At 33.8% G+C, this 72,089-nt stretch overlaps 3 protein-coding genes across 3 annotated transcripts; all 3 read right to left on the bottom strand.

Annotated features, from left to right (window-relative positions):
- Positions 1–25,931: 25,931 nt before the first annotated feature.
- LOC132544650 (uncharacterized) lies at positions 25,932–36,105 on the bottom strand. Its single transcript, XM_060208274.1, has 3 exons — positions 36,075–36,105; positions 29,470–31,718; positions 25,932–28,952 (listed from the first exon to the last, which is right to left on the bottom strand). Exons 1-3 carry the CDS (start codon positions 36,079–36,081, stop codon positions 27,351–27,353), a joined length of 3,858 nt encoding a protein of 1,285 aa, XP_060064257.1. The 5' UTR covers positions 36,082–36,105; the 3' UTR covers positions 25,932–27,350.
- A 10,350-nt stretch (positions 36,106–46,455) lies between these two features.
- LOC132544679 (uncharacterized) lies at positions 46,456–65,993 on the bottom strand. The gene is made up of 6 exons (XM_060208303.1): positions 65,961–65,993; positions 56,996–57,112; positions 52,320–52,436; positions 51,552–51,668; positions 49,102–49,133; positions 46,456–46,669 (listed from the first exon to the last, which is right to left on the bottom strand). Exons 2-6 carry the CDS (start codon positions 57,077–57,079, stop codon positions 46,456–46,458), a joined length of 564 nt encoding a protein of 187 aa, XP_060064286.1. The 5' UTR covers positions 57,080–57,112; positions 65,961–65,993.
- A 4,269-nt stretch (positions 65,994–70,262) lies between these two features.
- LOC132544678 (basic proline-rich protein-like) lies at positions 70,263–70,895 on the bottom strand. Its single transcript, XM_060208302.1, has one exon. The coding sequence runs from the start codon at positions 70,893–70,895 to the stop codon at positions 70,263–70,265; it is 633 nt and encodes a 210-aa protein (XP_060064285.1).
- Between the last annotated feature and the right edge of the window lie 1,194 nt (positions 70,896–72,089).

Raw genomic sequence — 72,089 nt, 5'->3', positions numbered from 1 at the left:
TAACTTTACATTTATTCTTATGTTTTTGTATCTGACATTTCTGTATTTACGTATAGTTGAAGAAATATGAAATTCTGATATAAATATAGCTTACCAACCAGACAACCCAACAAAACACCAGTAAGGACGGGAGACATGTTAATGGGAACTAGACAGCTGCCTCGTTTAAGCTTATCAAGAAAAGATAATTGGTCATGATCACGCATTGCTAACAGTCTCCTGATAAGCTATGGAACCAGTGTTGTAAATGTATTTAAAAACTTCCCAATGCAAAATTTTGCTGGACATGTATTGTCAACAAACTATTGCTATCGCCGACCCCAGTTTAATCGGTGAAGTTGTTTCGCACCTGCACAGCAATGATGTTTTATGGAACTAAAAATCTAAAAGACGAATACCCGCCAACAGTTCGTAGTAGGAATAATACATTACACGATATTAAATGGTTGGACTGGTGTCTAATTTAAGATTCAAATACATGTAATGGTGATAAAGCCAATACAGGCACTGATCAATAATTTCATTCTCTCTCTCTCTCTCTCTCTCTCTCTCTCTCTCTCTCTCTCTCTCAAAAACAAAAACAAAAAAAACAAAAACAAAAACAAACAAAAAAAAAAAACAACCAAAAAACCAACAGCAACAACAAAAAAACGGTACATCCAAATGACAATTCGTGGATGTATGACACAAGCAGATTGAAAATGAGACAACATAACAAACTACACAGAAAAACTAAATTGGTAAACTGGAAAGATTTCGAAATCTACGGAATGAAAATATCTACTTCATTTGTGAGGTCGTGCAGGAGCAGTCATAACGGCATTGGTGAAAAGCTGTCCCGATTGTAAAGCGTTATCAGTACTGTGACATTTTGTAACATATATAGTTACATGTATATTTGCACTATGTGTTGGGGGTTTATGAGATCTGAGCGCTATTTCTTATTTAAGACTTACCTCCCTTTACTCAGTGTTTTATGTTTTTGTAAATGATTTTGTGTTCGTATGGTAACATTGTCAAAGACTGAAGTTTGTTTTTGTTGTAACTGTTGTATTTACAAGAACAACGAAAGAATTATTGCTGTTCAAAGATGATTTATTGACATGTAAAAACCAACTGTGAGTAAAAAAGGACCACAATTTTCCATTGTCAAATATCGCAATATTTTAGGACGATTGCACATAAAATCAGTACACTTTTCTTCCCATATTATGTATTAAGACATATAGCAGGCGATGTTTTCTCATCGTACCAGAGCAAACCTTCTTTTAGCACATTTAACACAAATGTATTTATTTTCTTTGAAACAACTAATTGAAAACTTTTATTAAACTTATATACACCGGCCAGCATTTGGAGAAATTGTATATTGCGTGGCCTGTTACATGATCCACAATGCCTTTAAGATAATGTCAATAAAATATTTGATTAATGCCTTTTTCTTCGAAATGACTTGTCTAGGCGACATGTTATAAGTTAATGGGCAAATACGATGGAAGATTAACATGTAGATAAAATATAACCTCTCTGTTGTCCCATAGACAAATGTTTCACAGCAGCTGGCTCGTTTTGGTTATGAAGAAATAGCAAAGCTTGTTTCTTTTAATTGCCAATTATTTACATGATGAACGTTTGTGATGAGTTTGATATCAACATGGTTTATTCAAATATATACACTATACCTAACACATCATAAGATATAGCCAAACGATGGTGTCCAGAAAATGTATAATATATAATTACACGAGAACATTAAAAGATATAAGGCAGCATTGACATACAAATGAAATTACACATATTTGAAACCCAAAGCAGAGAGATTAGCAACACCTTGTGGTCGTGGACTCGTCATGGACCCCGACTTGCCATCCAACATTGGTATGCATGAAGTTCATTATCATAAATACATACTGCTTACTGTATTACGGAATGTGTGTTTTTCTATTGAGTAGTATGGATTCGGGTTAACACATAGTGTTTCTATGTGAATATACCACCCTTCTATTTCTCAAACTACTGATGACAATACATCATATCCAATTTAACTGGATCGTCGTGATATTTCTGTAAGATATGCGTTGTCAAGCCGTTTTGTAAAATATGAAATATTTTATTTTTTTTGTGAAGCTGCACGTGTTTGATGCTCGTTAGCTTTCTGGTTGATTCCGTTGTTGCATACCTTGTTCTCATCTGAAAATGTGACACTTCTTACTTCATTAACCAATATTTACATGGCGGGTGTCCTCGATGAAGTATAAGATGCTTACTCCTCCGGAACACCTGGGACCGTATTCATGAAAACATTCACATGCTCAAGCATAGATTTTGTGCCCAAGCAAACTTTTTTTATGATTCCGTCTAAATCATTTAAAATAACACAAATGTCAGATACAAACATGGAATGTAACTTTGACTTGAAATTCCTTCAATTCTTTTTTTAAAATCAGTCGTATTTATTAATTTTTAACTGATGCAAGACATAAGGCTTGAGCACAAAATTCATTCTTGAGCATGAGAACGGTTTCATGAATACGGGCCCAGATCTTATTCCCCTTGTACTTTTATTCAGGAGTCTCTGTGTAAATCTTTCTTTTGTTCATATATTTTGCCAAAGTTGTATGGAAGTTGAATTTTGATTAAAATTATGTTGCTATGTTGGTATTTCTTGATTGTTTTACACAAAATACCCACCCTTCACCAATTAACGATATCTGTGATATACACCTATATCCGTAAATCATGCTAGAAGCTATGGTTCTCGACAGACAGATATATAATGTCAGATGACCTGTCACTTTCCTACTTTCGTATTCCAGTTCGTGGTTGGGTTCTGCTAAACGTGTTATATTAGGCTTTGATATTACACTGATACACATCAGGCGGAAACTTCAGAAATAGGTAAGTACTCCTCATTCGTTAATATGAGATGTTGGTGAATATCTAACAAAATGTAATTATATAAGAACATTAAAAGATATAAGACAGCATTGCCATACAAATGAAATCTAAGTTCACATATTTGAAACCCAAAGCAGAGAGATCAGCAACATCTTGGAGCCGTGGACTCGTCATGGACCCCGTGGAACTACCCATGACAATACATTAGGTCCAATGTCATTGGATACATATAGAATATCAGATGACCTGTCACTTTTCTAATTATATATTCTAGTTCGTGTTTGAATTATATTTAAAGTTGTATTTCGGGCTTTGATATTACACTGCTACACATAGGACGGATACTTCGGAAACAGGCGAGTACTCTTCATTTGTAGATATAAAACTTAGAATGAATGCTGATTTATCGAATGCTCATATCATACTCTGTCCCTTTTGACAACCTTAACATTGGACAATAATTCTATGAATATACATGTTTATTTACTATCATATATTTTATTCCTTTTAGCATTCTTGCACTACAATATTAATGCCTCCGTCTGGTGCACTCGAAATTTTGTCTATAAGTGATCAAATTGATTGATATGTTTACATGACAGACTGTAATATCCACTTAATCATTTATTCAAGTGATAGTATGGATAACCAGTACAAATGTTTTGATATTATATCCTCTGTTCGACATGTTTGATCATAAATGTATGTCTAAGAGTGTTGTGATTTCAATTATAAGCGATGTACATATAATTATTAAATATAAAGGATTTTTTACCTGCACCTGAGAGGGTTTCTCAAGTTGGTAAATACTAGGTTTCTCGATTGTTCTAGAACTTAGTAATCTTAATCCATTGTGACCTTGCCATAGTGAATGATATTGCTGACATTTTTGCCTTTATTGAATTGTTACACTGATACCATACCACTATTTTCGAATGACTTTTTCTTGTCGCAACGTTAGGGTGTAACGAATAGGAACTATCACTATCACTATATATCTCCCACTCTAAATGCATAACATAATTAAACTATTTCTACCACCTTATAACAATTGAAGTAGCTTTTAAATTTGTTTGTCTTTCTCTTCAACTTCAGAGAGTCTTGGGAAAATGCACCCGCCAACGAAGAGCCTTGCCCTTCTCATTATTATTTACATAACACCAGTGACGTGTGGTAAGTATAACGCTTATATTTTGCTTATATATGACGTTTTAATATTTCTGATGTAAATCTTCCTGTTCTGACCAATGATGATAAAGATTTCCTTATTTTTACCTACGAAATGTTTTTCCCACATACAGTTTCGAAGTGATTAGGAGGCAAGAAACAAAGGGGGTGGGGTGGGGGGAGGTGTATCGTTGCTTTACAACAAAATATGATTAATATTATTCCCCTTCATCATGCAGAAGAGATGAGATGATCTCGACACGACGATTGTTTGTCATCTTAATACTTTTTCCTGAGGAATGAGGTCATCAATCTCTATGGGTCTCTTCCGTGGACAGGGGTATCACAACATGGCTGACAAAGTACGGCTGGTCAGCACGATGATGGGTGCAATGCAATTACATGAAGGTTCAGAACCATTTTCGTTACTTTTCTCACATACCTAACAAATAATTAGTTGTTGTGAAGCCTATTCATCACACAATTATCAATGCCACATAAACATGTGCCATAATGGTTACGTCATATACTTAAAACTTGGATACTGTACATAGAATTGCCGCCGGCAGCCATTTCGGAGTTTGAAAGTTGAAGTTTGTTATCGGCATTTCTTCAGAACTAATTGATGGTCAATCTCAAATTATAGAAAATTATACAGTCATAAATAAATGAGAATTATAAGAATCAGTCTTTCAGGTAGTTCTCAGCATTGCATAACCGTTCTGTCCGTTAACTTCTACACAACTGGTCTGCTCCCGAGATGTTGTCGTTTAAGAATGTAATACAGGTACAAACGAACTAAGTAAGGATCATTTACATCAATCAATATACACTTCAACCTGTTAACAGAAAAACGAAAAAAAAAAAAAAAAAACAAATCTATAATGGAGTTGTAGATCGGCCATTTTAGATGTAGGTATTATAGATCCATGCAAAGGTATCACAATTAACTTGTTCAATGGCGTCCAACAAAGTATAATTCTCGATACAATAATATTTTCAATTTTTATGTTGTTAATTAGCAGTTACGTGCGGCCCGTGGTTACCCTGTCAAAATGGTGGCACTTGTAGGTTAAATCCTTCGACATCCAATTTTGTATGCATATGTCCACTGACCTTTACTGGACCTTCCTGTGCAGGTAAGTGCCGCTTTGTTTTACAGGCGATCATCTGAATTGTTGAGGTTAATTTTACCAAGTATTCTGAACCGTCAGTAATAAAGAGACACAAGAATCTGTATCAATAGATATTCTACTAGTTTAGAAATGGAGATTTTTTCTCAAGCTCGCAATACAGCTTTAACATTTTCCCAAAATATATCTATACTAAACTAATATGTCTCATCTCGATAGTTAATTCTAATATTACAAAAACAGTGAAATACATTTGATTATGCTTCTAATAGATAACCAAGGAAATTAACGAATGTATGGTGACACCTACACATATTTTTAAAGAAAAATATTTCTTCCCTTGTAATATCGTAATAATGAACAAACTTATTCATAATATTATGTCTTTCATATATATCATATATATATATACATATATATATTGTTCTGAGGGGTCAGGGGGAGGATTGTTGTTTGGAAGAGTGGTAGATTTCTCTATTCATTTTTGAATTCATTTCGCTCAAACGCAAATGTGTTGAAGCGGATTAGAAAAATATGATCTAATGAAATAACCAAATACAGAACATCACAAAATTTGATATCGGTATAACAATACAACATTTATTTCTCCAGGTACTTCTCCGTATTTTAAACGCGCTGCCTAGTATATTCTAAACAACTGGCCCGCTCCTGGTGTATTGTCGTTAAAGATTGTAATAAAGGTACAAGCTCACTAATTAAGGCAGTTACAGCGATGAAAATAAACTTCGATGCAAAAAGTAAAAATTGTATAATCAAAAGATGCATCTATTGAAAATTGAGATAAAAATAATAACTTCAATTATTTTTACAACGACGGAAAGGTTAAATGACCATTTCGGATAAAAACTACTATAGGTCGCCAAGAAGGGATATAAACCTTGTAAACGTGATTATATTTTATTCTGACAACCGTTAGATTAGAAAGTACACCATCTTATCAATTAATACAGATCCTAAAACGTATTTGAGTTTATAATAACGAAACACGTGTAGATTTAGATTCGATGCGGAATTATTAAACAATAAAAAGGACATAAGAACCCCCCCCCCCCCCCCCCCCCCAAAAAAAAAAAAAAAAAAAAACTTATCAATTAGAATCGAGCTTTTGTTCCATCCTCCTTGTACCAGTATGTTGTCAATTATCAGATCCGGTACCGTGTTCGGCGACAACCTGCAAAAATGGTGGCACCTGTAATAATGATGCTGTCACAAATTCTTTTGTATGCACCTGTACACAGGACTTTACTGGAATTACCTGTAAAGGTAAGTACCACTTTTTTGTTGAGGTTACGTATACCGATAATCAATTCACTTTGTTAGGGTATAGAATACACATTTATCATATAGCTTCCCTGTAACCACCATTTCTAACTTTTGTTATAACCATACATCCAATATATAGACAACTATTTCCATTTGCAAGTGTTATATTGTATGCACTGTGACATCACGATATCAATAGAGATGATGAATGATAGTATCACCAATTTGGATAACATTTCAGAACAATGAGGATTATATAGTTATATGAACGTTATAATTGTTTCTATTCCATATAATATTCGTGAAATTCACATTAATGTTTTCATTTTACCTCGCCAGAAGCTTATTACAATTAAACATTCTCAGACTCGTTGCGTAATTCTCATATGAATGGAAGGTCAAGCAAAATGCAATATCTGCTGTTAATATCAATATTGTTAGCTGTACATACGACGTAACAGTAAACCTTTGATACTTGCATGCTCAATCAGAGTTTGTGTAACATTCATTTATCTGTCCTTAAAGCTTTATTTCGGTATTGTAAAAAACAAGATCCTTTCATATTTTGTAAAATTTGAAATAAGTATCATCGACTGCATGCGTATTAAAAATGAACTCATATATGGAACAGATCCGGTTCCATGTACATCATCGACTTGTCAAAATGGCGGCACATGTGCCATTTCCCCGACAACTGACAGTTTTGTGTGCACTTGTACACCAGTCTTTACTGGAATTACCTGTTCAGGTAAGTATCGTTTTGTTTTAAAGGCGAGCATTTGAATTGTCAAGGTTACTTTTACCAGGTATCTTGAACCATCAGTAATAAAGAGACACAAGAATCTGTATCAATAGATATTCTACTAGTTTAGAAATGGAGACTTTTTCTCAAGCTCGCAATACAGCTTTAACATTTTTCCCAAAATATATCTATACTAAACTAATATGTCTAACATGTGCCATTTCCCCGACAACTGACAGTTTTGTGTGCACTTGTACACCAGTCTTTACTGGAATTACCTGTTCAGGTAAGTATCGTTTTGTTTTAAAGGCGAGCATTTGAATTGTCAAGGTTACTTTTACCAGGTATCTTGAACCATCAGTAATAAAGAGACACAAGAATCTGTATCAATAGATATTCTACTAGTTTAGAAATGGAGACTTTTTCTCAAGCTCGCAATACAGCTTTAACATTTTTCCCAAAATATATCTATACTAAACTAATATGTCTAACATGTGCCATTTCCCCGACAACTGACAGTTTTGTGTGCACTTGTACACCAGTCTTTACTGGAATTACCTGTTCAGGTAAGTATCGTTTTGTTTTAAAGGCGAGCATTTGAATTGTCAAGGTTACTTTTACCAGGTATCTTGAACCATCAGTAATAAAGAGACACAAGAATCTGTATCAATAGATATTCTACTAGTTTAGAAATGGAGATTTTTTCTCAAGCTCGCAATACAGCTTTAACATTTTCCCAAAATATATCTATACTAAACTAATATGTCTCATCTCGATAGTGAATTCTAATATTACAAAAACAGTGAAATACATTTGATTATGCTTCTAATAGATAACCAAGGAAATTAACGAATGTATGGTGACACCTACACATATTTTTAAAGAAAAATATTTCTTCCCTTGTAATATCTTAATAATGAACAAACTTATTCATAATACTATGTCTTTCATATATATCATATATATATATACATATATATATTGTTCTGAGGGGTCGGGGGAGGATTATTGTTTGGAAGAGTGGTAGATTTCTCTATTCATTTTTGAATTCATTTCGCTCAAACGCAAATGTGTTGAAGCGGATTAGAAAAATATGATCTAATGAAATAACCAAATACAGAACATCACAAAATTTGATATCGGTATAACAATACAACATTTATTTCTCCAGGTACTTCTCCGTATTTTAAACGCGCTGCCTAGTATATTCTAAACAACTGGCCCGCTCCTGGTGTATTGTCGTTAAAGATTGTAATAAAGGTACAAGCTCACTAATTAAGGCAGTTACAGCGATGAAAATAAACTTCGATGCAAAAACTAAAAATTGTATAATCAAAAGATGCATCTATTGAAAATTGAGATTAAAATAATAACTTCAATTATTTTTACAACGACGGAAAGGTTAAATGACCATTTCGGATAAAAACTACTATAGGTCGCCAAGAAGGGATATAAACCTTGTAAACGTGATTATATTTTATTCTGACAACCGTTAGATTAGAAAGTACACCATCTTATCAATTAATACAGATCCTAAAACGTATTTGAGTTTATAATAACGAAACACGTGTAGATTTAGATTCGATGCGGAATTATTAAACAATAAAAAGGACATAAGAAAAAAAAACCCCAAAAAACACTTATCAATTAGAATCGAGCTATTGTTCCATCCTCCTTGTACCAGTATGTTGTCAATTATCAGATCCGGTACCGTGTTCGGCGACAACCTGCAGAAATGGTGGCACCTGTAATAATGATGCTGTCACAAATTCTTTTGTATGCACCTGTACACAGGACTTTACTGGAATTACCTGTAAAGGTAAGTACCACTTTTTTGTTGAGGTTACGTATACCGATAATCAATTCACTTTGTTAGGGTATAGAATACACATTTATCATATAGCTTCCCTGTAACCACCATTTCTAACTTTTGTTATAACCATACATCCAATATATAGACAACTATTTCCATTTGCAAGTGTTATATTGTATGCACTGTGACATCACGATATCAATAGAGATGATGAATGATAGTATCACCAATTTGGATAACATTTCAGAACAATGAGGATTATATAGTTATATGAACGTTATAATTGTTTCTATTCCATATAATATTCGTGAAATTCACATTAATGTTTTCATTTTACCTCGCCAGAAGCTTATTACAATTAAACATTCTCAGACTCGTTGCTTAATTCTCATATGAATGGAAGGTCAAGCAAAATGCAATATCTGCTGTTAATATCAATATTGTTAGCTGTACATACGACGTAACAGTAAACCTTTGATACTTGCATGCTCAATCAGAGTTTGTATAACATTCATTTATCTGTCCTTAAAGCTTTATTTCGGTCTTGTAAGAAACGAGATCCTTTCATATTTTTTAAAATTTGAAATAAGTATCATCGACTGCATGCGTATTAAAAATGAACTCATATATGGAACAGATCCGGTTCCATGTACATCATCGACTTGTCAAAATGGCGGCACATGTGCCATTTCCCCGACAACTGACAGTTTTGTGTGCACTTGTACACCAGTCTTTACTGGAATTACCTGTTCAGGTAAGTATCGTTTTGTTTTAAAGGCGAGCATTTGAATTGTCGAGGTTACATTTACCAGGTATCTTGAACCATCAGTAATGTGCCATTTCCCCGACAGCAGGCAGTTTTTTGTGCACTTGTACACAAATCTTGACAGGAATCACTTGCAAAGGTAAGTATCAGATATTATGTCCATTAAGATGTGTTTTAGACATCTGTAATAAGAATCAATTCAATAACTGACATCATTCATTCAAGAACTTCTGGTAAAGAAAATAATATTTCATGGTTTTATCAAGGAGAGGAAATGTATATGGATTTTGCTAAGATTTTACACCATAGAGGACTATGGAACTTCAATAAATATACAACTCAAACAGGAAAAGTCAGCGAAGAAATGTTCTCACTGATTTACATCAATGTAATTGTTACATTCATTTGGCCTTAATTATAGCTTATTGTTTTTATTCCCACCCACTAGTTAATCTATTATGCGAACTAGCCAGTAAAGGTGAAATTGTATGTGTTATATATATATATATACTCAACAAAAAAAGGAAGGTTAACATGTTTCCTTGGCGAATACCTGTAAATAAGTGAAAAAATGACGTTTGTGCAATATTAGAAAATGGTAATGTGTTACATTACAAAATCCAAGGGGGTTACCAAAATCATTCAAGCGTGAAAGTCTGTATTAGCGAAAGACCTACACGAGGTTTTCTGCAACTAACTTGTATCTTCGCTTGAATTTCTTAAACATTCAAACTGACAACTGTTCCTTAGATCCTTAGGACTTAGAAATCACCGAATCTTGCTATCTATCAACTTTATCATTATGCCCCGGCTGTCACAAGTAGAGAGAGAAAGGGCTGTAGGCATGATCCAGGCTGGGGAGTCTTGCCGTCGAGTGCACGGCATTTTGGTTGCAGTGTTAAGACAATTTGCCAGTTGGTAAGTCGTTTAAACCAAACTGGGTCAACATCCGATCGTCCCCGAAGCGGCCGACCCCGTAAAACGACCGCCAGGGATGACCGTCGTATACGATTGATACACTTGCGCAATCGATTCGTAACCGCAGTAGAGACTACAAGGACATTGTATTGGTATTTGTGGTGGACTCGTACCAGGCTTGTTGTGTTAAATGGCAATTTAACCGGCATTCGATATCGGGACGAAATTTTAAGTCCAGTGGTTCTGCCATTCTTACGACGCCATGGCGTTGGCGCCATTTTTCAACAGCTGTTATGAAATATCGTAATTCTAAAAGATGTTTTTCCCCGATACATTTTACATTACTTACATTCTAACAGCAGACTTGCCAACAGTTTCCTCCGAAACCGTAATATGGTACCCTGTTACCTACCACCCTCTAGGAAGATGTAACGGAAAGCACTCGCTCTTATCGGTGAAGAATTATGCAGGATTAGTTCCCGATCAATTCCAAGTTGAGAATTCAACATACATTTTTTTTCAAATATCAATTGTATTAGTATAACATTGTTATTTTATAGTAATATAATCGAAGCGTTCTGCAAGGAAATCGTAAATAATTAAGTCACATATCATGTGATGCCAGAAGCCTCTTTGCGGTTATGATTCTTGCAGATCCAGTCCCTTGTACAGCCTCAACCTGCCAAAATGGTGGGACGTGTGTAAATTCTCCAACAACTGGGGCCTTCTCTTGCACGTGTACATCAGTCTTTACTGGAGTTACTTGTCAAGGTAAGATTTAAGCCTTACCTTGAGCGTTTGAATAATGCAATCGATATTGTTGAAGATGAAACATCCAGGTTCGTTGATGATTTTAGTGTCTGCATTAAATATTCATGTGACTTAATCTCTCCCTAAAATTAATTAAACACAAATATTAATAAGAACACGAATGAAATCGAAAATATTATCAAATACATGTATGTGTAAAAAAATAATCTGATTGGTTGCTCTATCAAGGTGTTTTTGTTATCTATTTTTGTGACATAATAGTTAATATTCATGTAAATTGTAAACAATGTTAAACTGATGTTCTTTGTGTTTTAAACCTATGTGTCAAAAGACGCATTGTTAATAAAGACCATTAACTTAAAAAATACTCGGGAATCCTATTTCATAACGATAGAACGTCTTATATTTTCTTCGTTTATTAAAATTACAATACATTGACTTATTTTTTTAAAAAGGAGGAAAATAAAGAAATAAGTACGTTCACGTTAGGTATACAATTATTGAAATATAAAGCATTGCCAGATTCAGCCGCTATTCGATAAATCACAAGGATAATAAATGCATATCTATCACAGACGTTGGAGGAAAGTTTCAAATTGTAAACTCCTATGAATTCTGTTGCATTTTTGTACTTTCTTTGGAAGCGCTTCATATAAGAAATTTACCTTATGTATATGAAACCACACCAAAGCGTACTTGTCATAAAATGTGATCCATTTCGCATTATTTAAGGTCCAAATTGTTTGTTTACAAAATTTGATTTAAATCAAATATATATACTAGGACCAAATGTATTGAAAAAGGGACAGATTTTGGTATATGTTATTTCCATTTGGCGAATGTTGAATTATAAACTAAAATAGGTCCACTTTTTAATAGATGCTAATCCATGTGGAAGCTCGCCCTGCCAAAATCTTGGAACATGTACCAATTCAGGTAGCAGTTTTGTATGTACATGTAGATCGAATTACTCAGGCCCTACCTGTGAGGGTAAGTGCAAGATTTCAAAGTTCGTTAGAATTTTGTGCAATGCTTTTATCGATCAATAAATCTTTATGGGATAAAGGTATATATAGTTATGTCCCTAATAGATGCATTGTCGTCTTACAGACATTTGCTAGTGTGCTTATATCTTATTGCACATATGACCTCATATTCATGATTTGATGTAAATCAATTCATTACTTTTTCCACTGCTATCTCATAACCTGTTTGTTTGGACCTCAAATATAATGTTATTATAATATCAGAAGTCATGAAATTTCAATAAAATATTTTTTGTTATATTTGTTTGATATTACGTAACATTTTCCATATGACGATGGCATTTTTCATTTCACTAAGACTTTATAGTCTGTATGTGTGTTTTGTAGATGAGGACAATGAACTCGTCGAAAACGCGGTGATATTGTCAGCAGCCGTTATTATCGGGAATGTGTTTGTAAATTCGATTTTCTCTATTTTCTTTTGAAACAAAGTCTACCTCCCGAAAGTAAACGAGGGAGAACACAAAAATAAAATTCCGCTTTCCTCAAAACTCCTTTTCCAGTGTCATCTTGTTCATTGTCGTAGTAGTCATGACGATTAATACTTTATTAGAATATGACATGTCAGCATTACATAAACAAAGCTATACCGAATACAAAACATTTTACACAGCTCACATTCATATTCCCAATGGTTTTTAACAGCCTGCTTATGTACACGAGTTATATAGATTCTGTGTAATCTACGAGTCTCCAGGATAACAACAATTTTCTTCAGATTTCAAACCTCATTCACAGTCAAAATAGCGGCAAAATAGACGCCAGGAAAGGTAAAGAAAGGGAGAGAATCCCTGAAGCAAAAGTTCAAGTACAGTTAATAATTCGTCATAATGTATAATATCAAGCAAAAAGCCATATAGTCTTAAGATCCTACTTATTCTGCACAAACTATAAACGTGAAATGTAAATGAATCACAACTCACTATCACATATTTACATAGTTCAGTCCCCAGGCTATACTTTTTTAATCAGAAGTAATTTGAATTCTGAATTATGTACGTCTAAACAATTTTGTATTCGATTTACATATAATGATACTTCAATACGTATTAATGGAAAAGAAAATTAATCAAGCGAATCCTTGTTTGGTTTTTGCCAAAATTGTTATCGCGAAACAATAAACAATATCATAATGTGTCCTAAATATTGAATCTTATATGTCTTTTTGATACGCAAATATATGAAATGTGTATAAACCACATTAAACATAAGCATTGCGCAAAAATATAAATGAGTATTCAGGCAATCATTTAAAATGGCCTATCATGTAGATATTTTGCCTTACATAGTGGTATCATTACCCCTGTAATGTTATGAAAAAAATAAAACAAAGGTGGCTGTTTCCTATATTCAGAAGATATTGTAGAGCAATGGTTGGAGTTAGAAGTTAGATGGGGCCGCTACAGTTCAGATACTACGCCTCCATGGATGACATTTTGAGGCCAAAGGATCGATACTCATTTCCAGTGGCGTTTTGTGCGTGTCTCAGAAAGTTGGAAAACGAACCGGTCTGTGCTGACGCGGGATTTTCTTTGGGCTAGACACTTTACTCTTTCTGTTCTGAATGAGACAAGATTCGACGGACTTACCTGTGTTACTCAGTGAGAAAGTTTTGTCCGAAAACAAAAATAAATAAATAAACTTATTCTGATGGAAAACCATCTTTATAAGTTTGGTATGTTTCTATGTACAAATGCACAATGAAATGACAAAGATGCCTTGAAGAAAATGAACCCATCAGTTTAAATATGTTAGATACTTCTAAACTATTTTGGAAATATTAATTATGTAAAATAACTTCGGTATGTAAGTCAATAGGACATCAACAGAACGTTTTAGTTGCTATACCTTGTAGGCTTCATATTGGGATTTTTCTCTTTCACTAAACTTTTTATAATCACAGCTGCACTGTCGTGATCGTGCGAAGGATAGGACTTTTCAAGATGGCGGACCAACGTAACACCGGAAGTTAAGCTCTGCTTTCAAACGGTAATATACATAATTTATATACTCACTATGATCATGACACATATTGTATCTGATTCGCAAATAGTGCTTATATTGTTTTACTTATTTATCTGGATGATGATGAGGCTTAAAATGTAGTACAATCTGCGTGTAAACCTCGTCACCATGTCGATCTGTTGGATTCAAGCAGATGTGAGCTCAACTATCAGCCCTAGCTAAAACAACTGAATACATTCAGTCAGAGTTTTAATTTCAATAAATAAGAAAAAACAAATGTTTCTCGATAGATAGATTGAAATGCAGGTTTGTAGTAGTCTGTATGATACGGAATTATTAGAAGCTCTCTACTTCTAAGGCTACATACAGGTTAGAAGAAAAAGTGAGGACATATGTCTGGTGATGGCATTTTCTCTCTCTGTTGAATTTAATGATCTAAGTGTTTGATTAATTTGCATTAATCTTTTTTTATTGGATTACTAAGATCCGACGTAAATTATTATGTTCATATCTGTGTGGTTATCTTTAAGTTGACAAATGCTATTCACAATTCTTATATGTAAGTAATCTTAACTCGTAAACTTTATCTTGAGTCCTATCGGTTGTGACGAATTAGGACACTATTAAACAAAACAACCAGTAGACAAACGGGAATATAAACTTCCCTATCTGATAAACATGACAAATATATGTCAGTTTCATTTTAGACTATTGTATTGGCAATATCTTATGGGTAACCAAATTAAGCAACAAGCAAAGTATACAAAAGCGCTCTCTTTGCAAAAAAAAAAAAGACAAAAAGCAAAACAAAACAACATATAAACACATAGCATATAAGCACAGATACATAAATGATATTTATACGATTATGGGCACAATGTACCTAAAACTTTGTTCACATAACGGTCATACATCATCCGTTCCCCGTGCGAAAACACGCATTATACAGTATTTAGCTCAACATTACGATGGGACAGCACATCTTGCACGGTTTGTAAAAATTGGTTGATTGATGTAACGGAATGGAAATCAAACCGAAAACTCGTACAATCATTACTTAATAGCCCCATTAGGTATATTACATATTCATTGGTGATGATAATTGTCATTTAACAAGTGAAAATAATTAATATTTTTATCTGTGATAAATCCTCATTTGAGCTGAGTGTATGAATATTATCAGAAACGTAATACTTTTTGTACAAAACATCCACAATTGTGCTATCCGATACAGTATATAATTTTGCCTGTAGTATTCTAGACAAAGTGTGGAATCTCGTCACAAGTAACCCCGTCAAAGATGTAACATATGCTGGCTTCATCAAGAAAGGCCATTCATGCCTTTTTTAATTGTAATATCAAGTTGAAATCTAAATGTAAAGTTAACATTTGCGATTTCAAACAAACTGAAAATCATAATCAATTAAGATGTAGCAATGTTTAATTTTGTGCATTAGGCAATAGGGAACTTGCCTGTGCGAAATGGCAATGTGACGAGTCGTACTAACAAAAACCACTTGTCGGTCATGTCGTTTCTTCTCAGGAATATTCACAAAAGAGATGTAATGCTTTGTAATTGTTATGGATATTAATGTCTATGTGTATTATAAGGATAAATTCATCGATAACCACTCAAAATTGAATTAATTAAGGATACAGGAATTGTTGAAATGTTACATTAGGTTCTATAGGTGAATTCAACGAATTATTATTTCGTAAATATGCATGTAGATATAAAATATTAAATTTCACATTTGTTCGTCTCCTCGGTTTCAAATTTTGTAATTTCAAAATCAATCAAGTTGTTTGTATATCTTTTGTGCAATCTTCAAGGGTACAGGGGGTAGACACTGCTCATGGACTTTTAGCCTCTGAGGTTTCCTATAACATCCTAGCCATGTTTTTAAGGATATACTCTTCTGCAAAGTAAAAAAAACAAATCCTGTATGATCTTTTTTATGATAATTTTTGATTTTAAAAAAATTAGATTAAAAGCAAAAAAATCAATATATCTCAGCACTTCTTTTTCCGGTAGAATGTGTGTAACAGGAAATAATTCCTTTTCCATGTATTATTCTTATTCTTTCCATAATAAGAGACATCAATTATTTATACGACAATCTTTTATTTTGTCTTTTATAAATGGTAAGGGTTTGATTAAGAACCACGTAATGTGAAAATGCTACGTTTTCATTGCATGTAACGAGCTTCAACCTGCAAGGGAACCAAAAATTAAAAATGTTCCAAAATTACTCAAATCCTTTCTTTGACCATCTTCTGGTATTAAACGTTTTGAAAATTTGACGTTTGTTTAGAGAAATTTCGAGGATGGTTTTCACGATTAGAAAGAGGGGGTCTCCGTGATTTACTCTAGCAATTTTAACTCAAAGAGCCAGTTATTCTGAGATAAAAAAACAAAAACAAGCTAAAATATTTGCTTTCAGTCAATTTCAGTTGGAATTCATAAGAATGAAATCTGTGATTTGAGGTGATAATTCCAACAAAATTTGAATTTTAGCGTAGACGTCCAGAGTTTTACTCAAGAGAAATACTTTATCAACCAGAAAACGTTGAAATTGTTGCGAATAACCAAATTACGCCGTCAACTATGCCGTCAAAAAAGAATTCCACTAGTGAAATGTCTTCAAAACGGCATAAAATCGTCCTTTTTAAGTTTATCAGTACAAGTATAGGTAACACAGTGTATTAGAACACAAAAGTCCAAGATATCGTATTACTTTCCAAAATAATAAAGGTTTGATATCTTTGGACTGGTTAATTACAAAGACTTATATGGACCTCCGACTCATTCAATATAAACTGCAAATTTTATCGAGTGTTTCACTGGTTTAGACAAATCATGAATGAAGTTTTCTTACCAAAATGCATATTTTAGTTAGCAGCTTTATGCGTTTGAAATGCTTAGTAATATCCCTGCATCCCCAACCTATGGTGTTTACATGTCGCAGTTGATTCAAAATTCATGGATGTGTTCCCATTATCACGATTTTCGTACAAGAAGGCGTCAACTAACGGACAACCACATAACAAAGGGTTTCAAAAGAAGCAGGTTGATGAAAATTTTGGGAAGTTTAATGATTGCACCATAGGATTCTGCATATATGTACAGTCGTGCATTAACCACTTAGCTTAAAGACAAAAAAGGCGGCAGGCATGTGTTCTTCTCTTAAGATATTGTAATGTTGAAACGATACCAGGAGAATGATCATAGCTTCCATAATGATAAGCATTTTCGCATTCATCAATGACACTTACCGTGTAAATATTTGCGATTCAAAGTGAATAATATCCTGTTCTCATTCAAGAACAAAGTTAAAAGCAATAACTTACTTCTTATGGAACAAGTAAATGAAATATTTCCCAGTGTGATCATAACGGCCACTATCTACATGGAATTGAATAAATTGTGAACTATCGACAACATAGGTTTGGTAAGAAGGGTATTACAAATAGAAATTCCACTATAGGGAACTAGCATTAGAAATTATATCGCTTATTATACAGATTGGTGTAAAGCTGCCCGTTGATTTCCAGCTCTGGTGGATATGTTATATGAACATATTCAACGATTTTTTTTAAATTTAAAGGTAGGACATCAAATATATCAAGAAGTGAAATTGAAGGAAGTTGCAGAGTCTTCATGCATTGTTTTGAAGAAAATCTCCTTAATACATTTAGCCTTTGACGAAAACAAATCAGGTTGTTCGAATGTAGCACTTTGCATGACCATTTCGTTTTCTGACGACGTATTGCTTACTCGGCCGTCCTGGTATTCATTTTCAAAAATGCATTTTCTATACCTCTCTTGACTAAATAAAGTAAGCAAGGAACAGGTCTTCAACACTAGACTTCAAGTTCTTCTATAAGTGACCGCTCAATCGAGTGAAGTGACCAGGCAATGACAAAACATAACTCCTCATGAAATAGTGTATGCTAAAGATTAAGATAGATATATTTGTAGTTGTATTTTTATCTACGTCCTCAATATAGCAAGACCTGGACCAGACACCGTGACTATACAGCATTCATACAGAAAAATAAATCGAAAATAATCCAAGTATTGATTCCCTTTTAAACAAAAGTAACGAGGAAATTTACTTTTGTATCAAGACTTCTCGTGTGGTCAACCACTATGCTTTGTAAAATTTATAGATAGGCTAATTCATAAAATAATCAATAGATTTAAATTCGATGACAATTTGAGTAAAATGGTACTGGAAAGACTAATGCGTGAAGGTATATCCTTAACTAGCACCAGTTGACTGCAGTAAGAAGCACAACAAACAATTCCCTTCAAAACCATTGATTTCTGTCACTATTTCGGCATGAAATGTTCATTATGAGGTTTTCATGAAAGAATTTAAAGTGTTTTGTTTTTATTTCAAATTTTACTTAACAAACGCATTGCTCAACCAGCATGTACTTAGGCTTTAATAGAACAGAATATTCCCTGTTGTGTAATGCTTTATCGAATTCACAACAACCTTGAAGAATACATTAGCCATCTATGGAAATACACCATGAATATTTTTCAATAAACCTATGGTATATATCCTTTACGTTCAAAAACATCGTATCGTTCTTGCTTGTGTGAGATTTAATTTTTACAAGCTAAATTGCGATATTCGTGTATTACAGACACATGTTTAATGTTTACATTTAGTGTTATTGGTGGAGTACAAGAATCGGATATCCCTTTTGTTACCGAGTTTAAAAACTTATTAGATATGAAATATCATTACATCAAATAATGTCACTACGCATCCTACTGTTTACAATTTGGTGAATGGTAATCAATCAAATGCCTTCCATTGTATAGAAAAACGAATATTATGAATGGACGGGCGGAGGGACGTAAATAAACCTCCCCTCGATTTAACGATAAGGAACATGAAATATGTATGATTAGTGCAATGTAGTGCAAGGGGAATAACCCGTCTAAAAGACAAACTAAAACTTTCATCAATTTTTCATTTCTAGCGATACGTGTGTACTTATTACTGTTTTTCATAACGAACTGGTGATTGTTGTAGGTAATTGTTTGTCTGTCTTAGAAGAACAGGCTGGAACGTGTATCAGCTTCTCGCCAAACTTCCTTTACTATGGTGTACACTGTATCCCGTTTTTACTTGATGACGACGAGTCAAGACTCAATGAAGTATTTCACTACGCAAATATTCTGGTACCAGAAGAACAATATTGTATATAACGTTATATAAGAACTTCATGGGCACTCTTGGGCACGACAACATAGTAATGTAGTCGGTATGAAAAACCAGTATATACTTCTATCAATCCTAGAATTCTGATAGATCCAGCTTACTTTGTCGGCTTTGGCTTTTTCGTATTGATGTTAAACCCACTTTAAAAAATTTAGAAGAAAACAATCTTTAACAGGTGGTAGCATTGGTCACCAGAAAACTAAACATAGATACGGGAAACAACGTATCTATCACCAGTAAGATCCATGTTATTCCCGTTATAGAAAATAACTTTATGCATATCACACCTTGAAAAAGCAGTAAGTTATAGTGATAACTTTTCCCAAACATGTTTTCATAATTAAACAGAATACCTTTAATACAATAAATGACATCTTGTTAGCCAGCCCGAGATTTTTTGTTTATAAACTCAAGACAATGTGAGTATCATCTTAAAGACTATGGACCAAGACAGCCGGACAGTACATCCCTCCCTGTCAAAATATATCTTTATCATGAGTTACATAAAGGCAATCTGAGTGAAAACATCCATGTGCATTTGGGGCCCTATTTCATAACGACTCATCATTTTGTTCTTAATACATAAGTTCTAAATTCGATCTGTGACAATCGCTTAGTCAGCATGACCACATCCACCTTGACATTGTCTATATCCTTCAAGGTTATCCAGTTTGTACTACTAAAATAAAACAAACAATTTTTGTTGATGTACTAAGAAATTAGCTAACGTTTAACTTAACTGATTGTTACAAGTTCAGGTATACGTAACCGAGATATTACATCATTATGGAAAAATGCAAACCTAGCTCCCCTAATACTTTTAATTTCACTACCATGTTAAGAAGTTCAGTGCTAGTAATGGGTTATCTATGACATTTTCCGCTCCATATTGCAGACCTGAATCTCATCTGAACTACGATATAATCTGTGTCCTTAATTAAATGCCAATTGTTGTTTACATATACTTTCACTTCCATTGCACTGGATGAGGGATAACCCTTGTAAATGGGGGAGCATGCAAACCAAACTTGCATTAGTAACCTATTGAATTCATATGCTTTTTTTCAAGTTGTATTATTTTATGAACTATAGTCTTGAACCTGTGTAAATATCACATGTCAGAATAAAATGATATTCATCTTTATCAAACGTCCTTTAGATTAGATAACAGGACTGATTTCACATTAAACATTGGTTGATTTAACCAAAATTCACTTAATCCTAACAAACGATTCATTTTTATCATAAAGTTCCCAGTTAAAACATGGTTATTCATTCCTATTTATTATAGATATATTTTAACACCATTTTTTAGAATTAAATAACTTGAACTAATCCTCGATAAATTTGTATTTTCTAACTAAATAGATATAAATGCAGATAACCCAGTTCCAAATGTGTTATAGCATTACAGTTGGATTTCTTAACATTAACTTTTAGAAATAAGTAACATATTCGGTGTAACAAATCGAAATGACATGAAGGATTAGAGCGTAATGCGGCAAGCGACCTATTATACGCATCCAATTTGTATTCATTATTAATTACTGACCTTTACAAATGGCTCTGTCGTTGATTGTATTTGTTTGATGCAATGGTGATCGATTTCGCGAACAAGGGATAGAAATGTATTCTTATAGATAGTACACTGACTAAATATTAAAGTCAACATGTCTGAAATACTAAATGCTTAACTTGAGGAAAAAATTCCGGAAATAACTTGGACAGTCATTGTTCTCAACTTATGTTTTGTATTACTGAATAAAATGTCAAATGAAAAAAATGAGAATAATCCACTGTCAGTCACAATTAGATAAATATGCGACCAGAGTAAATACGACTAATGAACAAAAGTAGATAGAAATTCGAATTTTGTTTCCCTTGGTAAGCAAATTATTATCAAACATATTGGTCCTAACATCGTAAGTAAATTTGCCTTACCTTAGAAACCACAGGATTAATCTTTAACTTAAACTAGAACAAATGTATCCAAGTTGGTGAAACACTAATCAGTAAACTGTTCGTGTTCTCACCACACCAAAGAGTACTTAGCATTATCGACTTTCTGCGCTTTCTACTCGTTCTGTCAGAGCACCATTCGCCTGTGCATTATTGATGAGGTCATCGAAAGTTAAGTTTATTCGTTACAAAATATCATCATTCATAATTATATGACAAAATATTGAAGCTCTTCAAAGCATTAGAAGTAAATTAATATATTAGGTGGGTATAATATAGTTAGAAGTCCAAAATTCTGCGTACGTGTAGTATTGTTTTTAATTAACATGTGAACGATCTTATCTTTGTTAATGTGTGTGTTTGATGAAAAATAGATCGAACAGTTTTTTTTTTTGTTTATTTTTTCTTAATAACGAACTAAGAGGCTTCGTTGTTGTCAAAGCTACCGTCAGTATGGAGCAAGAAGAACCATCTTTAAAGGGAAGAACTCTTGATTGATAGATTTCGTTATATCTGTGTTATACGTTTGGGGTTTGTTATTGAATGATCAGCCACCAGGAGGCTTCCAGTTAACAGTAGGTTTAATATTTGTTACATAAATGTAACAAGTCTGACGGGTTCGACTGGACAAACTTAACATCTAAAGATTTTTGTAAAGATATACAAAAACGATTTAATTGTCCTTGATATGGTATCCAATACAATTTTGATTCCTCTGGTCATTTATATGATTTAATAGCATAAGAATATAAAACATGGGTTGGAGTGTTGAATGCCTTAAAACTGATGGTATGCATGTATAATGGCGTAAATTCAATTTACAAACACTTTATCGATATTTATCACAGTAACTAAAATTGTATAACCCGAATAAAAACAATCTTTATTAAACTCTTTATTTCTGAGACATTACATAATGTTTTTACGTTCCCGATCTACACAATTGTTTAAATTCAATACATTTATATTCTCAGCGTTAAAGATATAGGAACCTGAAATTAATCATTCATTTCATAGGGTCACATGATTTATTATATTGATTGCGAGAATTAAATGCCATTCAGCTATTGTATGATTTTGATATGTACATGAAAGATGAAGTAAGACCCTGCAATTTTAGCTAATAATGATTATCCTGTGTGAATACATATCGAACTATTCATAATCAGTTCAGCAAATTAATCAGGCATATGATTATAAAATGATGTTGATGAAATACGATAGCTGAGTTCACAGACCATTCTATTTTGTCATGTATATGTCTTAGTTTTACTCTTGAATTTCTTGGATGGCATGACTTAGGCTTCCTTCACGATGTTCTGCGAGATGGCCTCCATCTACTACAAGGCCACCTCGCTTAACACATTCCTGACAGTGTTTTATGTTAAGCAACTGTCGAATAGAATAATAGTATACACTGTAGCTAGGCTGTGTATCAATTGTTCATTCCATTTACTATTCCTGACAGTTTTACAATGATTAAAGATTATTATTTTTCTTCCTTTAACTAAGTAATAACAATACAACTGAATGTGGGTCATTAACGATGTCAAACGCATTCTTTTAACTATGCCAAGTTGCTATATTATGATCTAAATTAACACGAGGTTGTTTCGTTGCATTCAAATTTTGCATTTATTAAAATCTGCTTTTCATAACATGAAAAATAATATCAATCGGCAGCATATCTAGCAAATTAATGATAAGCAAATCTGAAATAAAATAAAAATATTAAAATTAGATTGAGCATTTGACGTTGGGACAGTTGTAATTAAAACCGCAAAAATAGCTATCTGCTACTAGTGAACGTTTTCCATAAAGCAAGTTAGTTTTGTATGATGTCAGGACAGTGTTGCCTTAGCAGAACTGGCAGTTACAGATATCTCGCTGTTAACACTAGTTAATCGACATAGAATCACAACGCCGATTGTCGTCACCCAACGGGAATCACATGGTATTTTGATATTGGATTAGCTTAACTTGTTAATTTCCATGGACGGAGACAAATCCAACGTCGAATTAAAGGAGAGGCATATAGCTGACCTTTCCTGTCTATTCAATATTCCATGATGATTTACGAAAATTACCAACATATTAGAGAGGAATGAACACATTCTATTGAAGGATCAGCTGTTCTAACAAATTTCATAAATCAACGAAACGGCCCATGTGTATTGCCAAGTATCGGAAAAGGTTGGAATTGGAGAATGCTTGTTTTATCGGATCATGCGTAAAGGCTGATCCAATATGTGAAAAATCTCTGACCTTTTCCTGACAGTATTGTACTTTGTTATTATTGTGGAATATGACAGCCACTATAGACGATGAAGGATATTAGAATAACATTCGCATCTGTTAATTGTTCTCGTAAATTATTCAATATCAATAAAAAAACAAATACAACCATCAAACAAATATACAATTATCTAATAATGCAGACAATTATTTATTTATTTTTGGATTTTGTCATTTTATCAACGATAATTTGATAATGCTAAAGATGATGTAGTGAAGAAATATGCAACAGTATGATACTGGGAGCGTCAAGTTAAAAGTATAGCATATCGGGTCCTGCGGTTCGTTTGACAAAAGGCAATATTGTGTAAGGATCAATAAAACGGACATTAGAACACTCAGGCTAGTTCATACATTCGAGATTACGTTACAGGGACGACTGACAGAAATTGTGAAATTGTATACTTCACGGTAAACTAACATGTGACTTCTAAAAATGAAATTTCTTATATGATTTTCTATCCAATGCAGTATGTGTCCAAGGCTAAATAGGCTCAAAGTATTATCGATGGTAATGTTTTCCTCCTAAACACTAAACACTGTCGTTTTGCCATGGTGGTAAACGAAGAAACATTAAATTTTGGAATGAAAATTTGAATAAATAGCGTTAATGTTTCTAGCCTCTTGTATAGAGATTCTTTGTCAAACAAAGATGCCAATTATTTAATGGTAGATCCACCACAAACGTTGACGCTTTAGCGGCAAATTGTGATTCAGTTTTGAACTATTGTGCACGACTACGTACCTCATTGATGGAGAAAACGAAGGTTCTGCACAAGGTTTTCACACATAGTGTATAAAGAATAAGAACAACAACAACACGACACTTTGCAATGAATATGAAATTAGGAAACATTGGGATATATAGACAACGTCATGTAATTTCTAATAGTCTTCTGTTTAAACTGCAAATTCGGGCGTCCCGGAACACTCGATACACATATATGATATGTAACAACCTTGCTGACATATCAAGCTTGTCTGCTGACAACTTTTCCTACTAATACTCAAGAACAGGCGATATGCTACTAAAACAAAGGAAAATTCAAATTCAAATTTAATTTGAAAGGTGGCGTTCGAGATACCGTCAACTTTATTTCCCTTCGAGAAACAGTTGGCTTGATTGACTCCAAAAACTCCCGTTGGTAGAATTGAGATCACCATAGCAGACTTCCTGGCGTATGAACCTTTCTGTGTTTTATATATTACGTCAGCGTTGAATTCCATCTTCAGTTGAGCTGCAATACATTCTTTGCAAACTTCAGAATAAGATATGCCGTAAGGGGCTCTTCAAAGTCTTTTCTATTAATTTAGAGTCGTAATGTCAGCAAATTGGTGCGTAATTTTACTTGCCAATATTTTATGTGTTAAAGACGAAGATTCCATATCGATTTAAAAATTTATGAAATACCAATTATCTTTTCATAAGATTAAAATATTTGCATACATGTAAGAGCCATTCGCAAACCGCGTTTTCATTGGTGAAATGTTTACATAAATCGATGGTAAGTGTTTAACATCCATGTAATGTTTAAAACTTAAAAATGCAATAATTATCGAACTATAAATATGAGATTATCTGGTAAATTTTGTTGTGTAACCTCCCAAGATAATAACATGGACATTTTCGTGGAGGAGGAAAAGGGTTATAACATTAGCACTTTCAGTATTTATACATATATCCAATATCAGAAACAGAAGCCTCATTGAATTTCCGATAATGTCATGATGTCTATGATAATAAAAACATCTATATACACGGCCGCTGAAGGCTTTATAAGGCCAGGATATTTGGTAGTATCCCTAAACGTTTTGCTGTGTTTAACTAAACCTGCCTACACGCCATTCTTTACATTAAAACAAATACATTATTAATATTGCTTTATATCTTTATTTGATATATCGCTAAGCACTGAAACAAAATAGCTCAGTACGGATGGGCTTAAAATTTCATTATCATAATTATGGAATATTGAGTCATGCTAATTTCATCGATGGCTATCAAAGGAAAAAAAGTGACTCAAAGCTGGTAACGAATTCAAAACTGTTTAAAGTTTAGACAAGATATTAATAAGATTTTTCTTGTGAATATCCACATCTATGTGTATAACTAAGAAATTAAATGCACTTGTGAAAGAACGCAAGTTGAATTGATATGATATACAAATGGACATATACAATTATGCTAATATACAATACAAAATAATCACAATATGCTTTACTTAATGGTCGCGTGTGCTATTCTACTGTTAATGCTTAATCCAACATACACACGCGTCGTACATTTTTTAAGATATTATATTTATTCGTAATATTGAAGTAAAAACGAACCTGGTGTAAATATTATGACACTTATGGATGTCACATGCTATCTGCAAAGTTCACTTACCATCGTGTGTTGTCATAATAACGGCTAATTCCAATATTTACATACCGAAGTCAGTAATAACTAAACAGATACCGGTCGATCTTCCCTAGTAGATTGGTAACATTTGGCATTAGCTGATCCACGAAAAACACATGTTGTGCTAACTTTGTTTTACGAGCATGAGTATTGGTCGCTTTAACCAGCCGATGAGTTGCATTCTATAAGTTGATTTCTACCTCGAAATGAGGACTTTATTCAACTCTCCAGATTTTAAGGAATTATTCCAACTGTATAAAAGAACATTATTTTACTACACGTGTTTTAATACTTTATCATGTTTTGTTTGGCTGACACGGTGAACATTGATCGAATGGGCGCCCTAAGCACTCACGAGGATTAGAACGCGCAACAAGTTCGATTTTTATTCAGATTTCTATCCTGATTTTGCTTTGAATTCACAGTTTGTAATGAGTTATAATATTTGCAATATCTGAAATTGTCAGTTTTGCATAATCATTTGTGGAGTTTAAAAATTTCAACAATAACTATCTCGAGATAATAAATACCACATACTGCGACCACTCGTTGGATGGCATTTATAAATACAATATGAAAGTTCAATAAATAGTGGATCACGTCGATAATATTATATATAATGTTCTAAACATAATACACATATCGAGATAAATGCACTTCTTAATGTATGTAGCCGATAATTGACAATTTAGAAAGTCATAGTATAAATACATCCTTTTATAATACATAACAATGTTTGGCAGAGTACCTGTACAAGATATCCAAAACCATTTTATTTATATCAGAATTAAATGTTCCGTTCTTGGATCAACGGACAGTTCTTACTGATCACAAAACGCGTAACGGACGAAGAATAATTAATGTAAAGATAAGATATTACGATGTTAAACTCAGGAACTGACAGTGTCACGTCTGCAACGCTGATGTCCAGTGTAGTTGTTGTAGATTACACGGCACTAGAGGTAGTCATTGTTGTCTGTGCGGTATTTGATGAAGCGTTGCCACGTGATCCGTCTTTAGTCTTACCACAACAAAAGTTAGCATAACGCTTTAAAACGCGTTTGTTTGCGACAAAGCTTATAAACACAAACAGACCCTGACAAACTGTGAAAAACACAACAAGGAAACTAAACACTGAAACAGTAAACAGCGTGTCCACTACCAACAAAATCCACGTTATTCCTGTCAGCGAAAATAGTTTAACGTAAATGATAAAATCATTTCTTTTCTCCAACGTACTGTCCACTTTTGGCGTTTCTTTGATCTTTAAAGCAGTTCGCGTAAAGAAATAAATGTTGCTTATGCATATTAAAAGCACTGGTGCCAAGAAAGTTATATAGAAAGACACGTTGTTGCTTATAAAACAGCTAGTGTATCCATAACCGATTCCTCCATCTTCAGATGTACTTGATAGAACAATTATATTTAAAATAATTACTGCACAGGGAAGACCATGAGAGTACAACATATACATAAAAATCCTCCTCTTCCATCTTTCTGTTATCCGTCCAGAAACCAGGTCACCTGCGAATACAGTGTACATATGGAATGAACACACATTCATGCAAGTAAATGTTGACAGCCAAAAGAAGTGGATGAATATACCAATTGCAGCGCAAAGTGTTGACCTTGCAATGCGATCAAAGCCGACCTGAAACAACAGCTGTGCACAGAACATAATGAACACTAGATTCATATTGTTTATCCCTGGTATTGAACGCATCACAGGAAACAGACAGTAAGTAATGAATGTTAAAACAAGGCAAACAAGGGAGATAACTGTACATATGAGTGAGAATATTCCAAGTGCTGTATTTATTTCTGATTTCATGTCGCCAGTTTTTGAAAAGTTTTCACTGACTTGGCGGAAATCATCTAAACAAATTCGTGCTTCTTTGTCAACGAAAATGTACTCTAAAGGGGTAAAAAACCTGTTCGACTTTCCAAAAGTAAGACTCAGATCTGTTCCATCCATTTCATATTCTTGTGAATTTAACACGACATGCGTGCAAAGTAACAAATCCGACACTACGGCTGGACGAAATGTCGGTTGAAGACTGTAGTATTGGGAACTACTTTCAGTAATATGGCATTGGAGAGAAAAACTTAATGTTTTCAGAACTACTGGTATCATGAATGCCTCAACAGAGGGTGAAGCCTTCAGATAAGTAGTGTTATCGAAGTTAAACTCCTCTTTTGTCATCTCCACTAATCTTTTCTCAGTCTCGAGTCGGTCCACCTTCGCCTCAATCAAAAACGAAGCATGTATAAGCATTCTTATGCCTGCGCTTCCAGTGAAGTTTTCGTCACAGGAATTATTTAGTACTATATGGAAAGAATCAAAGAAAAGTATTCCACTTATAGAGTATATGGCCGATTTGGTCTTTTCTTTGACGGTCAGCAATAAAATTTCCGGTGACAATGTTGAATTTCCCTCCAATGAAAATGACTGCACGTATCGTAGATTGTCCGTAATTTTCAGCAAAGGTTTGCATTTCTTGTCCATAAGTATTTTTCCAGGGAAACAGGTCAAGTTGTATTTCCTATTCTGTAAAAAAAAAAGTAAATGATTTTGTGATGTAGATATCTTGGTATTGCAGATTGTTTTTCAGAACCGAAATATTGTTGATATATGGGCTATATAAAATTTGATTTAAATATTTACTAATATGCTTGAATAATGTTTCACATAACTCGATTTGCTATTCCCATAAACTCCAGGAGGAGAAAATATGTCATTTAGAACAACTTACTGGGACATAGTGACATATCATATCGTGCTTTACGTTCATTTATCGATTATGGTTTAGGTTAAGGAATTTTCGGAAAGAACTAGTGTATTAATATGACTCAGCCTCTACGATCGGGACAACAGATTATTTCCGGTGAAGAAATCACTACGATAATAAGGATGTAATTCAGTAACTTTTAATACACGCTGTACATGACGTGCAATTCAAGTAGTAAACAAACTGGACCGAAATGACTTGTTGCACAATTTGTTGGTCATTTCAAGCAAACAATAAGTTAAAAAAATAACTGAAATATTAGTTACAATTGCTTACCTGTCTTTTATCGAAGAGTATATTGTTTTCACTATCAATCTCTAACGCTTGAATTTCTATTGAAACCATAGGAGAGAGGGCGATGAAAAGATCTCGTGCACTGATGACAGATCCTCGAATATTTGTCTGACTTAATCCAGAAAACGGTATGGAGGGTTTCCATGAAACTGCTAAAATTGTTGAATTTTCCAAAGAGCACTTCTCACAGAAGATATTTCGATACTGCCCAAAGCCAGGTACTTCCGGTAATGTTGTGCATGCAGTCATGATACTTTCTCCATATAATTGATTTTCTGCTGGTATTAAACACCTGTCTATCGTTGTTTCATTGAAAGATGAAGGTGTCGGATTGTTGCATATGTAACAATACACATTTTTAAAACCATTGTAGGGCGGTAAAAATATGTGTAATCTCTCACAAGCTACCGCAATGTCTTTATCGTATGTTGACCATAGTCCGGTGACATTACACCTGTCAATACTATTTGGATTACAATATATTTTGCTCATTTGAAACGAATTATCATTCATGCTTTCTGGAATTATTCGAACAACACAGCTACGGCGTTTTGCCTGTTGAATTATTTCCATCACCGAAATAAAGTAATTGAAATGTGGATAGGAATCACAGAAAATGGAAAATTTCCAATACGAAGGATGAATCCGCGTTAAATTGTGAGTGGGATGATTGCATCGAAAACAATCTAGATTTTTATAGATTGTATTTCCATCTGTTACTGGGAGTGTACCAAATATATCTTTTGCTTCTGATCTTTCGCATCTATTCCTGATGACATTTTCTTCGGTAAGATTACTGCATCCGCTTATAGCCCCTATCGAAGAAGAAAAATGAGTCGAACCTGACAATAAGGTGTTGAAACAAGAAGTCTTGCTGTTGAGGAGAAAGTCATGACAACAAAATGGCTCTGAGAAACGAAACAGACAACTTTCATTACATAAACATGTCGAGTTCTCAAAGAATCCCCCAGCAAATTCTGTTGAACAATATGAATTGGTGCCATATATGGCATAGTGCAGTGAAAGAAGTTTAGTTTTGTCCACAGATATACCATTGTTCGATTGTGTTCGTACAATGTTATTTACATCAATCCTTGATGATTGTAAAACAGAATAATAATAATCCAATGCATACTCTGTCATCCGGACTACAAACACATAATTTCTGTTAACACTTATTTCTTCAATGATAGCATTGGCATCTTGAAACCGGAAGCGACCATTGTTGTTCCGGTTGCATAGAAAACAGAACACATTCTTATATGGCATTGTAAAAGTGGTTGAAAGATGTCTTGTACATGCTTCCAATAATGTTGAATTATACGGTGACCAGATGCCAGAAACATTGCACGAGACTATGGGGTTGGTATAATAAAGAGGCGGGTTACACATTAAACAGAAGATGTTTTTGTATCCTTTATATTCCAGGTGGTAACTTGAAAGACAAGCATTGGCTATATCTTTGTCGTATGTGAGCCACGTTCCGGTAACATTACATTCAGAAATGGATTCAACCGGATCAGTGTTTTGAGTAACACACTTGTGCGTACTCGAATCCTGATCTTCTCCGTACTCTATAATACAATTTTCTGAGGTGGCTTGGTCTACAATTTCTTCATAGGTGGAAAGAAAATTAAAATCAGTAACGCGTGTACATGAAATATTTATTTTCCAACTTGAGTAATTGAAGACACCGTTACATTCCGCGCAATGTTTATTACGAAAGGTGAAGGCATAATCAGCTGATGTTACTGGTGGATGTTGCATCAGCTGAGCACGTGTATAGTTCATTTTACACTTTTCTTTGTCCTCCTCTAAGGAGTCGTCATGACAGGCCTCTATGATATGACTTTGAAGTTTTACATCGTTAACATTATCGACAATAGATGTGTGCTTGCACAACGGAACGGGAAACGCGAACATAATATCTGGGCAACAATTCCCTGCCTGAACGCACTCTCTTTTGCAACTGCACAGCGGGCATAATTCTAGTCCCTGCATCGACAGATCGTTTATTATGAAATTATAATTATGCTTTTCACAAATATATTCAGCACCACAAACCAAATAATATTGATACACTAAATTCGTCAGGTTATGGACGGTCCTCGTGATTGATTCCTTTGTATGCCATCCTGGAGATAATCCTTCCATGTTAACCGATATATCCAGGGCGCCCAACATGATTATGGACATAATCACAATCTTGAGGACTTTTATTTCCGTTGGAGCTGTAAATCGTACACAAACATGATTGTTATTTCAAATACTTAATATCTTAGTTCACTAAAAGATACATTGGTTAGTCTTTGTGATAAAGCTAAAACAATTACTTCTAACCATTATCAAATCTAAATATACCCCTGTATATAGTACAAAGTTGACCTAAAACATTATAGCATCTATGTTAATATTACGGCAAACTTATTCCAAACTCACACCATTATTCCCTAGGTGGTCTATTGCTTATTGATACCCACGTAATGTGACATTTCATCTTTTTTCATTTCAAAATGTATTTTTTTTTTAATTATTAGTATCAAAATAGTTTTGATCCTTAACTAAGAATGGAATATTGATATCAAAATATAGTGATTTTGTTTAAAGTATGATATCCAAACGCTTTAACCCAATGCTATTTTTTTTAAACAGTAGTTGACGTTATGAGTAGAAACTACTAAGAAACAAAACCTTTTCGTTAGTATTAAGAAGTAGTATCATTAATGGTTAAGCCCCTCCTCTGTGATATCACGAAAAAGTCAGTCTTATCAGGTAGAGTTGAATGATGGAGCTAGTGTATGTCCCAGTTTACAATTTGATATTCCCTTGCGATCAATTGTGGTTTTCGTTAGTCGACCCCTTTGGCTTCCCTCCTTAGGCCCTTCGTATCACTGACAAGAGACACAACAGCTGTATGATGTAGTTTAGGTCGTTATTTGATGGCTTTACTGTGCTTAATCTTAAATTTGTATTGCAAGGGGCTATTCACTTGCATGTTTTATGTACAATGTTAGAGCTTGATACAAATGCATAGTCTGTTTTTTTAATTCAGGAAACAGTGGTCAACCATGTTAAACTGATATTGAATTAAAGAGAGAAAGATGTTCAATTTTTGGCGGTTAATGTTCGTTTTTATACGAGGCATTTGACGATTTCACTGCCGATGGCTGATTTGTTTGGCTACTGCCAACTTGTAGGGATTAAATGATGACCAATTGTAACGTAAATTGATAAATTATACATAGAACGTCCATTATCATTATGATAATTACGATGATCTCTGCCCAATTCTACAACACCATGACAATGGCAAAACTGCATTAAGCATTAGCAAGATGGATAATGTACTACCCAAGTAATCATCATGATATATATATGTACAAGGTTTCAATGTGTAATTTGGAAATGAGGATTGCATTACACTGATGTTGTTGGATGTTGTTATTATGATAGAAGAAGTGATCACTAACAGTGCCGGCACATTTACAATATACATACTAAGTATATACACCATGTGATTATAAAAAATAGTGTTTAAAAGGACTATGGTAATGTTGAATTATTGAAGTCAATACACACATGTGTCTCGTCTATCAGTGGGTAAATCAGTTGAGAATACAATAAAGATGGAAAGATATCGTCATTACATATGATGAAATAGAGCATAGCTACTTTGATTACATAAAATATACATGATTTCCGAGATAGGTGTATTTGCTCGGCTTTCCTTCTCAGTGTGAAACATACCAGTTGAATGCGCGGAATGCTTCTGTCTGACGCTGACATTGTATATAACATCTGATCTAAGCCGATTGTTGTAGATTTACCATGTGTTCTGTGCAGGTTTCATTACAAAGTTAAAAGTTAAAAAAAAAAACGTAACTGAGTGAATGTGCTTCATTTTAGACGTGATGATATGTAAATGAAATCTTTATATTACCTGTTACTGTTTGTTTTAGAAATGTATTTTCCTCCTAGTATCAATAGAGACGAGACATTCTATACTTAGTCACTGGTGTGTAATTAATAAATGTCGACACGTAGGGAGGGGTTATGATAAAAACTTGTTCTTTTCTTATATTCAAACCATATACAAAATAGTCTCTTTTTATGCAACATTCAAAATATATCTCCATTGTTACTTCATTCTCATTAGAAACCATTACATGTACAGTTTATCTTGCAGTTATAATCGTCACTGACATGTTGTATCTAATGGACCGGAAAATCCACATCCACAGCCAGAAAGAGGATGTGATGATTCAGGAAATGGTGTTAAGTACCTACCGGAAGTTCAGTCATACCAAAAAGATGCAATGTACCTACTGGAAACTGTCCAATACAAACTATACATTATTAATATCAAGGTATTGTACAACAGACACAAATGAATAACAGAAGTAGATAATGTTAAATAAAATTCGCCATCGAGCTGTTTTGTATTTTAAGGACTTGTCATATGCCGATGTTAAGGGTAAAGCTATTATGAAACCAGAGAGTAAGCGATGAATAAATATCAATTTTAAAATACCCTATGATTTCGAAAGGACGGCAAGTATTTGTGTATTTTCTGAAATGTATACATGGCACGCAAGTTAATGTCATGCTACAGCTTTATCATGCGTTGTTTGATACTGTCACCGTGGAAATTTTCGCAAGCGGTAAATTGTGCAATTTCTGGGGGTTTTTTTAATCAGTAAAAGTCATCTCCCTAATCCTTGCTGATATGTAACAGAGATCTCGTGGTCTTCATGCGGGCACTTGTGTACACATACAGTGTTTACAGTAAACAATAAGGTGTGAATACCTATCATTGGCACTTGCTGGTTTTGCGCATATACACGTGGATAATATGTTTCTCGGGTTTTATTAGAAATACAGTCCAGATACTGGACCAAACAATTAACACGAGGAACTTCAGATACAATTTCATGGTATTCAGAACAAATCGCTGGAAAAATAAGAAACAAAAATACCGTAAATACAAGGGGGAAGTAGCAGCAATGTCTTTGAAAACATATATACCGAAAATCTTGCATGCAAAATGAGTCATTCGTTCACATGAAAAAGTGCCGAAAGATAATTTTTTCATTGCAAACCCATTCTCCGCGGTAGATAAAGGTCCTTTGGGCGCTTGGTAATTTATGTCTGATTTTAATTTTATTTCGTCTACAAAATTTAAGGACATCACCAAAATTAAGCGCCAGGGAAATTTTTTGTTAACTAACGACTTTCGCGTAATTCGCGTAGATTTCTCCCTCGCGTAAGTTTCCACGTTTACAATAGACTGGTGCGAGTTAAGTTATCACACCAGTATATCTAGAAGTATAATATAAGCCGTCTTCTGACGCAAACTTACTACAGTTAAAGCAAGGCGGTAGTTTGTAATAAGTGTTTGAAGCTATCGCGTGTTTTAATTCAATAGTGAACAAACGCCAAGATCTGAAAGTTGCCAGCATTCTACTTTATCTTGTAAACGATTTGGTAGTGATGTTCCAGAAATAACATATGTTTCCGTATAACGTATGAACTCTTTACTTACACGTAGATAACACTTGACATGATCACGGGGCACAAAAACGTGGTTTGTGATGAGATATACGATAAGAGGGAGTATTTGATATACACTGCAGTACGTATCTGTTTACAACATACGGTAGAATAAAAATAGATCAACTGAAATTTCTAGCGAACCGATTCGGATTAATCTTTTATGACTTACAACAGAGTTCAATTTATTTATATAATTAAACAGAAGGTAATACGCATCATGTGTGAACATAAATACTAGGGAGGTGCTGTATATAACAAAACGAAATCATGTCGATTTTTCACAACGATTCCTGTAAGATTGTAAGGCGCCGTTGTATTGACAATATATGACGTCACATGGTAGTTGTTACAGTGCACTATCAGGTCATGCAGACATTTTTCTTTACTTCATCATCAATATTAGGTCACATAGTACAACACAGTAATCTAGTTTACACACAGCAAGACGTTATACAGGGACACAACATAGCCTTGAACATTTATCACAGTAATTACGTAATTTTTTGGCCAAAGAATATATATATATATTTTAAATCATCCGAACAATGACGTCATACAGGCTAAAAGGAAAGTCGTTTAAGTCGATAAAATACGTCGAACTGGTTATAGGATAGTACTTTAAAACAAACTTAGAATAAGATACAGTAGATCAAATAATGAATACAACTGCATCGTAAGGAATCATTGCAAATTATCATGATCCACTACTCTGACATTAATTTTAACGAGATTCCGGCTCGTATGTTAAGAAACGTCACCACAATTTGCCTTTTATTTGTAGAATTAATTATATTTTAAATACACTTCAAAGAAACCTAGGTCCAGAACTGAGCAACAGTTAAACATCCGGTGGACATATTGTTTTTGTCTTATTCAAATGGCCTAGTGCTAGTATCTAGTATTTAGTAGCCATATGTACATCATGTTTAACAAATGTCACATATCAAAAACGTAAATTATGTCTAATATAAGTTGTCTTTTGAAAGCAAAAACGATTTTTAGTCTGACAAATTATTGTGCATGTGTCTACTTACCAGACATCTCGCTATCCGCCTGTATACGTCCTATTGGTAGTGACTGAGTTGTGTGTTTAAGTCTTCCGATACTCACATCCCCTCGATTATATACATGTTCGCACGAGAGTACTGTAATGTATGGACTACACGAAATGTAGTTCTGCTGTATTTTATATTCAGTGTTCATTTTGTATAATCGCTCTATTTAAATAACACTTACAGAATGGTGACATTTAGCCTTACATATATACACATGCATACGTACACCAGCAACATAATTTATAAAAATAATCTGACGATGAATACAATGTTGATTTAATCATGGAATAAATCTTATGAACCACAATGTCCCGTCTTATAACTCGGGCACTTGTATTAATATAAATGTATGGAAATGAGGAATAGAAAAGTCTAAATTTAAATTGTTTACATGAAAAATATATTGTTTTTATCAAATAATTAAGTTGGATTATTTTGATAAATAAACAGAAAAAAATATATATTGGGTTAAATTTCTGCAACCCGATATCCTTTCCTTCAAGTGTTTTGGACGTCCTGAGCTAAATTATAGCTTTCCATAAATCAATATTTTTTGTATTGGTGGATAGGCCGAGAATCGAGACAGAAAACACAAATAAATAAATAAATAAATAAATAAATAAATAAATACCCCATCTTTTTGTTGTACATATAGACTGAAGTTAATGACATTCAGATCTATATATTATATAACAACAGTGATTGATATTATGGTTGTATTTGAAATGTTCCTGTCATTTAATAAATGACCATTTGACAACATTTCTTTTCCCTGTTGTTTTTTGTTTATAAGACATGTACAACAAATAACAAGCTGCAGTCTCTGAGCTGGGTTACCATGCTAACACAAATAAATTTCTGTATTTTTCGTTTGTGTAGTTTCGCTCAAGTTGGTACATATTTATAACACACACACATCTTAAAAGTTACCGAAATCAGATCACATAATAATATTTTGTTGAATAAATCCGATGGCATTCTTAAGATAAGTCATAGCACAGAAACAACATTATTGAATTATTGTGTAAGAGTTTCCACATTAAAATGGATTGAAAAAAGACTCCTATAGGCCTGCTTTTCCAGATTGCCATTTAGCAGTATTCACATAGGACACAAGTACCATATCTACATTCGTAGCAACATGTTATTTGGTGTAATGACATTTTATATCTAATAAGTTTCTAAGCTATGACCTCATACTCTGTAACAAAAAGATTATCCGATACTTAAACTCCACTAATAAGACTAGATTTAAACATTAAACATGTGTCTGTAATGCACGGATGTCGCCACTTAGCTTGTAGAAATGAACACACTCACATGGGGGAAGAAAATGATAGTTTTGATATGTACCATAGGTTTATTGAACAATATTCATTGTGTATTGCCATAGATGTCTAATGTATTCTTAAAGGCTGTTGGGAATTCGATTAAGCATTACACATCAATGCAACATGGAATCTTCTGTTCTATTAAAGTCTAAAACTATGCCGGTTGAGTTTAGTCAAGTTTGAAATTAAAAAAAAACGAAATCCTTCATAAAAAAAACTCAATATCAACATTTCATGCCGAAACAGTAACAGAAGTCAATGCTTTTGAAGGGAATTCGAAACTGTTTAACGAGACGGTAAAACCCTGTTGTGGTTCTAACTGTACTCCACTGATGCCAAATCGGGATATACCGTCCTGGACATTTCAGTCCCATCTTACCCATAGTGTCGTTAAAGTAAATCCGTGAATTATTTTCATGTACAAACCTGTCTATAAATTATACAAGGCATAGTGGTTAACTAATCGAGGAGACAGTGTGTTCATGCAAAAGGAAATTTATTTTCTCTTTACATTTGTTTAAAAGCGAAATAATTTCTCGCTGAATACTTGCACTATTTGCGATTACGGTTGTTGTATGGTCACTGTGCCCGTTCCAGTTGTTGCTATATTGAGGACGTAGATGAAAACATCTACAATTAAAAATATATTTATCTTAATATCGAGCATACACTATTTCATGAAGAGTAATGTTTTGTCATTGACGGGTCGATTTCACTCGACTGACTGGTCTCTTACAGATGGACCTGAGGTCATCCGCGATGGACATCTACTGTTGAAGACTTGTTTATTGTTTACTATATTTAGTCAAGGGAGGTATAGAAAATGCATTTTTAGTATGAATAGAAAGACCGCCGAGAAGGCAATAGGTGGTCAGAAAACGAAATCATCATGCGAAGTGCTACACGCAAACAAACCAGCAGGTATCAAAACATCGCAATATGCCCCTCTTTTGACTGAGAGGCTAAATTTATCAAAGAGATTATCTTCAAATGAAGGCATAAAGACCCTGTAAAGTCCTTCAATTTCACTTCCTGATATATTTGATGTTCTACCTTTTAATCTAAAAAATATGCGTTGACTATGTCCACGTGAAATATTATCCAGAGTTGGAAATCAACGACACATAATTTTTAACATTAGTCGCCTACCTCGATCTTTTCCGACGGTAGTACGGGCAGCTTTCCACCAAGCTGTATGATAGCGAGACTAAATCTAACGCTAGTTCCCTAATGTGAAATTTCTATTTCTGATTTGTAACAACCCTGCTTACCAAACCTATGTTGTCGATATTTTACAATTGATTAAATTTCATGGAGATCATGACCATCATGATCGCATTTGGAAATATTTTATCTACTTGTTCCATAGTAAGCTATTGCTTTTAACATTGTTCTTGAATAAGAACGTGATATTATTCACTTAGAATCGCAAATATTTACACGGTCATTGATGAAGGAGAAAATGCTTATCATTCTGAAAGCTATGAAAAAATTCTCCTAGCACCGTTCCAAAATTAAAATATCTTAAGAGTGGAACATATGCCCGCCTTAGAAATAAGGAAAACATAATATAAAGACTACAAGCAAATATCGACAGCGAATTCTCCTCTATTTTTACAAACTGCTGACTACTGAAAAGACAACGCTATTCTTTTTCAGCATTGAAATACCTTCAGCAAAGTATGCTGTTTCGAGCGGATAATTCTTGAGATATTCACGATATGTTTCCTGTCTGTTGATGCCGTGCTTGTTTGAATCCGTTGATATATATGTTTAAAAGAATATTAAAAGACATGTAAACCTTTTACATAACAGTCTTACTTACGTATAACGAATAATCATTTCTAATAATTTTATTCCTGCAATTGTCCAGCATGCGTTTGTCCAATCCATTGTCCAGACATTCTGTTGTTCCATTAAATCAGATTCTGATGATATTTGTTAAGGAACAGTTATAGCTGTAGTTTATTTAAAGCGTATCTGTGCTGTATCTACATTTCTATTGCCGTCCGCTATATGAATATGACCAAGAAAAAGACTTTCACTGGATTATAAAAAATAATCTTCGAGTACCCACTGGTGAACATTTCAATGCTCCCCGAAAGGAGAGCATAAAGTTGCCACTCTGTCCGTACGTCCGTGCATCCGTTTGTCATTTCGTCGTAATTTTGCCAGAATCGTATCACAAAAAAGTGCAGTGTACAAGAACCATAACTCTGTTCTACATGATTTAAGATTTATTGCCCTTTGTTATCTGCAAAGGGAAACAATTGAATTTTTATGACATTTTCATAGAAAAAAAATGGATCTGGTCATAATCGCTTATACAACTATCTTCCTTTACAAATTTAATGAAAACCAGAACAGCACTTGAAATATTTAAGTAAAAAAATGTATATTCAGCCATTGCTTTATTAGAGTCTCAACAGGACGAGTATCAATACAGTAGATAGAAAGCATTATCTGATTGGTGTTAATAGTACTTGTAAAAACAGCTGTGACGATATTTTATCAAATCGGTAGATACCAAAATATCACTAGTAATTTTTTATAAAGGATTTTTCTGCCAAATTTGTTCATGTTATGGCAATAACAATATTATCAAGTGTGCATTGCTCTACCAAGGGTTGACAACTCAGGCAAAAATTGTGAAAATAAAATCTTATGAAATGGGAGGGAACTTTTATTTTGTCGTAATGTAATAATCCATTCTAGTATATCTAATAGAGAGTTAAACGTAAGACTTGTGTCTCAGATGTGAAAAAAAAATTATCCGCGGTTATTGAATTTATCTTGCAACAATGGCGAAATTAGGTACTATATTTCAACTTATTGGCCTATCAATTAACCATAAGTGACCTGCCATAGGGGAAAGCTTGCAATTGCGATAGCAGGCACATCGGCCTTACATCATGACAGACGTTGCGGGCAGATGAGCTCATGAACACTAAAACAACCAATAGGAATAGTTGTTATCAATAATAATAATGTTTTTTTGAAAATGGTTCTTGCATTAGTAGTGTTCATTTTCCAAATTAAAAACAAAACATGTTTATCCAGGATGATATTTTCGGTTTTGAAAACTAAGCTATTTCCACATTTGTATAACGCGGCGGTCTTTACATTTTTCATTAGCATTGCTAATTTTCTTTTAAAGTCACTAATAAACACTAAAAGTCTACATATAAAATGCTAATGTTTTATACTTCTCTCTCGCTCTGCAAAATGTATGTGTTCCAAACGAACTTTTCTGTACATGTTCGTATGGTAATTTGCTTCACTTTTCCTTTAGTCGGAATGGATCTAAAACAATAATATTTATTGAAATTTAGAATTGAATTATGTGCTACATTACACTGTAGAACTTTAATCCAAATTACCTTTGAAGCACCCGATGGTGTACAGTGGCTTTAAATCCAGTATCAAATAAATCTCTTATATTACCAAACTTACCTGAAGGGGAAATCGACCCCTGTGTATATTAGCTTCGGAAAAAGATAGAGTTCTATTTGTTTAAGGAACAAATCAGTATAATAGATAATTTATATTACATGTTGTTAATAAATGACTTCAGCAGGATGACATATGTACAAAACCCGTATGGTGTTCCTGTAACAATCCCATGAAAGTATATCATTCACAGTCAAAGACAAAATATGTCATACAATGATAATACTAATTATTGCATAGAACGTATCATATCTATGTTTTTCTGGTTTGTGAAAAAAAAACTCCATTGAAGTCCAAATATGGTAGAAGCTCTTTCAAAGAAGGAATGTTGATTATATAGGTGTTTATATGTTTCATTGCGTATTTCTATTTATCATTAGATTTATTTTAGGTGTAAATATTTATAACGTATGTGCTTAAGGTGATTACTTTACAGCTTGTGATTTTCACGGGTCAAAGGTTTTGCTATTTTCTTCTGCAACGACTGAATAATATTTTAACGAATTGAAATCGCGCTCAAGATTTACAAGGACATCTTATACACACGTGCGTCATTATTTCACGGTCAAAATGTTCGCGATCATTTAAATGTACCGCGAAAACAGCGAAAATATACTCGCGTGCATAATCGGCTATATGGTATGTAGGTGTTTATATTAATTACTTACATTATTATATTTATATAGGTGTGTGTATATATAGCGCTGATGTCTAGATTAGATACATTTGTCACTTAAGTAGATATATGTATATATATTACATAGTTATTCCAATTCGTCATCTATATGCGCATATTTGCTGTAAATGTGTATATATTTGTCACTTATATGTTTATATTTGTCTCTTATATGTTTATGTTTACTTTAGAAGTGTATATCACATATGTATTTATAGCTGTGGGATCGATATAGGCACGATATTTGCACGATAATCTGGAAATCTTGACGAAATTTGCTATTATACGTCTGTGCGCACAGTGTGAGGTTCTATCGCACAGATGTGCGATTCTATTGTGCGTTTCTTTTATGAATTTAAGAATTACTTATGAATAAGTGCATTATAGAGTTTATTTGTTATTTTTTATTATTTTTCTTGATATGTAAGGGCAAATCTTAATACATTTAGCAATTAAGTCATACATTTATAGATCAGACGCATTTAGAACGTTCAGGTACAGACTGAAGAGTGTTTTAATGACGTAGCGTTACGCCTGATCTTTCTAAGTGTACAGAAACATTGCATATTAAAACATTAGATTGGCATCTCTTTTAGTCCCGACAATTAATCATTTAATTTTTTACCGCCAAGAGGTAAATCCAGTAACATCCTTTCTCTACTGTTCATCATTTGGAGAATTTTCAACGAAAAAGTATGTACTCAGGTAAGTTTTAAGTGTTGTGCTTGCTACACGGGGGACCTATCTGGTAGGGTGTTGTCACGTGTATACCCGTATACAGGTATGGTTTGTTGCCCGGGTCACAATACTTTTGATAACTGCCAAATTTTAAATGACCTTTATCATCACCAATCAATATTTGATATACCTATGGGGGCTATTTAGTAATGAATTTACGAGTTTGATTTCCATTCCGTAATATCAATCAACCAGTTTTACCAATTCGTGCAAAATGTGCAATCCTGTTCCACAGTTGTGCTAAATATTGTGTAATGCGTGTTTACGGACGGTGAACAGACGACGTATGCACAATGTGCGGACAAACTTGAAGGTGCACTGTGCCCGTAATTGTTCCTATATCCGTTAGGTTTCTGCTGTTGCCCAATATCTTTTGTCTATAATATATTGACAATGAAATATTTTAAGATGAAACTAGAAAAATATGTGTCATGTTTTTCATATTGGTCTTTATTCTGAAGTTTATGTAATCTCGAGGCTTGTTTGCAGGTTGTTTGCAAAATGTTTGGATTCATATTGCCCTCATTCGTTACAACCGACTTAAGGTAAAATTGATGAGTTGAAATTCCTACTTATAGAAATTTTAAATTTCATTTGTTTTGTTTTGTTTTGATTTTTTCCCCATGCAATAAAGATATTTATTGACTGGTTCAGATACTACTTAATATCGATATATGTGTACTCATTGACGTGTACAGCAAATTAATTTGCAAATCAATATGTAATGATTGAATGTGTATATGATGCAATGCTAAATACTAGACTAGTATATTGTCAAAACTGTTCATAAATATATATATACTAAACAAAAAAAGAAAGGTAACACTACTTTATTCTGTGATTAATTAATTAACCCCTTCATAAATCCTTACCAATCATGTACGAATAAAGTAATTTATCAATTCTGATAAAACTGCAGTCATGGTTCATTATAAAACTTTGCGTTCAGTTGATTTCATTCGACTGTAAAGGACGTTGGGGTCAATTTCAAAGGTAACACCATTAGTAACGGGTATGGCCACCGTTTGCGAAGTAAACATCATTGCAGCGTCGTCGCATGGAACTCGTAAACTGGCGGATAATTCGAGGAGAGATGTTGTTCAATTCAGCGATCAAGGCTTGGGCCAGCTCCTGCAAGTTTGACGGCTGATTTTGACGTTCTCTCACGCATCGCCCAAGAACGTCCCAGACATGCTCAATTGGTGACAAATCAGGTGATTTAGATGGCCAATCTAACACCTGTACGTTATTCTGCTGCAAGAAAGTTCTGCTGACGCGACTGGTGTGCGCTGGTGCGTTATCCTGTTGAAAAATGGCGCCAACGCCATGGCGTCTTAAGAATGGCAGAACCACTGGTCTTTAAATTTCGTCCCGATATCGAATGCCGGTTAAATTACCATTTAACACAACAACCCTGGTACGAGTCCACCCCAAACAATTACACTTCCGCCTCCAAAGCGGTCCCGTTCTGCGACGCAGCAGTTCGAAAAACGCTCCCCTCGTCGCCTCCACACTCTGCGCCTTCCGTCACCGTTGCAGACAAAACCTGGACTCTTCTGAAAACAGAACTTTGTTCCATTGTCGTAAGGCCCAACGACAGTGAAAACGGGTCCAGTTACGCCGATTATTACGGTGACGTCGCAACAAATTGGGTCCAGTGTAGGGACGCCGCGCTTTCAATTGGTAGGCCCTCAACCTGTTTCGGACTGTTTGGGGAGACACACGACGCCCAGACAATGTCCTTGTAGTATCTACTGCGGTTACGAATCGATTGCGCAAGTGTATCAATCGTATACGACGGTCATCCCTGGCGATCGAATGTTGACCCAGTTTGGTTTAAACGGCTTACCAACTGGCAAATTGTCTTAACACTGCAACCAAAATGCCGTGCAACTCGACGGCGAGACTCCCCAGCCTGGATCATGCCTACAGCCTTTTCTCTCTGTACTTGTGACAGCCGGGGCATAATGATAAAGTTGATAGATAGCAAGATTTTGCTTGTTTTTTTTTATTTATTTCAAGTTAAATATACATGTCTGTACAATGGTAATAATATATTTTCCAACACACTCTTTCTCTTTAAATTGTCACTCTCCTTTGGCATCAATATTCTTTTATCTATTTTTTTCCTTTCAATTGTCACTCTTTTTTCTCAGCTTTCAGCTCGTTCAATTTTCGAAAGGTCTCTTTAAAACTTCCCCTAAGTATCGATGTCTTTCACTTTTCTGCAATGCATCAATCATTAAAACAATTTCTTGCCTTACATATTTTAGAATTTATAAAGTCCTTCACCTCGTAATCTCTATCAAATTTTATCTTATTTTTTTTCTTTTTATATCTACTACTTTGTTGTAAAAACAAACATATTTATTATCACATTACAATTCATTTCTATGTCACAACTTCCAAATATATCACCTTTCTCACTTATATAAAAAAAATTAATTTGAGTGATATATTTCACCCAACACTTTGTTGATCCATGATTCAATTGTCTTCCAAATGTTTTTAGTCTTATAACATGTGTAAAATAGGTGAATTTGAGTTTCAACATGTAAATGACAAAATGTACATTATTCATGAGACATTTTCATTTTCAATAATTTTGCCTCAGTAGAAATAATAATATGCAAACATTTCGATTGGAAATCGCTACATTTGCTATTTGCTATAGACCTACTTAACGCAATCCAAATCTTAACACAATTTATTTCATCTTCGTATACTGTATTTCAGGTATTTTGTGATTTGGGATAATAGTTTGTATCCAAATCTACTACTTTTAAAGTTTTATTTATTAACTTTGTAGGTTGTATTATTTCATTGTTTCTATTTGTTTTAATATATAATTCTTCTATTTCAGCTATTGGTTCAGTTATTGGTATTTCTTGATTTAAGCTCTTGTATCCAATTGTCACATGAGGATATTGTCGTCTTTACAATGATATCCAGTTATCCTTGAATAACAATTTCTCCCTTCATTCTTGAGAATTAATAAAATCATTTTTCCTTCATTCCATATATCTTTTATTTTTTTGTTATATTAGATTTAGTAATTAGTAAATGTGTGTATTTTGTTTTTCAATTTATGGTAAAAAATGTAAATAAGTCTCTAAATATGACAGATTTGATCACATTTCTGTTTATTTTCCAGTACCCTGGACCTCTGTTAGCTGTAAACATGTTGTTATACAAGGCACGCCATAATGGTCATCTTTCGTAAAGGGACTGAACTCTATACTAGTTTTAGTCATTTTACTGTCTAAAGAGGAAGAAATTAAAGAATTGTCTACCCTCGATTGTTTATTACTTCTCCTAAATGTGAAACGTATTTTGTCTAAGTTTCTCCTTCTCCAAACATCTTCTAATTGTAGTGATTGAATTAAATTATTTAGTTCTTTTTTTTTCCCGCCCTCTACTCCATCTGATGTACAGTTATTTCTGTCTAAATCCTTATTAAGGACACAATTAAAATCTCCGCCTATGATAATAAAACTATTTCTATACGTTTTGGTCGACAGTTTCTGTTTCATTGTTAAAAAATGTTTGTTTACTTTTAGTATCATTCGGGGCATATATGTTGCATAATGTTATGTTGGAATTCTCAAGCTCAAAGGAAAGGATGATATATCTACCATCTCTTTCACTATATATTTGATTTACCTTTAAACCCCGTTTCAATAATATTGCAACCCCTCTAGAAGAAGAGGAACCTCTTGAGAAAAAATATTCTCCATTCCACTCCCTTTTCCATTTAAACATGGTATTTTCATCCCCACAGTGAACTTCATTGCATAAATAATATATGCTTGAATTTTTCCGAAACCAATAGAATAAATTTCTTCGTTTTTCAGAATTATTAAGACCCTTTACATTAATGGTACATATTGAATGAGCCATAGAAGATCATTGTAAAGAGAAAATGTTCACAAACATTAAAATATTAATCATGTTTCAACTGATTTCTCACCAAATCGAACTTGTTTAGCATCTGGAGGATTGTCGAGTGAAGTATCACTACGGTTTCGCTTGCTACTTTGTTCTAAGATTCCCTTTTAGGATGCCACGATCATTTCAGCTCCCTGAGAACTAATGTGAACCGCCTGTGTGTCATTCAGGTCATAGAGCATTTTCATGGGAACATCCTTATTTAGGAATAGTTTGTCTATTTGTCTATAGTAACATTGGTGACAGATTTTTCTACATCAAGAACCCTGCAGTGGAGATCTCTAATGCTCACTCCACTTCCTAATAAGGCATATTTGTGTCTCTCCTCTTGAAGGGTGACAACACACTCACCTTCCTTGAGCTGGATGCCTTTGCTGAATTCCCTGCTGAGGGCCCCATCTAAACCAGACATGACTTTCTCGTTTGTCAACCTGTGCAGAAGTCTGGTATAAAATGCAGACTAGTTTTTCTTGGAATAGTTTTCATTATAACAAAATGATGTGTACTGCACGTTCTAGAATGTAACAGGGGCTTGGGTAGCAATTCAAACATGTAGACTCCCACTTAAAGTGGAGTTATGTCCAAAAAACACAGAGCGAAATAACCCACTGTAACACCATCAGGGTAGACAACCTTGTTCCATAAATCCCATAATTTCATTTGTTAACTTAACCATAACCACAGATTTTTATATTCCAATTGAATTTTATTAATCTTAGAAAAAATAGACAAATGAAAATAAATGAATCAACAAGTTCAATGAATTAAACAAAAGGGGTATTATGTCATCACCAGACAGATATCCTTACTTTCTCTTCTATCCTTTATGTAGCTTTAGAAATGGATAGCTTCTAACAATTCAGTATCATACTGCGTTCCAATTTATCTATCGAGAAAAGATTGATTTCTAGTTCATGCACAACTGCAATAATTTACTTTGAAAATATTGAGCTTGCTAATTGGACACAGCTGTTATTAAAATCAGGTTTAGTGGAAGAGAAAATGCACAATATGGAATTTGCACGGTATATCAACCAAAACGTTTCGTTTATCTCCTATTGACTTACATAGTTCTTTTACATAATTAATATTTCAAAAAATTTTCAGAATATTCTAGGAGTATCTTATATATCTAAACTGATGGGTTCATTGTCTTCAAGGCATCTTAATAATTTCAGTGTGCATATGTATCAGAAACATATCGACCGTATTTAGGTGGTTTTCCTTCATCAGATTAAGTTTTCTTTTTGGAAATGTTGTTTATCGCCCAGTGAACAGTAAGGGTCAGTGTCTCCTTGTTGTAGCTAATAAGTTTCTCACTAATAACATGCCTGAAACCTGTCACATCTCATCTCATTCAGAACAAAAGAGCAAAGTATTTAGCCGAAAGACAAACCACATCAGCACAAATAGTTTCGTTTTACAACTTCCTAAGACACACACACAAACGTCACTGGAAAGGAGTATCGAACCACGAGCCTCAAATCTTCACACAAGGCTTCTTTTTCTTACTGAACTGCCTCTCCCCCTTCTTCAGGTGATTCTAACTTCTACCATGTTCACTGACTAACGATTTTAATACTTATATTATAAAAAAGAAGGTCTGTAATACTTAAGACCTGTTGAACAGGAAGTGGCCATATTTGAGTCTAAGTTACCAACCTTGTATGTCCATTCACATATTACGTATCAACCTTATTGCCAAACTTATCTATAAATTAATGTTGACAAATTTTCAATAAACTGTAGAATTCCTCTGAAATATATTATGCATATAGTAAACAACCACCTTTTTCATCTTTTTTCAAAACATAACGGGGGTAATTATACCACAACAGATACCTACATAATGCGCAATATTACATGATTGCCTGAATACTCATTTATATTTTTGCTGATGTTTATTATAGCCTACTTTTACGTCACTACAGAAAATGTGATGACGACAAACATTTACAGATATAATTGTGACGTAACATTTGACAACCAAAGAGCGGTCACAACTTCACGTTTGACATATAAAGGTCACTGTTTCTACCATATTTGCTTGAAAAATCGGTCATGTGAAAAAAAAATAATTATAAATTTGTATCAATGCGATTTATGATTTTGTGTCAGCACGCCTATGAATTATCTTAAGGCAAGTTTCAGAAGTTTACATGTTGTGACATATTGTGATAAGTTTTATTGCTTCGCCCGATAACAGTATTGAGAAAAGCAATAAAAACCACCCCAATAAATCCAGCGATTACAAAGATTCGCTCGATTAATTTTTTGTATGTAGATCGTGATTCATTTACATTTTACATTTGCGTAGGGTAGGTCGACTCTCAAGACTATATGGATTTTGTAAATAACATTATTCATTATGATGAATTATTAACTGTACTTGAACTTTTGCCTCAGGGAGACTTTCTTTACCTTTCCTGGCTGCCATTTTGCGCCATATTTTGATCTAGAATATGAAATCTGAAGAAGATTGCCGTTATCCTGGAGACTCTTGGTTAACACACAATCTATATAACACTGGTACACTAACAGGCTATGTAAACTATCTGTTAATTATTGGGAATATGATTGTGAGCTGTTTAAAAGGTTGTGTCTTCTGTATTGCTTTGTTTGTTAATATATTGCTAACATGTTTTAATCTAATAATGTATCACATCTCATGACAACTACTCATTACTTTAAAGGGAAATTCAATAAGATTAACAAGATGACAAGGAAAATGAAGTTTTGTGGAAAATAAATATTATGTAATTTGTAATGCTCTCCTTTACTTTGCGAAGTTGATTTTGTTTCAAAAAAAAGGAAAAATCGAATTTAAAAACAAATTCCCGAAAATAACGAACGCTGAAAATACCACCGCGTCTTCGACATCTTCATTATCCTCATCTACAAAACAAATAAACAGAACATAATATAGCAAATGTTACATAATATCAAACAAATAAAACAAAAAAATACTAAACCGAAACTTCATGTCGCTTTATATTTTTAGCGTTTAACACTGATTGATAACCACCTTCGTAAAGTTGCTGATAAAAGGATACGATGTCGTTAATATGAATCTGTTGCGAGATTCTTAAGATATGACTTTGATTCGGAACGAGAAAGGATAGACGGGCGTATGGGTAATACTATATATCCATTCATCCCATAAAAAATTATATCCGTCGATCAAAGCATGACATCAATTCCAAATGAACTCTTAGATCTTATACTTACCCTTACAGGTAGGGCCCGAGTAACCCGGTCTGCATGTACATACAAAACTGTTACCAACAGAATTGGTACAAACTCCTAGGTTGTGGCAGGGCGAGCTTCCACATGGATTAGCAACTATTAAAGAGTTACAAATTGAAATTCACAATATGGAATACAACATTTACCATGATTAGCATCAAATGATATTCCACGCTCAAATAAAACTAGGGAAAATATGAACAAAAAAGGAATAAGTATATACAAATATGGAGGGAACAACCAATCAGACTCTTAAATTTCCAAAAACATTAGCTGCTTTGATGTTTTTTTGTTTTTGTTTTTGTTTTTGTTTTTGTTTTTTTTTGTTTTGTTTTTTTTTTTTTTTGTTATTTTCTTCAGTTGTGACCTTATGCACCGTTGTGTTTCTGTTAAGGGACGGAGATACTAAGTCACGTGAAGGTTTAATACAGACATATTAAATCATCACCAAACCAGGATATTTTATAATCAACTTTACCGACTTAATTATTCAACCGCTTAGTGTAAGGCTTGATTCTCACCTTGACAAGTAACTTCAATAAAGACTGATGTAGAAGTACAAGAAAATATCCCCATTGTTGGAAAACTGACACAAGTTCTACTCTTTTGACTTACTTATTTACGATTTTCGCATTGAAATTTTCTGTAAAATTACAATGAAAATTAATTGTATACTGAAATTACTTTGTAAAATATATACCTAGTTGCTATTCTAATTGTTTTAAAAGCATTACGTTCAGGTCATTTTATAATAAACATAGACTTTCACCCTTTCTGGCTAGTCTGCATATAATATTAGTTAGTGTCTGAGATTAACATAAGTAACTATAAAAAAATCAAGAAAATACAAACATGACAACAAAATTATAATTCTAACTCAACGTCCATAAAATTATGTCAAACTATGAACAAAAAAAAAAAGATTTACATGAAAACTCATGAAAAGGTAAAAGGAATATAAAACTAGCTGTTCAGGAAGAGTAGGCGTCTTCTGCTTCAACGACGATACCCGCCATGTAAACTTCGTCAATCCAAGTAAGTAATGTCACTTTCTCAATTGATAACGAGGTATAGATAACATAACAAACAGACAAACTGACGCGCATGAAATACGTCCAGCTTCATGTTGCACAAAGAAGCAGAGTACATCTCAATGATATCACTATTATGACCATAAAACTTCATCAATCTGCATCTTCTTTAGTTTGTCAGTCGGTTGACGACTTCCTGAACAAAAATCGTGATAATTGGAAGAGGCTCTTGAATATCGAATCAACTGTAATATGTAAATGCCATAGCTTGGAGATGCTATGATATTCCTATCCAGAAATTGAAAATTCACTATAGGGAAATTGAAATCATCACGTTTATCATACAACTTGATGGAAAGATGTCCATCTTGTTTCGTTGTAGGAAAAGATCGAGATATACAGCTGATGTAGACAAGTCTGTCGTATCTTTGATTTCCAATTCAGGTGGATATATATGATGGACGTAGAAAATAAATTCCTAGTTTTTAAAGACAAGACATCATCGATATATCTGAAGGTGAAATTGAACGACTTTGCAAGGTCTTTGTGACCTGATTTTTTCTTCTTCAATAAATTCCACCTCGTATAAAAAACAAGTCAGCCAACAGAGGGGCGCAGTTAGTTCCCATGGGTATGCCAATAGTCTGTTGGAAGATCTTACCACCGAACCCGATCCTTTTTATGATTTCCTCCTCCGTTAAGTGTTCTTCTTTTATTTAAAGTCAATTTTACTAAATACTCTTCAGTATTGCTCATAACAGTTTATTTATACCGCCGTTCACCTTTCTTGGAGAAGAATAATTATAGCCAAATTAAAGTAACCGTTAGATTGATGTAAAAGAGTACGAGCCTTTTTTTGCTGACTTAACCTGTATGAGATATATATCTATGAAGGTACAATGACCATCTTTGACGCAAAACACATCTTTTCCCGGCTTAATATAACCATGAAATATCACCAATGAATGATGATGTCAGTTACGAGAAATGATTCTTACTACGGATGACGTTAATGGACATTATATTTGACTCTTACCTGTGCAAGTAATTCCTGTAAAAACCTGTGTACAACTGCACACAAAACTGCCAGTTGTCGGAGAATTAGCACACGTACCGCCATTTTGACAAATTGATGATGTACACGGGACAGGATCTGTCTTATATAAGATATCACTTAGCATCGATTATAAATAAGCTTGCCGTTGATGAGAAACTTGATTCAACAATGATGAAAGAATATCAATTGTCAATCGTTTTACAAGGTTGATATAAAGCTTTGAAGATAGAAATATTCAATGCTGTACGAGCATGATAGTCCGGAAGGTCTACTATTATTTTGCAAGTACAGTTCACAATATTGATATTTACTGCGGATTTTGCTTTACTTTCCATACTCATATGGGAGTTATGCAACGAGTCTGAAAATGTTTCATTATAACATGCTTATGGCAAAGTAACATTAATACATCATGATGAATCTCATGAATATCGTATGGGTTAGAAACAAATATAACGTTCATATAACTATATATTCCTCCAAGATTACGAGAAAGTAAATAGTACCGAAATTGGTGAGAACCACATTCAGTATCTATATTTATATCATGATGTCATAGTGCAAACAATAGAACAGTGGAAAAGAGGAAACAGTCAACTGTACATTAAATGTGTGGTTATAACAAAAGTTACAAACGGTTGTCATTATACTGGTCACAGGGTAGCTATATGATAAACGTGTATTCTTTTCCCTAACAAAGTGAATTAATCATCGGTATACGTAACATCTACAAAAAGCGGTACTTACCTGAACAGGTAGTTCCAGTAAAGTCCGGTGTACAAGTGCATACAAAACTGCCTGAGTTAGGATTATCATTACAGGTGCCACCATTTTGACAGGTTGTCGCCGAGCACGGTACCGGATCTGATAATTGACAATATGCTGGTAAAAGTATCAAGAATTTAAACACACGGTATATATACCATCTATATTATCTGTTGTTTAATCACGACATTGTTGATAAAATGCAAACTAGCAGAGGAAATCTAACAGATTGATCTGAATGAAATTTATCTTTTGTAAAAGTAAAGTGTCCTGTTCAGTTTTAATGCATCGTAAGTGTATCGAAGTGTTTTTAGTGCGAGTGTATCTTTACTTCGATCTTCAATGACATCATAATGGGAGCGGGCCAGTTATGTAGAAGATACTGGACAGTACGGTTATTAAAATATTGAGAACTACCTTTTAACACTAAGTCTTTTCATCCATATAAATATATCGATGTAAACATTTGTGATGTTTAGTATGTATTTTATGAGAAAGTTTTATTCGTTTACAATAGCTTTAATTTTCAGGAAACTCTCAGAGTTCATTTGTCGATGCGTACAATGATTATGGCATTACTGTTACAGATTTTATATAATAGATTGTTTTAATTATTAACAAGTAAGATTAATTTCAGATAGATTTTTTTTTAATTCAACTGTTAACCCATCTGAACCTGGTCTTTTATTGTTTTTCATGTTTTTTTAGGGTATCAGAAGCTTCCTTAAGAGTAATAAGACCTTCCAAGCTATCAGATTCCACCTTACTTAATTTTGGAACATGGTAATATTTCAAAATCTCATCAAAATATGCAGCTTCTATATATTTATTATATAAATGCTCATAAAAAGACTTCACTTCCCTTAAAATATCCTCTTGTTTAGTAACTATTTCCCCATTATCTAATTCTAATTTGGGAATTATTTTTGAAGTGTAATTTCTATTTTCTAAATTTAAAAAATAACTAGAAGTTTTCTCACCATCTCCAATCCACCTGGCCTTTGAGCGTATGACACTTCCCTTAATCTTATGATGTCTTATAACTTCCAATTCCTTTTTCTTCTTATTAAGTACATCTATATTTACATTATTCTGTTGCCCAAGACATTTGCTTTCATTTTTTAATACAGTCCGCCTTTAAGTTCTGTTGTTTCGTCTTGTAAGAAGAGTACGAAATAGATTTGCCTCTAATTTCCATTAATAAGGTTTCTAAAACCAACTGGTCATGAATAACAAAATCAAAGTCATGACATCCAGGATGTTTTTACATAATCTGGATTGTATACAGGGAGACAATACTGCAGTTTAATATTCATAATCGTATTATTAATAAGCTTTATATATTCTTGATCAAATGGAGACGAATGATCAGACTGATAGCCAGGTTCAATGCCTATTTCATATGTACTAAGTATGAGGCTACACGATGCCAAGATAAAATAACAAGGTTGCTCCTCCTCCATGTATACCTCCTGGAATCAGAATGCTGTTCATCAATTAAAACAAAATTTTCCATGATCTCTAGTACTTTTTCTCTGGACTTTGGATTGTTTACCTTTTTGTATGATTCGTCATAATCTAGCTCGGGATTCAGGATCAGGTTAAAGTTAACGCATACTATACACTTATCGGTCTTAAACTCATACAGTATTTCTTCTATCAACCCAAAAAAGGTTCATAGTTATTTGGACCATAAATAGACATTACTGTTAAATTAATGCCCTCTATTTACAAATTTAGTGCTAAGAAATTCCCAAACTTATCTCTTTTCTCCTTAATTACCTTTACTTAAAAATGATTGTTTAATAGAATAGCAACACCCCTAGCATTTCATTTAAAAGAACTAAAAAAGCAGAAATAGCTCCATTAATTTCTTATTAATTCCTCATTATTATCTGAAAAATGCGTGTCTTGGAGACAATAAAGGTTAATTTTTTTACTTCTTTGATATGCAAATACATCTCTACGTTTCATTTTGTCACCTAAACACTGACAATTAACTAATAAGAACATTATCCCTTCTCCTATACGTAACGTTTAACTGACTAGATTCTCCTTTCATGGATGTTTGAAGAGGATAGTCAAAGGGCAAAACAAAAAACAAACAGAAGTAAGAGAGAAATACAGTAGAGGATAGAGACAGAAACAGAAGCTAGCTAAAGTATACGGTTTAGGAGAGAGAGAACTGATCATGATAGTACCCATAAGGAGACCTACTGCTAGTGTAAACACCAATGTACTGTAATAGAACCTTAGATGCTGATATACAATGACTTTACAAAAGTTAATTGATATCTACATCACTTGTTATTGCACAGTGCAGAATATAAGACTCTTCCATATGCGTGTATGTAGGATAGGGATATTCCACCCGATGGTCACAAAATATGGTGAAACCCGAGGCGCTGCCGAGGGTGGAATATCCCTATCCTACATACACACATAATGAATCTTTTTCTCTCATATCTTTTCCAATATTTTGAGAAAAGGACAGTCGGTCGGCCATTATCTTCATTTTTTCATTTTTTTAATCCGAGGTTTTTATAAAAAAAAAAAAACGGACTGAATATTCTTATCGATCATACCCATATTTTGCAAACTTTTAGTTTGCTGTCAAATTTCAAACCATTTTTCGGTATATTGCAGGATGAATATAGTATTCGCAGACGAAAATAAACCAAAAATAATCTCTGTGTGATTATATAGTATGTGTAAGTAAACATCCGCGAAAAGAAATTGTTCCGTCAAATGCTTCAAAGAAATCAACAAGGAACGGATTTTTATCATTAAACATATAGTTTTATCATCAAAATCACATATTTGATCATTTTAAGAAATATACCAATGTATCTTTTTACTGTTTAATCATTTTTTTAAATACTGTGACGCTGACATGACGTCACCATAGTCAAAAGAATTCCATTCATAAATTCAAGGCGTGACGTCACACGATCTCCTATTCCGAGTCGCTGTCGCTCTCGATCACCATGATTCGACGACGTTTGGGTGGTGGAACATTTGTGGTGATATTTACGGTGGTTTGGCAATTTTCAATGTGAGAACCAGCAAACAAGGATTCGATGCGCGTTTTAGATTGTTTCTGTGATACAGGGTTGTAGGTGTTAACCGTGTTTTCTGTTGTGATGACGATGGTAAACACATTGTGACATCAGATGCAGGCCTAGTAACTGTTGAAGTTGATGAAATGGTGGCAGAGGATGGTGTTCGGTTTGATGGAATTAATTCGGAGCTTTTTGTGTTTGACAACATATTGGAAATATTGTACTTCTGTCTGTCATTCAGTGTCCTGTAATTTATCAGCCTCTGTGTGTTTTTATGACCCTTGACATAAACCTGCAAGGTATCTGGTACATGGTTGTTGGTCATTTTTTGTACAAGGGATTTTCGGACGCTAGTATTTGTCAATCGTTCGCAACCAGGTAGGTTTGCTTTCTTCGCCATCACTCTCATCATATTGTCGAGCTTGCATTTTTCTACAGCGGCACGCAAATACCATTTATCTCTAACGTTGGGATTTTTGTCGTTTGTAACTGCCGCCAAATAAAAGGGGTCATCTACATTACATAGGTCTTCCGCACGTTTTGCTTCATAGAAACAGTAGAGGGACACGGGGCATCTTTCGGGAGTTTGTGGGGTGGCATATATTCTAGGAGGGAATGGACGGGTGTTCCTTATATCTTCACCTGTTCTAGGTTTTGTTATACGTTCGAGGTATTCCAAAAAATTCAAACCTACTTCAGAGTCGTGCTTTAATACGACATCTCCGCAGCACTTTGCTCGGTGCTCAGTCGATCCACCCCTAATTCCAAAATGTAATGTATTTTAGAACCACAAAGTATTTAGAACAGAGTTTGGGTTGTTGTTTCCTAGTACATTCATAGCATACAGATTTTCTATATCATCGTCAGATAATGGTGAAGCTCTAAATGGCTTTGACCCTTTCCTTGTGATTTCAAATCACGCTGTTTTAATCTAGTCATACTTTTATCATCAGCTTACAATTATACTATACATCTAAGTATCTGAAGTATGATAAGAGGAAATTAATGTACCTTACAATGGTTGAAATAGAGCAATACATAGCCAAAGGAGCCTATTATTCATGTTCAAATACAAGAAAAATGATTAAATTTAACCCACCAAAATTTTATACAGATACTAGGAATGGATTCATAATAGAGGGGAGCTCCTCTTTAATGTTTGTTATAACCATGCTACAAATATTTACTGTCCTACAACATTATACTTGCCAAGCCGAAAAACAATGTTACCAAGTCACAAGTTCAACACAATATCAACCACAGACGAAGCTGAGATCCGTGATCTACATTTTATATTAACCTAACATGTTTCATTTAGATTTAAGATGTGTTTCATAACGATTGAGGACCTGGTACACTACATCAGGTCAATAAACAGTATATCAATGTTTTTATCATTATGTCACAGTGCAAACAATAGAACCATGGGAAAATGGAAACAGTCAACTGTTTATTGGATGTGTGGTTATAACAAAAGTTACAAACGGGTGTTATTATACTGGTCACAGGGTAGTTATATGATAAACGTGTATTCTTTACCCTAACAAAGTAAATTAATCATCGGTATACGTAACCTCTACAAAAAGCGGTACTTACCTGAACAGGTAGTTCCAGTAAAGTCCGGTGTACAAGTGCATACAAAACTGCCTGAGTTAGGATTATCATTACAGGTGCCACCATTTTGACAGGTTATCGCCGAGCACGGTACCGGATCTGAAAATTGACAATATGCTGGTAAAAGTATCAAGAATTTAAACACACGGTATATATACCATCTATAGTATCTGTTGTTTAATCACGACATTGTTGATAAGATGCAACCTAGCAGAGGAAATCTAACAGATTGATCTGAATGAAATTTATCTTTTGTAAAAGCAAAGTGTCCTGTACAGTTTTAATGCATCGTATTTGCATCGAAGTGTATTAAGTGCTAGTGTATCTTTACTTTGATCTTCAATGACATCATAATGGGAACGGACCACTTATGTAGAAGATACTAGACAGTACGGTTATTGAAATATTGAGAACTACCAAGAAGTCTTTTTATCTTTATAAATATATCGATGTAAATATTTGTGATGTTAAATATGTATTTTATAAGATAGTTTTATTCGTTTACAATAGCTTTAATTTCAGGAAACTCTCAGCGTTTTTTTTTTTTTTTTTTGATGCGTACAATTATTATGGTATTGCTGTTACAGATATTGATATAATAGATTGTTTTAAGTTTTAAGGTAAGATTGATTTCAATTAGAATATTTGTTAATGTAGCTCTATCAGAATTGTTGAGTTGGCAATTAAATCCGAAAATGTTTGAGATACGATATTATCAATTTATTAAATCATTATCAATATTTTTCAGGGAAAACTAACTTCTGAAATTCATGTGGGTTTCGCCTTACATTCATTAAAAGACTTGTCTGTTTAAAAGAAGTATTATCAAGTGTGTTTGGTTGAACATAAATTGAATATTGAGGATTATCTTATGTTATCTGTTAATGATTTTCTCCACTTTCTTAAATATTAGAATTAAATAGCGAGATGACATTTATCAGTTTATTATAAATATATTTTGAGAATATATATATCTTGAACGTTGTATTGCACGCTTGCAAAAACGTCTCTTTCCCTCATGTAGTAGAATTTCTATTGATACTGATTCTTGTGTCTTTTCATTACTTTCATTGTGTACTTTCCTTTACAGAAGATATCATTTTTTTTTTTTTTTTTTTTTTTGCTTTTTTTTTTCTTTTTTTTTAAATCATAGTTGTTCAATCCCCTTAGGTAAACACGCTATTATACCCTGTCTCTGAGTGACAGACAACTGATTGTTTCTAAAACCATAATTAATAGACCTAACAAAAAAGTTCCCCAAATCTTTCCATTTTACTTTAAATTCCACTGTTAACCCATCTAAACCTGGACTTTTATTGTTTTTCCATGTTTTTTAGAGTATCAGAAACTTCCATAAGAGTAATAAGACCTTCCCAGCTATCAGATTCTAACTTACTTAAGTTTGAACATGGTAATTTTTCAAAATTTCATCTAAATATGCAGTTTCTATATATTTGTCTTCATTATATAAATGCTCATAAAAAGACTTCACTTCCCTTAAAATATCCTCTTGTTTAGTAACTATTTCCCCATTATCCAATTCTAATTTGGGAATTATTTTCGAAGTGTAATTTCTATTTTCTAAATTTAAAAAATAACTAGAATGTTTTTCGCCATCTTCAATCCACCTGACCTTTGAGCGAATGACACTTCCCTTTATCTTATGATGTCTTATATCTTCCAACTCTTTTTCTTATTAAGTACATCTATATTTACATTATTCTATTGCTCAAGACATTTGATTTTTAATACAGTCCTCCTTTAAGTTCTGTTGTTTCTTCTTGTAAGAAGAGTACGAGATAGATTTGTCTCTAATGTCCATTAATAAGGTTTCTAAAGACAACTGATCACGAATAACAAAATCTAAGTCATCACATCTAGGATTTTATTTACATAATCTGGATGGTATACAGGGAGACAATACTGCAGTTTAATATTCATAATCGTATTAATAATAAGCTTTATATATTCTTGATCAAATGGAGACGAATGATCAGACTGATAGCCAGGTTCAATGCCTATTTCATATGTACTAAGTATGAGGCTACACGATACCAAGATCAAAATAACAAGGTTGCTCCTCTTCCATGTATGCCTCCTGGAATCAGAATGCTGTTCTCTAAAGACATCAATTAAAACAAAATTTTCCATGATCTCTAGTACTTTTTCTCTGGACTTTGGATTGTTTACCCTTTTGTATGATTTGTCATAATCTAGCTCGGGATTTAGGATCAGGTTAAAGTTAACACATACTATACACTTATTGGTCTTAAACTCATACAGTGTTTCTTCTACTCAAAAAACGTTCATCGACATTTGAACCATAAATAGACATTACTGTTAAATTAATGCCCTCAATTTACAAATTTAGTGCTAAGAAATTCCCAGACTTATCTCTTTCCTCCTTAATTACTTTTACTTCAAAATGATTGTTTAATAGAATAGCAACACCCCTAGCATTTCATTTAAAAGAACTAAAAGAGCAGAAATAGACCCATTAATTTCTTATTAATTCCCCATTATTATCTGAAAAATGCGTGTCTTGGAGACAATAAAGGTTAATTTTTTTACTTCTTTGATATGCAAATACATCTCTACGTTTCATTTTGTCACCTAAACACTGACAATTAACTAATAAGAACATTATCCCTTCTCCTATACGTAACGTTTAACTGACTAGATTCTCCTTTCATGGATGTTTGAAGAGGATAGTCAAAGGGCAAAACAAAAAACAAACAGAAGTAAGAGAGAAATACAGTAGAGGATAGAGACAGAAACAGAAGCTAGCTAAAGTATACGGTTTAGGAGAGAGAGAACTGATCATGATAGTACCCATAAGGAGACCTACTGCTAGTGTAAACACCAATGTACTGTAATAGAACCTTAGATGCTGATATACAATGACTTTATAAAAGTTAATTGATATCTACCTCACTTGTTATTACACAGTGCAGCGAGGGTCACAAAATATGGTGAAACCCGAGGCGCTGCCGAGGGTTTTACCATATTTTGTAACCCCGTTGGTGGAATATCCCTATCCTACATACACACATAATGAGTCTTTTTCTCTCATATCTTTACCAAAAATTTTGAGAAAAGGACAGTCGGTCGGCCATTATCTTCATTTTTTTCATTTTTTTAATCCGAGGTTTTTATATAAAAAAAAACGGACTGAATATTCTTATCGATCATACCCATATTTTGCAAACTTTTAGTTTGCTGTCAAATTTCAAACCATTTTTCGGTATATTGCAGGATGAATATAGTATTCGCAGATGAAAATAAACCAAAAATAATCTCTGTGTGATTATATAGTATGTGTAAGTAAACATCCGCGAAAAGAAATTGTTCCGTCAAATGCTTCAAAGAAATCAACAAGGAACGGATTTTTATAATTAAACATATAGTTTTATCATCAAAATCACATATTTGATCATTTTAAGAAATATATCAATGTATCTTTTTACTGTTTAATCATTTTTTTTAAATACTGTGACGCTGACATGACGTCACCATAGTCAAAAGAATTCCATTCATAAATTCGAGGCGTGACGTCACACGATCTCCTATTCCGAGTCGCTGTCGCTCTCGATCACCATGATTCGACGACGTTTGGGTGGTGGAACATTTGTGGTGATATTTACGGTGGTTTGGCAATTTTCAATGTGAGAACCAGCATACAAGGATTCGATGCGCGTTTTAGATTGTTTCTGTGATACAAGGTTGTAGGTGTTAACCGTGTTTTCTGTTGTGATGACGATGGTAAACACACTGTGACATCAGATGCAGGCCTAGTAACTGTTGAAGTTGATGAAATGGTGGCAGAGGATGGTGTTCGGTTTGATGGAATTAATTCGGAGCTTTTTGTGTTTGACAACATATTGGAAATATTGTACTTCTGTCTGTCATTCAGTGTCCTGTAATTTATCAGCCTCTGTGTGTTTTTATGACCCTTGACATAAACCTGCAAGGTATCTGGTACATGGTTGTTGGTCATTTTTTGTACAAGGGATTTTCGGACGCTAGTATTTGTCAATCGTTCACAACCAGGTAGGTTTGCTTTCTTCGCCATCACTCTCATCATATTGTCGAGCTTGCATTTTTCCACAGGGGCACGCAAATACCATTTATCTTTAACATTGGGATTTTTGTCGTTTGTAACTGCCGCCAAATAAAAGGGGTCATCTACATTACAGAGGTCTTCCGCACGTTTTGCTTCATAGAAACAGTAGAGGGACACTGGGCATCTCTCGGGAGTTTGTGGGGTGGCATACATTCTAGGAGGGAATGGACGGGCGTTCCTTATATCTTCACCTGTTCTAGTTTTTGTTATACGTTCGAGGTATTCCAAAAAATTGAAACCTACTTCAGAGTCGTGCTTTAATACGAAATCTCCGCAGCACTTTGCTCGGTGCTCAGTCGATCCACCCCTAATTCCAAAATGTAATGTATTTTGGAACCACAAAGTCTTTAGAACAGAGTTTGGGTTGTTGTTTCCTAGTAAAATCATAGCATACAGAGTTTCTATATCATTGTCAGTATATATTTATGTGACTTCTCAACATTTTTCAGAGCATTTACACATGCTTATATGTAATTATGTACAAACACATGTACTTGATGTGTGTTTTGTAAGTAACACAATAATTATAGTCAATTTGTGTAACATACAATTATAATGAATATATTCTCATGTCATAAAGTAAACTTAAATTTACAAATGGTAAAACTATTTAATATTTTTCACTCTATTACATTATGTCAAAATTACATTTGATAACATTAAATGTGCAGGGATTAAGAAATAAACAAAAAAGAAGTAGATTCTATGAATGGGTAAAACAACAAAAAAGTCACATAATTTTGGTACAAGAAACACATTTTACACAAGATATAGTTCCAATTATTAATGCTGAATGGTCAGGCGAAATAATACATAGTTTTGGCACATCAAATAGCAGAGGAGTAAGTATTTTCATACATACAAAGATCAACTCACAAATGATTAATTCATATAAGGATAATGAAGGCAGATTAGCAATAGTAAACATCAAAAATAAATGACGACATATACTGTATCACAAATGTATATGCTCCAAATAAAAAACAAACTAGAAATATTTTTGTAGGGCAGGTAAATGAACAAATATCAGAAAATAGTGATGGCTTCAACATAATAGGTGGAGACTGGAATGAGGTACAAACACCCGATGATAGAAAATCTATAGCTAAACATCAAAAACCTGTAAACAACTTTGAAAAAAATACTAAAGGAAAAGAATTTTCTAGATCCTTGGAGGCATAGAAATCAAGGAAAAAAACAATATACATGGAAGAGAAAAAATAATAATCATGAAGCCAGCAGAATAGATTACTTCCTCATACAAAGGGAGTTAACTCCACACATAATATCATCTGATATTCGCCCTGCAATAATTAAATGCACAGACCATTTAGGGGTTTCATTGATTTTAAATACTGAAAAAGTGAAAAGGGTTCCTGGTTACTGGAAATTAAACAACAGCCTCCTGAATGATGTAATATATATAAATATGATACAAAAATTTTTAAAAAGATACAATAGATCATTATAAGAAAACAACAAAAATAAAATAACATGGTGGGAAATGTGTAAAGTAGAAATCAGAGACAAATTAATTAAATATGGTAAACTAAAAGCGAAAATAAAGAAAAATGTTATAACAGAACTAGAAAAAAGGCTTCGTGAAGCCATGGAAGTAAATAATAATGAAGAATATACAAGAATAGAGAGTCAATTAGAAAATACCTACATAAGTAAAGCTCATGGAGCTCAAATAAGATCAAGATCAAAATGGTGGGAAGAGGGTGAAAAAAATACAAAGTATTTCTTATCACTAGAAAAAACTAGACAAACACAAAAATCTATAGTGAAAGTATATGACAGTCAAGGTAATATTTTATCAAATCAATTTGACATATTACAGCGTGAAAGGAGATATTATGAACAATTATATACATAAAAAAAACCAGACGTAAAACAAATTTATAGTTACATAAACAATATAAAACTAGAGCAATCCTTATCGGAGACTGAAGCAAATACATGTGAAGGACTACTTACGTTAGAAGAATGTACAAAAGCTATTTATAGAATGAAATTAGATAAATCACCTGGGTCAGATAGACTGACAGTAGAATTCTACAGAAAATTTTGGCCTAATTTGAAATCAATTGTTGTAAACTCATTAAATGAAGGCTATCTGACTAACAAATTATCAAACTCACTAAGGAAAGGTATATTATCTCTCATATATAAAAAGAATGATCCACTTGATTTAGGTAATTGGCGACCGATAACACTATTAAACACTGATTATAAATTAGCAGCCTATTGTTTAGCACAAAGACTAAAACCTATACTTCCAAATATAATAAATACAGATCAGAATGGATTCATTAAGGGCAGAAACATACACTACAGTATCAGACTTATTCAAGATGTTATTGATTATGCAGAGAAATTTGATGTAGATGGGGCGGTTCTTTTCTTAGACATTTTTAAAGCTGTTGATTCTATTGAATTTGACTATATGTTTGCAACTTTACAACATTTTGGGTTCAGGGAATCTTTTCTAACATAGGTTTCTACATTGTATAATGATATCAGTTGTGCAGTTTCAAATAATGGTTGGATATCTGAATCTCTTAAAATAACATGGGGAATTCGACAAGGCTGTCCCTTGTCTGCCTTATTATTTGTTATTACAGTAGAAACAATGGCATTAAAGATAAGACAAGATGAAAATATTAAAGGTATAAAGTTTTTCAGTAAACAAAGAGAGTTCAAAATATCTCAACTGGCAGACGATACAACTTTGTTTTTAAAGTCAAAAAAAGATATAAGCAAAGCATTAAACTTAATTAAAATATTTGGTACTTTATCAGGATTAGTCCTTAATAGACAAAAAACTCAAGGAATAAAATAAGGACAAAGGTTACTTATAGATGAAAACTTTGAAAACATTGAATGGTTAAGTACATATGTGAAAGCATTAGGAATATACTTTTGTAAAAATAAACAGTATGATTATAAAAACTGGGAAACTAAGATAGAAAAAATTAAAAAACTTTTAATTTCTTGGAACAAACGAAAATTAACAATGATTGGCCGAATACAAATTATAAAGTCCTTACTTATACCACAAATTACATACACCTATTCGGTGCTACCAATAACAAAAACAAAAATAAAAGAAATAAAAGGCATATTGTATAGTTACATCTGAGGAGGGAAAAAAGAAAGGGTTAAGCGAAAAACTATAGTTCAAAATTATGAGAGGGGAGGATAAAATACAGTTGACCTCACAGCACATGTTAAGTTAATGTTAATAAAATGGGTGAAAGCGCTAACAAACGAACAGGATAGTCAATGGAAAATAATTCCGGGGAGATACCTTACCAAGGCTGGGAGAAAATACATAATTTTTGCTATGAATATTGATAATATAAACCAACTGAAAGAATTTGACATTCCCACATTTTATAAGAAAATTATAAAGGTCTGGATTGAAATGGGAGGGGGACAAAAACAATATCTAAAGCACACTGTAGACATTGGAGGCCAGATAATATGGGGAAATAGATTCATCACATATCAAAATAAAGTTATAGTCTTTGAAAAATGGATTGAATCAAATATTATAAGAATAAAAGATTTATTAGATAATCAAGGAAATATTAATGAAAATATTATATTAGCAAAATTAAGAAATAAACACAATTGGATTTCAGAATTCGCTATTTTAAAGAAATCCATTCCAAATAAATGGAAAAATAAATTAAAAAACTCAAATATAGACAAACATATATGGAATACAGAACCTTTTAAACCTACTATAAAACTGAAAACATCAACAGCTATATGGGAATTAGATCAGTTGTGCAACAAACAAATATACAACTATCTTAAACACTTAAACTCCCAAAAACCAATCTCCTACATCTATTGGGCTTCCCAATTTCCTGATGAAGAAGACTTAGACAAAAAAATGGCAAATGCCCTGAAATTCATTTATTCACATTTATGATAATAAGCTCAGAATATATCGATGGAAATTGATTCATAAAATCTTAATAAACAATCAGTTATTATATAAATATAAAATAAGGATTAATCCACTATGCAACTTATGCAGTGTAGTTGAAGATTTTGATCACTTTTTTACAAAATGTGACTTTATAGTTCCTATAAACAATCAGCTGAATAACATTTTTGAGTTGATAGGCTATAGAAAAGACATGATAACATTAAAAAACTTAGTGCTAGGTTATAAACTCCACAGTGACAACCATGTGAATATAAATATTTTACTAACTCTCATTGGATTCACAATCACAATGATTACAAACAAAAACAAGTTAACTTAATAAACGTTCTAAAACAAGAATTAGAAATGTTTCTTGAAATTCAAAAACACAAAAATAAAAGTATTCCTAAGATTATAAGTAATTTCTTCAACCATTTAGAATAATCTAAGTATTAATTTTAATCTATAACTCCTGTGCGTCTTATCTTGGTCAATGCAACCGGATGGCCGCGAACAGCATGTAAACATAACAACACGTGACCATTTCCAATGTAAAAATAGCTTCCTCAAACCGTTAAGCCTGCCTGAAACAAAGTCATTTCATATTAACCTAATATTTACTTTACCTAATACTAATAAATACACTGTTATTACTATAAATTACATAAGACAGTCATAACTTATTATCTAATTAGCAAGAAAGCGGGCTTCAACCAAACTTAGGCCTGCTACTCTGTTTCTGTTAATGTATATAGATCTACCTGTAATTGAGCTTCAGAAATATCATGCCACGATAACCAAAAAACGAATTCAATAGACTAAAAATAACCTAACAAATAAACTGAGGTTTTGGAAACAAAATAAATGTCTAGACTTACCATGTCAAGCAGTAAATGTTCAGCGTTATGCAGCCTTGTGCTCCGGTTCAAGTACCGTTGGCGCCTATACTAGTGCATGGAATAATCGTGGGCGCGTTCGACTCAAGCGACGCGCATACAACAAATAGTTATGAATACTTAATACGTCTTTTTACTGTCTTAATATTTTAATATGTTTATATACTTATAAACAAATCGAAATTCTCTGCTGGAATGAATGTTATATCTATTTTTTCTACTGTAAACAAATAGCTATAGGTCAGGCTACAGCTACATGTATTTAGGATGAATGGTTATGTGAAAGGCGAGTGAAGAATGTGAGCCCTCCTGCGAGAGGATATTTCTGTATCTATTTGTTTATCACTGAATAAAAAGAATGTAAGTTTGAGATAAGCAGTTGATGTAGAAGAGTCTGTCGTGTCTTTGAGTTCCAGTTCTGTTTGATGAATACATGTACGATTGCCAGAGGAGCCTATTATTCATGTTCAAATACAAGAAAAATGATTAAATTTAACCCACTAAAAATTTATACAGATACTAGGAATGGATTCATAATAGAGCGAAGCTCCTCTTTAATGTTTATTATAACCATGCTACAAATATTTACTGTCCTACAACATTATACTTGCCAAGCCGAAAAACAGTGTTACCAAGTCACAAGTTCAACATAATATCAACCACAGACGAAGCTGAGATCCATGATCTACATTTTATATTAACCTAACATGTTTCATTTAGATTAAAGATGTGTTTCATAACGATTGAGGACCTGGTACACTACATCAGGTCAATAAACAGTATATCAATATTTTTATCATTATGTCACAGTGCAAACAATAGAAAAATGGGAAAATGGAAACAGTCAACTGTACATTGGATGTGTGGTTATAACAAAAGTTACAAACGGGTGTTATTATACTGGTCACAAAGTAGTTATATGATAAACGTGTATTCTTTACCCTAACAAAGTAAGTTAATCATCGGTATACGTAACCTCTACAAAAAGCGGTACTTACCTGAACAGGTAGTTCCAGTAAAGTCCGGTGTACAAGTGCATACAAAATTGCCTGAGTTAGGATCATCATTACAGGTGCCACCATTTTGACAGGTTGTCGCCGAGCACGGTACCGGATCTGATAATTGACAATATGCTGGTAAAAGTATCAATAATTTAAATACACGGTATATATACCATCTATATTATCTGTTGTTTTAATCACGACATTGTTGATAAGATTCAGACTAGCAGAAGAAATCTAGCAGGTTGATCTGAATGAAATCTATCTTTTGTAAAAGTACAGTGTCCTGTACAGTTTTAATGCATCGTAAATGTATCGAAGTGTATTTAGTGCGAGTGTATCTTTACTTTGATCTTCAATGACATCATATTGGGAGCTGGCCAGTTATGCAGAAGATACTGGACAGTACGGTTATTAAAATATTGAACACTAAGTCTTTTTATCCTTTTGTGATGTTTTGTATGTATTTTATAAGGTAGTTTTATTCGTTAACAATAGCTTTTAATTTTCCAGGAAACTCTCAGAGTTCATTTTTCGATGCGTACATTGATTATACTACTGATGTTACATATTTTATATAAAAGATTGTTTTGATTATTAACGAGTAAGATTAATTTCAGTTAGAATATTTGTTAATGTAGCCATATCAGAATGGTTGAGTAGGCAATTGAATCCGAAAATGTTTGAAAGATACGATATTAGGTTTCAGCAATATCCTTTGTACAGGTGCATACAAAGCTGCCTAAGTTATTATCATTATTACAAGAGCCACCATTTTGACATGTTGTCGCTGAGCATTGCACAGGAGCTGCTGATTAAATGTGTTTAAAGTGAAGTATCGTCAACAAATTGATAAAAAGTATCTTTAGTACATTTTTTGTAATGACGACACCATTGATAAGATGCGAAGTGGTACATAAAATAGGTAATGTGACAGATTGGTGTGAATGAAAATTACTTTTAGCAAAAGGTAGTGTCCTGTATTGTTTAGATTCATATATATCGGGGTTAAGATGTGTAATAATTAAGTTGGCAAAATAAAAGACAACGCACGCCTGTATGGTTAAATTAAAGCAATAAGCAATCGACATATTTGATTAGAAAGTTTATATTTGGATCGCTTAGAAACGTTATTAAAACGAACTAATAAGGCGATGGAAAGCAGCCTTACACCTGAATTAGGTATTAAATAACAGATTTCGGCACGTAAATGTTTCCCAGTGTGGTCAGATCGTCTAATTTATTCACGATCTAATCTGACAGTTGTCACAATAAAAGATATAACACGTTTGTGTAGTTTTCGCCTTCCCATGACGATCTGTAATGTTTTTATTTGAAATGGGAATAATAATAATTTGATTTGATCTATTTCACAGAAATTGCGAAACATGATTTTAGCTTATATTGGTCCAGATGGAAGAGCATGGTGGGTCTTACTCTGGGAGGAGACCGGAGTGGCCAAGGAAAACCCATGTGGTTGGGCAGATGACCCTATGCCTTTTCACACCCGCTCCGGGAATCGAACCATGGATGGCTAGGTGAAAGGCTAGTGCGTTACCAAACTGCGCCACCCTACCAGGGAAATGGTAAATGTACAACTTCGTCGTTCGATGCTTTTAATTTGTTTTGTTGCTGTTTGTTTTGTTATCATTATCATTATTACAAGTTACACGGTAATGATAAGTATTGAGATATAACTACCGTATATTATTTTGTTCTGGAACACCTACTACAGCTGTTGGGTTGGCACTTTTTATCAAACATTGAACAATGTTCACGTGGGGATAGTTCATCTAATTTCATCGAAGTATACTCAAATCAGTTGTTATGTAGTCGATACAGTCATGAACCTAAAAAATCGGATTATCGTTTAAATACTTAGTTAAATAGTATGATTATATAACTATTTATTTAACTAGTAAAGCGTTAATAAGTATTAATATTTTACTGTATCATGTATGCCACTTTATCCCAGAAATGGATTCCTGTTACAGATCTTAAATTATTTGGATTCTCTAGTTTCATACTAAAATATTCGACAAAGAGAAAGTCCAATAAAATTAATAAATGAGAAAGATATAAAAAAAATAAAAGGTGTTCCGGCTGACCTTCATTCCCTCAGCCACTATTGAGTGTGGGCGCCGCGGTTCCTTTTTAATAACCATACAGCTCAGGCACATTTAATTTATCGACTATTTGCTCCACGATATGATAAGCAAGTGACCTATAAATGATCCAATAGTAGCTTCCAACTTACAGGGAAAAGTAGCCATTAAGTTTCTGGCCTTATCAAAAGTAGTAAACAATAGAACTAAAGTTAGTAGTCTTTCAAACTCTTTGTTTAAAATGAAGGCCCTTGAGGAGAAGACGTCATTGTATTAGAATTCAGTGGCGTCTATGTTGGCAAGTCAATATTGAGAGATGTCCCCGTGTGGTCAGCTAATCTTATTTAATCAAGATTCATCCCGTTCAGTCACAACGGTCATTAACATGAAATATATGAATTTAATATAAATACGCGTTTGATTATTTTAGCTTTTGTTTCTGCATAGAAATAAATTTTCATTTATTTAACATCATGTTGTTTAGTGTGTGTGTGTGTGTGTGTGTGTGTGTGTGTGTGTGTGTGTGTGTGTGTGTGTGTGTGTGTGTGTGTGTGTGTGTGTGTGTGTGTGTGTGTGTGTGTGTGTGTGTAACTGAACTGCAATGTTTAATGATGATGGACTGGGAACGGACCAGTTGTAGAGAAGACAGTACGGTTAATTAATATTATATTTCTATTGGTTCGTGGTCAATACATTTGTGTGATTTTCGTCATGTATTTAGATGCTGTCTATTATTAGTAACTCTGGAACAGGAATATTAGATGAACATGATGAGGAGCATAGTGGAAATGCGTTTTTGATTTTTTTTTCTGATTGGTGATTGTATTCTTCCGATTTCGAGATGACAGTTATCATTTTGTTATAGATATATTTGGAGAAGAAGCTTTTTCTTGAAAACCGTTTTCATACATGTCTTTTTTCTCTTTCAGCAATTGATAGTACGCTAGTTAAGTGATATATCTATTCTGAACAATGTGTCATTTCAGGTTGCTAAACTTATTTTTATCATTACATGCGTCCGATTTCTTTATTTTTTCTTTCTTTTGGTTAATAACAATCATTTACCATTTTCTTTCAAATGCAACAAAATAACTAACAGAAAATAATATAAATTTACAAGCTGATTTAACATCCACCTATCCCAATACAACCAAATAATGTAAATTTTGATAAAGTGTTTAAATCCTTCGTTTGACAATATTCTTAAACTTAGTTTCTGCGTTTTCATAATTACCTGGTGATGATCCTGGTGGTGATCCTGGTGGAGATCCTGGTGGTGATCCTGGTGGTGATCCTGGTGGTGATCCTGGTGGCGATCCTGGTGGCGATCCTGGTGGTGATCCTGGTGGCGATCCTGGTGGAGGACATGGCGGAGGACATGGAGGAACTCCTGGTGGTGATCCTGGTGGTGATCCTGGTGGCGATCCTGGTGGTGATCCTGGTGGCGATCCTGGTGGTGATCCTGGTGGCGATCCTGGTGGAGGACATGGCGGAGGACATGGAGGAACTCCTGGTGGTGCTGCTGGTGGTGCTCCTGGTGGTGATCCTGGTGGAGATCCTGGTGGTGATCCTGGTGGCGATCCTGGTGGCGATCCTGGTGGTGATCCTGGTGGCGATCCTGGTGGAGGACATGGCGGAGGACATGGAGGAACTCCTGGTGGTGCTCCTGGTGGAATACATGGAGGAGGACATGGAGGAACTCCTGTTGGTGATCCTGGTGGTGCTCCTGGTGGAGGACATGGCGGAGGACATGGAGGAACTCCTGGTGGTGATCCTGGTGGTGCTCCTGATGGGTGTGATTGATTAACCATTATCAAAACTATACCTATAACGAGACTTAAGCCACAGCGAAAGAGTGGATATTATTTTTTTCGCTGATTTGTCTTGCATCTAACGGGAGTAAAATTCTTACAATATTAAACCAGGAGGTTGTAAAAGCTTAAAGCCAAACTGATAGAGAACGCAACGAACGCTATATGTTATTTGTGTGCGAAAGTAAAGGCAGTTTCAGGAACACATAACCATATGAAAAACTAACAGACTTCATATGCCAAAAACTTGTCAGTAAACATAAATATAAATGTAGTAATCAATCAGAACCAACGCTCTTTAGATCTCCCGGTCTCTAGCCGAGAAACGTTGTTCTCCGATTATTCAGTACCCCATCTAGAGCTCCCATCGTTAGTCTGCGGGACATTTACGCATCGATGTAAAACATGTGACGTTAAATAGGGTTATGATGACTCAATCACCAATAACAACCAAATTTGAAACCCATAGTATTAATCACATTGCATTCGCTAGTAGGCAGCGCCTATTCCGTATAATCCTCCTGTGTGAAAGTGGATTGGCATAACTTTCCTGAAATGATGTCATCTTTGAAAAACTGCTGTTTTATTCACACAAAAGCTTTTGATGGCTACTGACTGACTTTTGTATATGAAAAAGTCTAAATACCAGTCAAATGAGAGCAATTACATATTATATTACATATTCCAGAATTGCCTTTACAAAGTGAAATGTGTATGTGACTACAGACCAATGTTGAACTTCCGGATCATTATACACCAATATTGTCCTGAGGGATTACTTTATGAACCATTGTCAGGATTACGCTGCTTACATGCTTTTAAGTGGCTATTTAGCTTACCTGAATGGATACACATCACTGCCGTTATGAAGATAAGGAAAACGAGGAGGTTCTTTGTTGGGAGGTGCATTTTCCTTGGTCTTTCTAGAGTTGAAAACAAGAGAGGTAGTTCCTTTCCGATTACGTGAAAGAGAGACCAATTAATCACTTTGTGTTTTAGCCTGTTTGTTAAAAAAGTCATAATTTTGATCATGTCAACATTCTTTTGTCCTTCTGAATATGAATTTATGTTCACCACAATAACAATGTTTTTACAGAAATACGGCTATAATATGTTCTCCTTTAGTAAAGGGTAATATGTTTTGTATTTGCAGTTCCAATATAACAGTAGATATGTCCGTTACACTATAGATTG

Source organism: Ylistrum balloti, unplaced genomic scaffold (assembly GCF_031769215.1).
Source record: "Ylistrum balloti isolate Yb309-2 unplaced genomic scaffold, AGI_CSIRO_Ybal_v1 Utg369806, whole genome shotgun sequence".
Classification (NCBI taxonomy): Eukaryota; Metazoa; Mollusca; class Bivalvia; order Pectinida; family Pectinidae; genus Ylistrum; species Ylistrum balloti.
This window is presented reverse-complemented; position numbering and strand designations above follow the sequence as displayed.

What these genes read in the sequence shown, in the direction of transcription:
- LOC132544650 (XM_060208274.1), bottom strand. An exon ending in TACTCTTCGATAAAAGACAG is followed by an intron (nt 28,953 to 29,469) that starts GTAAGCAATTGT and finishes TTTTTTTTACAG; the next exon opens with AATAGGAAATACAACTTGAC.
- LOC132544678 (XM_060208302.1), bottom strand. Translation starts at nt 70,895, where the DNA reads ATGGTTAATCAATCACACCCATCAGGAGCACCACCAGGATCACCACCA.
- LOC132544679 (XM_060208303.1), bottom strand. Translation starts at nt 57,079, where the DNA reads ATGGTGGCACCTGTAATGATAATCCTAACTCAGGCAGTTTTGTATGCA. An exon ending in TACTGGAACTACCTGTTCAG is followed by an intron (nt 52,437 to 56,995) that starts GTAAGTACCGCT and finishes GTCAATTATCAG; the next exon opens with ATCCGGTACCGTGCTCGGCG. An exon ending in TACTGGAACTACCTGTTCAG is followed by an intron (nt 51,669 to 52,319) that starts GTAAGTACCGCT and finishes TATATAAGACAG; the next exon opens with ATCCTGTCCCGTGTACATCA.